Source organism: Lolium rigidum, chromosome 6 (genome assembly GCF_022539505.1).
Source record: "Lolium rigidum isolate FL_2022 chromosome 6, APGP_CSIRO_Lrig_0.1, whole genome shotgun sequence".
Lineage (NCBI taxonomy): Eukaryota > Viridiplantae > Streptophyta > Magnoliopsida > Poales > Poaceae > Lolium > Lolium rigidum.
In genome coordinates this window covers 347,123,504-347,195,592 of record NC_061513.1, presented here as the reverse complement: position 1 = coordinate 347,195,592, position 72,089 = coordinate 347,123,504, and the positions used below count along the sequence as shown (strand labels likewise).

At 44.9% G+C, this 72,089-nt stretch overlaps 1 long non-coding RNA gene across 1 annotated transcript; it reads left to right on the top strand.

Moving 5' to 3' along the window:
* The first annotated feature begins 33,649 nt into the window (after nt 1-33,649).
* Nucleotides 33,650-34,963, top strand: LOC124659346. Its single transcript, XR_006989547.1, has 3 exons — nt 33,650-33,763; nt 33,856-34,164; nt 34,484-34,963. It is a non-coding gene; the product is annotated as an uncharacterized LOC124659346 (long non-coding RNA).
* The last annotated feature ends 37,126 nt before the right edge of the window (nt 34,964-72,089 follow it).

Genomic DNA, 72,089 nt, shown 5'->3' with positions numbered 1-72,089 from the left:
AATCCAACGACGCCGGTTTCACGCCGTCTCCCCTCTCGAGGGATTCACTTAAAGTAGAGTTCGGCCAACAGGTTTGTGGCTCATGTTGGTGCTCGTCATCGTCTTTGTGTAGCAGGTAGTATGAGAATGCACGAAGATGGATTTAGTGCAAGGTTGCGGTAGTCGCTCCGCCGCGTGTCCGTGGGTTCATCGTGGTTTTGTCTATGGCTTGAGATCGGAGTTGCAGCAGCCAGGTTCGCGTGGCGATGAGTTCCCTACAACAACGATATGACAAACGACGGCCTGCTCGGTGATCCTTCAATCAATCAGCTGAGTTGGCTAGCTGGCTTAATTAATTCCGACGTGATGCATGAATGGCTTCTTCGATCATTCATTCTTTGGCTTCTTCGATCTCTCTTGTCGATGTACCTTGCGCGGGCGAAGAAACGAATGAAAGGCGGCAGGTCTTTAATCCATCTGCTCGGTCGCGTGCGTACGTGACGCCGCCGGAATTAAAACGCTCGCCAATAAAAACCCCACCTATAGCCAATCAATCAATTGAGTTTGAGTCGCTCGCCTTAATTAATTTCTCGGAAAACAACAAGACGCATATATATAGGAGGTGGCGTTTTGGCTCATAGGAGCAAATGCTCCTATTATACAAAATAATTAAAAAATAATTTTAAAAATGTCAAAAAATTCTGACATAATTTTTTTTGTTGTACATCGTGATATTCTATGTTAGTGCACAAGTTTTCATGGAGAAATAACATTTTATGTGGCGTGTACAAAAAGGACAAAAAAATGTCCTGTACGTAGTCGTGTTATAGCATCAAAATTTGTCTTTTTTACTGGAGCCACAAATTTTTATAGTTTTTTTTGAAAACTTGTGTACGAACATAAAATGTGTAGATGTAGATGAAAATTTTTAGTTTAGAATTTTTTGACACTTCGAAATGTTGATTCACATAATGGGAGCAAATGCTCCTATGAGCCAAAGTGAATATCCCATATATATATGGCTTCTTCGATCCCTGTGTCCACCATTCGTTCTTTGGACCGACCCTTGGTTCGCTAGTACAGCACACCGGCGCGCCGGTCGCACCCGCCCTCATTTGAGTTACTCCACCTAACCTCATTGCATAATTAATTCAACTGAAAATTTCAATATTCTACCTAACCTCGCCGCTGCCGGAGGAGGTGCCCTCGCAAGCCACAAAGATCGGCGCCAATTTCAACGTGTCAATCTAGTACGCATGTGCTTCACCTACAAAGCAAGATGGTCCCGTTTCGGATTTAGGAGCGAGACAACCGGCGTGAAAGCCAGCTCCTGATCCGTTGGGGCCAACGACGACAGTGGCGCCCGTGGGGCGTTGTCAACTTGCTGGATGCCTCCTTGACGGTCTTCTCGTCTTCACGTCCAAGTTCTTTGGTAGGTAACCCTAGATTCGGGCTCCCTGAATTGGATGGCGTGAGCTTCTCGTTGTCTCCCCTTTTGAGGGCTTCGTTTCAAGTAGAGCTCGGTTTGTGTTTCCTGTTGGTGGTCGTCAACATCTTGTGTAATAGCGCCAATGGGGATGCGCATAGATGGAGTCGGGGCAAGGTTGCGGTAGTCGCTCTGTGGTCTGTCCGAGGGTTTATCGTCATTTGTTTGTGGCTCGAAGTCAAAGATGCGGTGGCGAGGTCCCTGCGGCAACAATGGCAAACAATGTATACTTCTGATCGGCGATCCTTCACGGCACCAACTTTGCATAGTTCACATTCGTAGCTCAGGTTCGTCGGCGTGTGTGGCCAGTTGTTTTGTAATCCCCCCGTTAGGGTTTATAAGGCGAGAGCGCTTTTTAAAATTGTTTGGGATTATATGCTCTCGCTTATTTGTTGTCCTCTCTACCGAATGCTTGTTCTATTTTCTCTCTATTCTCTTAAAATTATTGGTGTATGCGATAACTAATAAGAAGAGTTATAGAGTTGCCCTAGCGAATTAGACCTCTGAGCTGATAATCCCATACAAAGGGAGTAGTTCTGATGGCTTGATGCTCTTGTCACGGTGAGCACATCTCCTATGGAAGTTGACGGCAAATTCGGGTTCACTAGCTCTAGGAGGAGAGACGGTGATGACGCTTGTGTGATATTTTTTTTTCCAAACATAATACCTCGGTCGGTGTTGCGTTTTTCTCAATGATGTGTGCTGGTTACATCTCTGCGCGATGTTCAGCCGTCCAAGTCATACCTGTTTTCCAAATTTTAACCGGACACTCTCATCCTCTTAATTGATGGAAATATAAGTCTTTTGCACTGTTTTAGAAAAAAAAATTCATTTCGATTTGTACCTGACCTAGTTCGTAGGAACCAAACCATTGCCTTGTCACTGTCCTGCCAAATGGGCAATATATATATATATTTGGTTGCAATTTGCCTAATGGCCGCGTATATATCGCACGAGACCGTATATGGGTACGTGCCCGACGAAACGAACGAAGTAGCGAAGTCAAAAAACCAAGAAGGAAACGAAGCGTCCAGGAATCCCAAACGAACAAGTCATCATCAAATTGAAAACAAAGGAAATGAAGCGTCCCCATCCTCGCTGCCGATTCTCTCTCTCCCGACCGCCATCGACCCTGAGACCACCACGCCGCCGCCGCATCCCGGCCGCACCAGTCTCTCCGTTCGCCTGCGCTTCCTTCTCCCGGCCCACTCAATCGCCACCCACATCCCCGCGCCCCCGCCAAGCACCTGCGTCACCTGCTCGACTGCTTCCCCGGCGTCGCCTCCCCACCGGACACCGGTGGTATGTGAGCCGGGGGCGGATGATGTGCCTGAATCGGAGGAGCTAGGCCTACCTCGGCTTCCACCCAGAGAGAATTTCACCACAGCCTCCATCCGCCACGCGAACCCTGGCGTCGGCCATGACGCAGCGCACACCGCCGATGATGTCGACCACCGCCACCGTCGGCATGTACAAATGCATGCGTGCTCAAGGTATTGATTGGCCTAGGTCCAATTTGGAATCCTCTTCCTTCTCCCCCAATTTAATCTGTCCGACTTCAAAATCGATTATTTCCCCGACCAGACCAGCTGGACGAGGAGGAGAGGGGGCGCGGCTCGTCTGCAGTAGAGTAGCTACTGTATCGATACAGTAATTAGGTTGATCTGCCGTTCAATTGCAATTAACGGTAATCTAAAACACTCTTTGATTCTTTCTTCTTCCCCTATCCGTTCAGCAAAACGCCAATACGGTAAACCGCCGAGCATCCGTTGCTCCGACGAGGGGTTGGTTTCCGGCGGCGTCCGGTGACGGAGGGGATCATGAGGGTAGCCACACGGGAGATGAGGCACCGCGTGAACTTGGGAATCCTGGGCAAGCAGGTGCTGCTGCTGCTGTTCCCAGCGCTCAAGGCGCTCGGCGCAGTGGCGCAGGTCAGCCACCGCGTGCACGCCATGGTGGAGCGGGTGCTCTGGCGCGAGCTCTATGTCGCGCGGGCGCCGCGGATGATGTCCCGCCCTCAGGACGACATGGCCTCCGGCCTTCCTCAAAGCTGGGGCCAGGATGCGTCGTTGGCGGGTGGCCGGAGCTGGCGAAGCTGCTCCTCTTCTGCTGCAGCACCGTGGGCGCAACCGTGCCGGCCACTTTGCCCCTCCCGGTTCTGCAAGACATCCGGCCGAAGCTTCCAGTCGCGGCGCTGGCGGTGGAGACCTGCTGTACGTATTGGATCCGTGCGCCCACCGTGATGGCCTTTTGCTGAAGGAATCAGGGAAGAAGAGACAATGTACTTCAGATTACCGTTGGATGCAATTGAACGGCAGATGAGCCTAGTTACTATACCGATACAGTAGTTACTCTACTGCAGACGAGCCGCGCCCGAGGAGAGGATGCTCGGAGCTGAAGATGTGGGCGGGCAAACTCAAGGATGCAGCGAATATCCATGATGAGCTACGACGCAAGCCTGGACGTGCGCGTAGGCGCAGCGTCCTGCAATGTGTGCAAGACACAGCCGTCACGGCCAGACCAACAGTCTGTCGGCGGCAGCGACGCTTGCTGCCAAATGGATGGGTCAGCAGCCGATCAATGTTCATCCTGTCCCACCAAGACATGAATCTACTCTCAGTTCTGCGGCAGCTTCTAATTATAGATGGATATGATCAATCCTATCGACCTGTAGGTTCGCACTTTTCCTGTTTCAATATTTTAGTTGTACTAGTATGAACGCTCCTTTTTTCACAAGGTACATCGATTTTCCAGGGAGAGGATTCTGTATGTAGCAGGACCAACGTGAAATTTGGCCTACTAACCTAGGTCAGAAAATCTGTCTACTTTGAGAATGGTTATTTGTGGATCTTATAGAATGCACATCAGAGAAATGTCTATCACACATCTTTAGATTTAACCGTACCTGATTTTATCTATGTTGTCTACCTAGCGGTCATATTGGCTATAATGTTGATGTAGGTACATGGAGCGGCTCCGGCAGCAACACTCGGCTAGGCATCCCTCACATCCATCTACCACCGTGGTCGGAATGCTACTAGTAGGACCTGTACTTCGAGGAGGAAGTGGGGACATTTGTTGGTTCTGGTGTGGTGCCCTCTCTGCTTGGGTTCACCAACGACGAATCTGTCCCTGGATCCACGTATGTTGTTGGAGAGGACACAGCCGTCCCGCGGCATGGCCGTGGATGACCTCAAGCATGAGGTGTCTAGGATGGACACTTGCTGGCATTACCATCAAGTGCGGCGCCAAGTTAATCTCACTCACTCCAATACTGTTGTTCTGGCATGTATAGATGCTGCACATGCTCATCTCTGTGTGTGCATAATGTATGGTTCTTGCAAAATCTGAGGATGGGTTTTGAAGAGTAAGAATTCCTGAAATTTTGGTTCGGAAATACTATGTTCCCTTGATATTTTATTTGTGATGTAACAGTCTAGTCTGCCGTGCTTTCTGTGTGAGTTCAATGAGAGCTACAAATCAAATCTTTTGTATTTGGTTACAGATTTGGTTATCCTATTTCTAAAGCAGCTAGATTGCTTACTTTCAGTTTTGTTTTTTCTAAAATTTATATAATGGATCCTGTCAAGGTATAGGTTTCTTGTTGTTATGTTTGAATGTTTTAGCTCTGCTATTCACTTGTAAGAACGCCCTTTCACGAGGAGAATTTATTTGGGTTCAATGGGAAAGATTTTGTGTATATATGAACGTAACAACTGAAATTTGGTCTGCTATATAAATAAATTGACATACTAACCTAAGCTAAAAAAACCTGTCTAGTTTGAGGATTGATATGTGTGGATCTTCAGAGTGCAACAACAGAGAGATGTTCATCACATTTCTTTAGATTTAAGCGCAACTAGATTTTTATCTATGATGTCTATCTTGCTATTGTACCAAACACTCATATTTGCTATAATATTTATGCAGGTCAATGGAGCCAATTGGTGGATCCGGCGGCTGTGCTTGTGTCATGGAGGCCGAAGATCCCTCTTAGGATGCTATTAGTAGGGCTTGTACTTTGAGGAGGAAGTAGGGCTCGACCCGTTCGTTGTGCTGCAGAGCACGTGGTTCTGGTGTGGTGCCTTTGCCGCCTGGGTTCACCACTCTCGCCAGCCACGGTGCTTCTACTATCTCGGAGAGGACACTACCGTCTGCTGCTCGGGCATGGATGACCTTGAGCATGACGTGTCCAGGATGCTCATGTGTATGTGTGCATCACATATGTTCTTGCCAAATGCGAGAAATAGACTAGGAAAAATTAAGAAAGTGAGAATGTTTGCATGGTCCTTCCGTTTTTCTTCTGTTGGATGATTTGTTTGATCTGAAGTACTAACCCTTTTCTCTTGGTTGTTGCTTGCCATGTACAGGAGGAGACCATGGTCGTGGTCATGGATCTGGAGTTGCCTGCATTAGGCATGCAATGCTCCACCAAGAGCACACCTTCTGCCGCCAGGTTGTGTATTACTTCCTTCCTGCTAAAATCTCTTTTATATCTACCAACTGCTCATGTAGTTCTGGTTAAAACATAAAAAAATAGCCAACGAATAAAGTTGACTACTTCTCTGTTTTGTTGTGTGAGAGGGGAATAAATAAAGTTGCTTGATTTCACAGTTACCCATTCCCTCTATAGCTGATCTCACTGGTGAGCTATACACAAGCTAATAAAAAAGAATTACATCAAATTTCCCCCAATTTTAAGGCTGCTAAATTTCCCCCTATCTTCTGCTGGGTTCACTGACTATGCAAACCGTTATGGAGGGTTTGTGGATGAATCCCAGTTTCGTTTACAGGATAGTACTACACATGTTAGTTTTGGTATGCTAAAGAGCTTTCCCTGTCCTAGCTGCCTAGTTATACCTTCTTATGTTCATACAAGTATCAATGTTTACTTTGTTTCATTTGGAGCTGCCTTGCTGATAAATTCACAGTCGAAATCCTGCTTAGTAAATTTTCAATAGAATGATCCCTGGGATGGCAACTCATTTTCATATTAGAAAGTGAATCTGTATTAATAAATATTTATTAAACCAAAGGCTGAAGTGGTTTTCTTTTGGGTTCAAACTTGTATTTTGCAAGGTTTGCACTGTCAATATTGCAAAAAGGCCATATTTTGCTTTATACAGCGTCAATATCTTTGTAGGCTACATTTTTCAAGTAGAGATCATTCTGCTCCTTCTCTAAACATCTTGATAGCTGAGAAAATATTTGTACTAAATTTGCGAAATGGTTTGGCAAGATGCACACGTGAAAAACAATGTCCAATCAAATAAAAGCCTGTATCTATCTTCCAAAAAATACTTTTGTTAGGATGACTATGCAAATGTAACGATGGGCTTGTGGATAATTCTTTGTGCCATCTATGGGAGGATACTACCCATTCCTTCTAAATCTTGTTCTTTCTAACATGTTGAATTTGTTATCAGTGTGAATCTTGGATAATTCTCATGATGCATGTGAAGGTTTAGGGTTTGGTCCTGATGCTAGTATCGCATGTCGATTACCTGGATTAGGCCACAAATCTGCTAGAAAAACTCTAGCCTCTGTCTTTTTTAATCACTTTGATAGAGCTGCCTTTTTCTCGTATCCAGATTGTTACTAGTAAACAGCTTCAAGTATGATGTGAAGGTGTTTGATTCCCGGGGGATCGAAGTGTGTCCTGGTTGCACACATACTTGATATTTTGTTGGTTTTTCCCCATTGATGACTAGACGTGGAGGCGCGGATTTTTTTTAATAATACTTTTTTCCCATTAATTCTATAAATAATACTCGATTTTTTTTTCAAAAATAATACACCGTCGGGTTAGGGAAACCTGATTACTAATCGGGAACCCGCCTGCCCCCTAGGCTGCATGTGCATGCATGCATGTGCTTGATGCTAATCGGGTTACCCGATTAGTACTAATCGGGGAACACTAACCCGATGGTGTATTAGTTTTGAAAAAGTTCAAAATCGGGTATTATTTATAAAATTAACGAAAAAAATATATTATTAAAAAAATCGCCGTGGAGGCAGCTGAGAAAGCATGCGTATGTATGGAAGAGGGAAATCTATTTTGTACTTAATTTAGAACTTGTCGGTCGGTGCATGTATAGGACTCGATTCTTATTTTGATTGGTTTCTGCTTGTCATCAATAGGTGTTGTGCACATGTATACTCTAGTTCTATGTACAAAATTAATTTCCAGCTCTGATTATGTTATACAGGTCAACAAATTTCCCTGGACGGCGCCTCTCCGCGCAATCCAGAGCTGCTATGCCGGTGAGGCCGCCGATGATGCTAATGCTGGTGTCCGGTGGAGATGAGCAAGAGGAGTAATCAAGAAAAGTTGATAATGGAATCCTTAACTCCTCAATGTTTAACTACATGCCAGCATGGTGGTTTGATTAATTCCAGCGAGTATTCGTGGATTTATAATCATGTTTGGAACATAGTAACCTACGCATGTAAGTCGATATGACTGCGAAATGATTATAATGTTCAGATAGCTGCAATATTTGTAGCTATCATGATGATTTTGTAATCATGTGCATCGCTACATTTTATCGATCTAAGTGTCGGGTATTTGTGTAATGTATTCTATCGTGGTATGCTAGCTAATATGACAAAAACAACCAAATTAAGTTAGTTCCTATGTTTTGGTACTTTGTCATCTTTGTTTTTGGCAAGCCATAGGATTTGTATGTGGTAATGAAGTTCTTGTGTTGTGCAGGTATATTTTTTTCAGTGCGGAGGAAGAGCTGCTGGTCACCTGCCTAGGCTACTGCTTATGCTGACGTCTTCCCTAGCAACGTCCATGAGCTGCTGCTTCATGATAGACCTAGTTTGAGTGAGTTTCTGCTTGTCTCCTTCTTTCCTCCGTGCCATGCACGCTTTTTGATTTGTTGTATAGTCACCGTATAGTCGCCGAGTCAGCGCGTCCTGCCTAGGTCACGCGACCCGACTCATGGGGCGAGACACACGACATGCTGGTTTGACAGTGACTATACATCGGCGGCTGATAGTCGCCCGTCGATTGCTGGATTTTTTTTGTGTGTGTGTGGGGGGGGGGGGGATAGGGTCTCTCCTGCCTCAGGATTTCAAAGCGAAAGAGATGTAAAGGGAGAGAAAGGGTGGAGAGAAAGGGTGGATCTCGGGGGGAGAGGCTCGAGCTGCCGCCGCTCCTCGCCGGCGGTGCAAAGGAAGGAAAGGCTTTGAGGGGAGAGGGTCGAGCGTGGCTGTGTGTGGGAGTGCGCCTATGGGCTGACGACGGTTGGAGGATTCAAGTGATGGAGTGCTAGGTTTACTGAGCGGGTGAGGGCTGGGGAGCGGTTAGTTGGGCATGTCTGGCTTGGATGCGATATATGACAGGCCAACTTTCTTCATATGGCATCAATTGGCTATGCAAAGGAGAGAATCACGTGCGGTAGTGCTCTTTTTTACTTCCATGGCGACTTGGGGCGACTAATCAAACCAAGTTACTCAGTCAAGCCAACAAGTCACGAGTCGCAACCATGGCGACTTGGGTTGACTTGGCCACTAAATAATCATGCTCCGCGCACTCTGATACATGCTGGTTTAGGTTTCAGTGGTGGTGGTACAATTTGTAGGATTTGATCATGGACTGTGATGTTCTAGTGTATTCTCTCTGTTGTTCAGGATTTTGGACTATGTGATGTTGTACCTCAAGTTTTTCTGTGATGTCCTTTTATTCTTCTGTTTAGATTATACAAATTGTATTGGCTCTTTTTGTCCTGAGCCTAATCTAGTAGAGGTCTGGTAAGCATAGTTGGAGCTTTCACTTGTCTTCAAGGAAAATTACCTAATGTAAGGCTTTGTGTATTCATATGTGTGTGGTGTGGGTCTGTTTTGTTTACTGCATCTTCATATTAAGTCAACATTATTATGTTCAAAACTTGGCCAGGTTCAGTTTCCACCTGCATATGTTTGTCCACTGTTCCAACATTGACCTCTACTTCTATGTTAGCATTACATTGACAAAGTATGTTAGCATTATAAACTTGCACATTTATCTTGCATCAACATCCTTCTTTAGTTGATGTGTTTGTCTTGCATGGTCAAGATAGGCTGGTGCCTTCATCTCCTTGTCCGTTATCTTGTAAGCTGTTGTTTATATTGATGGGTATAAGAACGTTGTGGATGCATAGGGGTCTTTGTTCAAGATAGGCTGGCCCTGTATTTAGTGTTATGAGTATATATGTTTATAAGATCTATTTTTTTCAGGTTTTTGTTAAATTTGTATATGAACTAAAGATCGATGTACATGCTAAAATGCTTACAATACAAGACAAGTACTATGTTAGTCGTGCATGTTCCTAATTATGGTTTTGGTATGTGATAAGATTGTGCTAAAAAATACAAGACACGTACTAGATGGAAACATGTAAACTGTTTTAGCTTGCGAACTTAGGTTGTTGAATGAAAAGGCAGCAACATAAGCAAGGTCACTAGCTGACCATAATGTTTGTCTCTTCTTGTGCAATGATGTGAGGACTAGATGATATCCATGGTTGATGGGACCTGGAGCTTGCTAGATGCATTACTTGGAAGATGGAAGACCCGTCTAGGACTCACATTGCATTGGTTGTCGTGCAACAGCTGTTCAACACCTAAACTCTACGAGAACATTGCATGCTCTGAAAATCTTGTAACACAACATTCATGTGTGTTGTATTAACTGTCCATCCTAGGATTCACTTTGATGCTTTGCATCATTGACTTTGCCTTGTCATTCATCGTCATTTTTTTGTGGAATTTGTCCTTGGTTAAACCCATCTGATGGAATTTAACTATATGTCACACTAGTTTTGTTGTGTGCACATACACTAGTCTTTTTTTTTCAAATATATTATTTGTTGTATCATGTGAATATCCGAAAACAGCATAGGTCATGCTGAAATTATCCAGTAGTTGCTAAGTTTAGTTGATGAGTTAACAACTATTTATCTTTCTTAAAGAAAATGCATAAATGCCCCTGTTTTATCTCGTGCTTGATTTGATAATGTTGGTGTTCAATTTGCAAATACAGGAACAAGGGTCGCATGCTTTGCCATGAAGAAGCCAATAGGAGTTGATCAAAGAGGCTCCTGCCTTGGTTTTCTCGCTTTGTCGGTTACCTCTGTCTTGTACGTCTTATTCCGTCAGTAGTGACCGTAACATGTGTTTAGGCTGGATACTTCTGCTTGATGGCGGTGCCATGGCCATAACTACAGCTGCAAAATGTGGTACTTGTCTCATGCTCCCCCCTCTTCTTTGCCTATTTTATCAAGTGTATGATATATTTTGTTCTGTTCAAGTCATTACAATTGTAGTGCATGCAACAATTTTTTTGTACCTTCAGTAGTAGTATTGGCTAGTTATCTGCAACTAGGGCCAACCTTCATATTTTACAAAGTGGTAACTCATGATAATCACATGAACTTTCCTATACATGAACGGTGAGTCCTACTCTGGACTAGGTTGTCCTTTTTTTCTCAAAGACACATATGTAGTTATGTGAATACACTAGCTGCTCATCTGGCTGTGCGCAGCAAAAGCAGACTCTTGAAACAGAGTAATGATGAACCTAGGTGATGTTGTTATTGTTTATCCCTTTTTCTTCTTATTTGGTCATACTGTTGGTCCTTTGAATACACATCATGAAGTAGGCTTCTTTGTATCCTGAAATATAGCTTTTTGTTTAATTCACTATTGGCATTAGCAACACATGTATAGATTTCAATTCTAAACATTTATCTTGTGTAGTTTTAATCATACAATATGAATTACCTTGCATAGACCTCTTAGGATGCGTGTAACAACTTCTATCTTTTCATTGAAATGAACGCAAAGATTCCTCTGCATTTTCTCGAAAAAATATGAATTACCTTGTACTGGCCTTCGTGCATCTTTGGGTTTTCTCGAAAAAATATGAATTACCTTGTACTGGCCTACCTTGCATGAAGGCCTTGCCCTTGTTTATGAGCTTCAGTAATGTCTAAGGTATTGTTGAAGATTTCAGATATTTTTTTCACTTAAAGTGCAGCAGAACACACTTCAAATTTGTTTTTCAAGAGAGTTTTTCATTTTCATATACAGAACTACCCAAGTGATACTTGGTTTTCATGCATGCTAGATGATGAATCCTGATTATTTGGACCAAGGTGTCCTTTTTGTTTGGGGAGGCACATATGTATTTATGCATGTACAATTGCTGCTCATCTGGTTGTGGAGTAATCACTTATTACCATTCGGTAAGAACAACGGGTGGTATCTGTAAGCCCTCTAGGAGGCTAACATTTGTAACTAACTCTTGTTTGCAATGAAATGAAACGCAATGTCATTGCATTTTCTCGAAAATAACTTTTGTTCTGTTTTCTTCTTCTTTGGTCTATCAGTTCTCATTCCTTTTAACTATCAGTTGTGCTTCCTAATTTTGGTAGTTTGGATGGGATAGCACCACAAACTTAGGTCTCAGGGAATGAACTAAAAGCAACAGAACTAGCTTCATGTTGTGTAAAATAACCAATAAAAACAATATTGTTTCACGGAAGCCTCTGTACAGTAGCACATACCTGCAACAAGGGTTGGTTTCCTTTTTAACACACTACCTTAAATTACATTCTACTTATTTCCGACTTTAGGCTATTTTCTTGATTGCATGGAACTTTGTAAATTATTACTTTGTTTGCCTACTTATTGAGAAGGATGCAAAGAACAACAACAAGAAGAAACTGAACCCTACGATTCGTGTACTTGTTTTAGATTTAAATTCTAGTGCATGTGTAGTGCAATAGTTTAGTCGACGAAAACATGTGTTTTCTTAACATTTAGTTGGTGTATGTGCTAGCTGGCCTATGATTTACATGTTACGAGTGTTGCTTTGCTCATGATTTTCTAGCTGGATGTTGTTGCCTAAATATGTTGCCTTGATCAAAATTTGCTAATTGGGCTTGGACCGGGGTGCTACTTATTGTCACATTGGGTTAATTACTACCCTCACTAAACATTTGAGGCCAATCTAGTTTACTTGTACTCTCACAAGGTTACCACAACTATAAAACATTTGTGTTTTGATTTTCAGGTAAAGAAGAGAAGAAATCAAGACAGGACTACCTCCACTCAGATGACCCTGTGGACAAGAACAACTATTTAGGTGTGCCCCGTGCCTTTTACTGAAAAATTTGTGCCTTTGCAATACTATAGTTGTTGCTTTGAGCTAGTTTGTGCTAGTGTGGGTTCAAGTTGAAACCCTCCTCTGAATATATTCTTCTGTGCATATCAACTTTAGAGCTAACCATCAAGTTATGTTGTTCAAGGGTAACCAGGAGGAAAATATGACATAAAGGTTTCAGTTAATTAATTGTAAACTCAGTTTTCTCTGAATCCATGAAATGTTCACATAATTTTCTCTATAACCATAAACATGTTCTCAATGTGGCATTGCTCTCTACTGTTGTTGTTTTGTTGACCCTCAAGTTGAACTCTATTGCCTATCTAATTGATGCATGTGCTGCTGGTTACCGAGAGATGCCTTTTTGTTGACGAATCGTTTCCTGACATTGAAATTGTTCCTAGATTTACCAATTCCTTGTCTTCGCGCACCCTGTTTTATTTTCTATTGATCATAACATGCTATTTGGAAGTGGTGAGTTGTTTTCTCTATATGATATACTAGAATTCCCCATTCTCCATGTTAGTGATGTGTTATGGGAGTACAATAGCAGTGATGGTCCTTCAGCTTCTGTTGTGCTAGCGAGAAGCAAGACATGTGAATCATTCTTCATGCATTTATTTACGAGTAAGCCCATGATTATTAACTGATCTATGTTCCTGTTAGTGCAACGCATGGTTGTTGTGACCTGAATTATGCCTTGGAACTTTTATTCAGATGATCATTAGCAGCATGGATAAATATCTTTCATCATAACTGATAATTAGCTATGCAGATGTGGCAAACTGTATTACGATTTGGTTTGTTGATTTATGTAGACCGGTATCTAGTTGTAGTTTATCTGTATCAATCTTTTGGATTTGACACCAGGATCCTGCCCCTTTCATTTTGTGCTACAGGGAATTTGAAGGCCTTCTGAAGTGGACAAGGCTATTGTGGTAATTTGCCTCAAGATAGAACTTAATGCTTCTGGTTAGGTCTCCCTTGGATTCGATCTCAAATGGCGAACCCTTCTGAGAAGAGGTTTCATGTTCTTCGTAACCTAGCCAATCTTAAATTGCATTCTGAATCCTTTTGACTGGAAAAAATGTTGCTTGTTGGATTAATGCTTTATAAGTTACCTCTCATGAATAATGGTATCTGATAGAATAACAAATGTTGTGGAGTGTGGGGTTTGTAGGACCACTATGAACCAAGGGAACACAGTGTTGTTGATGTACGCCAGCAAGGCGATGCCCTCCCTCCCAGTGTGGTCCCGTCCTAGCTGTCTCCTCGGACGTGCTTGCAAGGCAGTAGCCGGTAACACACCTCCCGTCCTACTACCTAACATGCATGGATATTAAGGTACTAAGCTGATGAACTATCACCTGGACCACCTAAGGACCTAGGCAGACAAAACATGCTTTTTGTTTACATGAGTCGCATGACTTAGACTGGTGTGGATATGATAGAAGATGTGATTATGATTCTCTGATATGGGCAGCTAGTTTGGATGATTTGTGTTGCGCAGGCATAGATGTTGTTTGTCCTGATGCTAGCTAGCTGATGTGCATACTCAGTTGTTTTTTCTGTGGGTAGCTAGCCAGATTGCACATATGATGGCATGAACTAATTCTCTGTGTTGAGCAAATTTTGCGAATAGTACCATCAATGACCCCTTAAAAGTAATACCAGGTAGTATGGAATGATACGTTAAAAGAAATACTAGGTCTCCCATGTTCGATCTCGAATGGAGATCCTTTCCGAGAAGAGGTTTGATGTTATGTGTAACCTAATATTTAATTGCATTCTCAATCCTTTTTGCTGGAAAAAAATGTTGCTTATTGGATGTATGCTTTATAAGTTATCTTTTGCGAATAATGGAATCTGATGGAACAAATAATGTTGTGGAGTGTGGGGTTTGTAGGAGAACCACCATGAACCAAAGAGCCATTGGGTGCCAGCGAGGGGATGCCCTCCTTCCACATGCTCTCAAGACCACGCAGCCGATGAGACACCTCACATTCTCATACCTATTATGCATGGATATTAAGGTGCTAAGGTGATCAACCCTCGTCTTGACTGACTAAGCGCGTAAGGAAGGCAAAACATGCTTTTTGTTTATCCGAGTCACATGAATGTGCCTGTTGTGTGACCTGACTTGAGAAGTGATGATGCTTCAGAAGTATTTTTCTGGATGATTTGCGCTGCACAAGTGTACTGGAGTATGTTGTTTTTCCTGATGCTAGCTAGCTGATGTGCATGTCAATACTTAGTTATTTTTTCCTGATGCCCATGCTAGCTAGCTTGTCTGTGTTAAACAGATTTTATAAATAGTTACATCAATGGCCTACTAAAAGAAATACTAGGTAGTATGGAATGATGCATTGATTTTGAGATTTTTTCTGCCTTCTTTTTATTTCTAAAGAAAACTCCAGCTGCGTGTTCAAGTCTCATGTCTGAATATTAGAACAAATATAGAAGAGACTGTCTCTGAATGTGAGTATCAAATAGACACTCCCTCCATACGGGTTTATTAGGCCTCTAATGGCAAGCTCTGCGACCAAGGTTAGCAAGGATTGGCCAGAAGGATTTTGCTGTCCCTTTTTTTTAGTCCAATCAGCTCTCGTGAAAAGTGAAAAGTCCCCGAACAATCTTGTTTAAGGTGCTAATTAATTAGGCCATGTGAAGAGACCGAGTATGCTCACGAATTTGCATGCCAGCAATTTTTTATCTCCTATTTATCCTCTGTGTTTGGCGGTATTCACGTAGGGAAATTAATGGATAGGAGGCGGATGAGTGGCCCCAAGCGCGGGAATAAATCGTCGTATTTATTGCTAATTGAGCCCTGTTTATCGGCATTGTTTTGTTTTCAATAGGAGCCCAGTAAACTGGCATAGAGTGGAGTAGGTTATTAGCGGCTTTGTATCTTTGCACATGTTTTTTGTGAAATAAGTTGCTCGGAATAACGATGATAGAAATATTTGCAGTGTGGTTTTGCATTTTTAGCTTGGAGATGTCATCTTCCAGATTTCTTATCGTGTTCCTTGTTCTTAAAGTGTTACAAGTGTTTTTCAGGTTGCTTCTTAAATATTTGCGGGAGATGGTCAGAAGCTCGTGTCAAACTCATTGGTGCAGTATACCACCATTTTGTACCGATGATTTGCCGATGGCCATCCCAACAACAAATTGTGAAGTTCCCGGCTAGGGAATCTCTTCACAACTGCCCGTCAGCACAGTTCTTGTTTGTCATGAAGATTTTATAGCGCACAATCCATTGTGGGGTAAGGGATATGCAGCTCTGTAGTAGCAATTATTGGTGGATGGTCGGTAGTAGCTGATGTACGGATTGTTGTTCAAATGTATGTTCTGTGCTTTGGTAGATTTGTTTGATACAAGTACATGAGAGCAAGCCCACCATTTGCTGTAAAGTCAATACCTAGTGATAATGGCTATTAATATTTTTGATGCATGCATTGTGTCACACAATGGACAAAAATCACAATTGTCTTGCAGCTCGGTCTTTGTTTCGATGCTGATGGAAAACATTCTATAGCCGGTGCATTGTGTGAACTACACTGCTGATTCGGTGGTTAAATTAATATATAGCATCACATATAAAAACTGTGTACCTGAGCTGAAGAAAACAAAGCAAGGCAGGTGTTTGTGATACAAACATGTTGGCGTGCCTAAGCAAAAAATGAAAGCCAGCTGCACATCGTTAAGTCTAAAATGAAATAGCTAGGCCAGCTGCACATCGTTAGTCCGGCTCTTTTGATCGGTTTAGTGGTCATGCACAAGGACCCTCCCTGACAGCACACCGGTCCGAAGCAGTGTCAACAATTTTGTTGAGCAGCAGGCGAAGCGCACGTTTCCATGAAATACGAGGAGAAAACAAACATAGGGGAGAGACCCCCGATCATTGTGCTAGTTTCCACGAGATATGAGTGATTCGCGGAATCATTATTTCGAGAAATCAACCATTAGGCCGGAGTCCACTTGAATTCCATGCACACATTAATTTTTCACCTAGCTCTATCCAGCCGCTTGAACTCGCATAATTAATGCTAAAATTACTGGAACGTTTGCTGTTTGGTTTCCCTAGACTAGCTGCCATGTCAGTGATCCATGGCAATAGGTATCTAGACCATCCATTCTCTCTACTAGTATCAGTCAACGAGAGGAGCGTAGAACCGAAAACTCGGCCTCTTCCCGCTCTTCTAAGTGTGTTGATTCCCTCTCCTCTAAATTCAAACCTGCTCTGTTGGCTCGTCTATAAGTAGAAGCTAATCGTGAGCAACCGCGTGCGGTATCGTGTGTGACTTGTGACTTTGGACTGCGGACGAGGAGAGCGAGCGCGAGGGCCATGACCGACCGGACAAGCGACGAAGAAGCTCTTCTGCACCATGATGGAAATGGCGTCAACGTTGCACAGAGGTACTTGAATGGCGAGGTGAGGTTAAGGAGAGGTGTTCCTCATCGTCAAGCGACCGGTAGGTAACTGCTTCTCAATATCCTTCCATATTTCAGCTGCAGTTTGGAGATTCTCTACTTGCTCTCGTACTATTTTTTTCCATGGAGCTCAACAGCCAACCATCACACGCTGCTGATTTTGCTCCCACTGTTCTCTTTCTAAATCATCACTTGGTTTCTTCTCATCTTCCTTTAAATATTTTTGTAGTCCATGTGCTCCTAAAATCAGAGTGCATTTCTAACGCAGCTAAAATAGTGCGCTAGATCACCTGACAGGATTTCTAGCGCAGCTAAAATTATTGGATTTTGAATAAATTTATACGCCATATATTTCGAGCAGGAGTGTAACAGATACAATGATCTTTATGGCATGGTTTAGTCCGTGACAAATCAAAGCTAGGAAATAGGTTCTTGGTGTTGCCAAGCAAGATGGCGACAGAGCGAATGGCGTTATCGGCACCAAGGAATCCCTTGAGGACTAGGTGCCTGAGAAGATGCAGGGAGCGGGCCAATGGTTACCTTGAGGACTAGGCTTCATGTTTTACTCTGCTGGAGAGGTCCTCGCAGATATCAATGGTTACCGCCGCCAGTGCGGCGTAGTCTGCGATCGAGAAGAAGGACGAATCTCGAGGAAGCCCTCCTCTGTAGTGCAGGGCTCGCAGGCGCCGGGTGTGCAGCAGTGTAAGAGATAAAACTCTTCCATGGGAACGTGAACATTGGTGATCTGCAATTTGCCGCAAACCGGAACTGTTCTCCTACTTTTGTCAGACACCCACTCCTAAGTAAGTGATGACATGATCATGCACTGATTCAAACAATATTCTTGTACTCATCACATGTACATCAAAACCCAAGATTTGATTTTGACCATGCTCACACTCATGCAGATAAGGAGGACCTTGGTGGCGCTCAATTTCATGTCCTTTTTCGCCCTGTCCTCTCAATTTCATGCGGGGAGGCATGGTGGAACAGATCATGGGTTGCCTGCCCCGGCTGCTGCTACGGTGTCCACTAGAAGCTGTTGTTGGTGACTTTCTCGAGCTGATGCTCCTGCCGCCGACCACCACTCCAGCACGCGGCTGCTCCTGCCGCCTCCTGACCTTGATATTGCGGCAGGGGTCTCCTCTTCCATGTTTCAATCCCTAATTCTTTTTCTCTCCTTTGTCCAAGTAATTGAGAAAAGTTGATAATGGAATCCTTGTTGGTAACCTGACAAGAATGAGGATAGGGAAGAGATGGGGATAATATGCGACCCATGGGTCGTGGATTGAGCCCAAGACTAAAAAATGGGTCGGGGACGGGATTTTCCAGGATGGGCGGGCCCAAAATCTATTACCAAATGGGCTATGGGAAAACTGGAAATTCGGAAATGGAGCACGGGCATCGTCCTGGAGCTTCTTCTCCGACTCGAAGGACTCGACGAGGGCGCGTTGCTAATCGGCCGTCTCGTCCGGGTGCGGCCCGTCGTCGTCGGACCAGTCGAACTCGTCGTCGGTGTCGTCCTCCACCTCGGTCTCCTCCGCCTCGGCCTCCTCCTCCTCCATTGGCGCCTCCTCCTCCACATCTGTTGGCGCCTCCATCATCGCCGCCGCTAACGCGTCGGCCTCCGCCGCCAACTGCTCCGCCCGCCTCCCCCATAGCGCCGTCAGCGCCGCCTTCCGCTGCCGACGCTCCTCCGCCGTCACCTGCTGCTGGTGCTCGATCGACTCACGCCGCCGGCGCTCGATCGAGTCACGCCGTTCACGGTACAGCGCCTGCCGCTCATCGCGCTGGCGCTGGCGCTCTTCAGCCCATCGCTGCTCCATCTCCTCCCGGTACCGGCGCCGTCGCGCCTCTTGCTCCGTCGAGGCGTCGAACGCCGCAACGGTGTCGCCCTGCTGCTCCTGCCACGCTGCTGCCGCCGCGGCCTCCTCAGCTGCGGAGGCAGGGGCGGAGAAGGCAGAGTATGTCATTGTTTTAACAATGACAAAGTCATTGTTTTAACAATGACAAAGGATGTTAAGTCAAGAGGTTCTTTGAGAACTTGGTGTAGTTCCGACAGAGTCAGAACTTTGAAGCTATATTGTGTGTGACAATATTAGTGACATATTTCAGACCGCGGAATTAAGGTTTCACTCGAAGACCAAACATATTTAATACCGACTCATTTGGAAATGAGTGATGCGTTGAAACGCAAATGAATTACAAAATACATACGTTTCTGAGCGTGTCAGATCCGTTGACTAAAACCTCTCCCGTGAGCAAAACATGATAAAGCACCAGAAGGCCAAGGTGTTATATCTTTACATATGTAAACTAGATTATTGACTCTAGTGCAAGTGGGAGACTGTTGGAGATATGCCCAAGAGGCAATAATAAATGGTTATTATATATCTTTGTGTTTATGATAATGTTTATATACCATGCTATAATTGTATTAACCGAAACATTGATACATGTGTGATATGTAAACAACAAAGAGTCCCTAGTAAGCCTCTTAACTAGCTTGTTGATTAATAGATGATTAGTTTCATAATCATGAACATTGGATGTTATTAATAACAAGGCTATATCATTAATATGAATGATGTAATGGACACACCCAAATAAGCATAGCATAAGATCACGTCTTTAAGTTATTTGCTATAAGCTTTCGATACATAGTTACCTAGTCCTTATGACCATGAGATCATGTCAATCACTTATACCGGAAAGGTACTTTGATTACATCAAACGCCACTGCGTAAATGGGTGGTTATAAAGGTGGGATTAAGTATCCGGAAAGTATGAGTTGAGGCATATGGATCAACAGTGGGATTTGTCCATCCCGATGACGGATAGATATACTCCGGGCCCACTCGGTGGAATGTCGTCTAATGTCTTGCAAGCATATGAATAAGTTCATAAGAGACCACATACCACGGTACGAGTAAAGAGTACTTGTCAGGAGACGAGGTTGAACAAGGTATAGAGTGATACCGATGATCAAACCTCGGACAAGTAAAATATCGCGTGACAAAGGGAATTGGTATCGTATGTGAATGGTTCATTCGATCACTAAGTCATCGTTGAATATGTGGGAGCCATTATGGATCTCCAGATCCCGCTATTGGTTATTGGTCGGAGAGAGATCTCAACCATGTCCGCATAGTTCGCGAACCGTAGGGTGACACACTTAAAGTTGGATGTTGAAATGGTAGAACTTGAATATGGAATGGAGTTCGAAAATTTTTTGTTGCAATTTTTTAACAGCTAAGAACATAATATTGAGGTAGAGGAAGCATATGTACCCAGGTGCTAAATTGAATTACTTATAAATGTACAAAAGTGTTTTTGGCACATGAGTACGAGTGCTCCAGATTTGTTAAAAAACTTATTTCTATCGATTCTAAAAAATCTGAAAATAAACATGCACATGCATATAAACATTCTGGAGGTACGGTGTAAATTTCGGAGGAAATATGTTGTATTTTGAGATAAAATAAAAAGATAAATTTCTGATAAAAATAAAAAATTTCCATTCCTATACACAGCCACAAATATCTCCCAAAAATTTGCACCGTAATTTCTACCAAAAATTTGCACATGTATTTAGAACTTGTGTATGTATTCATGGAATAAAATTTATGATTTTTTTGAAACAGAGAAGTCTAATTTTAAATATTACGAAAATTAGGAGCACTGGTGCTCGGGTGCACCAAATCTCTTTCAATAAATATACTCATTTTTTTACGAAACACAGTACAGTCGTAGACACTCACACATACGTACGAACACCGACCCCTATGAACGTACACACGCACACCCTACCCACTTCCGAGAGACTAAGTCTAAAATTGATCCTACGAGGTCTTAAGGTTGATGAAGTCACCACAGCCGTCTCACTGTCGATGGAAACATCGCCTTCCACTTAAAAAATTTCCAAATTTATGAGACACAAAAGTGTTAAATCTAGAATTTGAATCTGGCAGGCTAGGGGTGCCACTGCCCTCCTAACCATCCAACCACATGTTTGGCTCTCCATAATTTTTTTCAATAAAGGCTCTCTATAAATATACTCCTTGAATGTGAGAGTACATAGTCAGCTCCTAGAGCGGAAATGGTGAATGGAACCTGGGTACGCGCGTACCCGTTTACGAAAAGTTCAAAATAATGCTATTTAAAAGTTTCAAAAAAATGTGAAGTAAAATTTTGCATGTATATACTATGTTGATACTTACTCGTGTGTGTTTTCACGGAAAAATACCATTGTATGTGACCTACACAAAAATGACAAAATGCAAATTCCTATTCCTGTGAATAGTACAAATTCCTGTTCACTATTCTCATTTGGACATTTTGTCATTTTTATGCAGGCCACACACAATGGTATTTTTTCGTGAAAACTTACACGAGTAAGTATCAACATAATATGTACATGCAAAAATTTACTTCACATTTTTTTGAAAATTTTTAAATAACATTTTTTCAACTTTTCGTAAACGGGTGCGCGCGCACCCAGGTTCCAAACGTCCGGGCTCCTAGAGTATATAGCATGAGTATATCTTTATATACTTGGTAAAACTTAGAAATTATTGGATTTTGACTAAATTTATATATACGCCAATATTTCGAGCAGGAGTGTAACAGATAAAATGATCTTTACGGCATAAATTAGTCCCTCCGTGATAAGTTTTTGCTACGAACAGTGATGGTGTGAGCATCAAATGTTGTTTTTCTTGTGCAACATACAAATAAACGGTATTATTTTACAATTTTCTGCCAGGATTCCCAGCTTTTGTAATCTCAACGTATTCATGTCGTCGCAGTTTTTCTTTTCTTTTTAAATCTGTAAATGCAATTTTGTAAAAATTACAAGACCCTGACTCTTTTTTTTTGAGATACACAGTACAAACGCAGACGCTCACATACACGCGCATACACTCACCCCTATGAACGCACACACGCACACCCTACCCCTATAAGCACCTCCGGAAGACTGGCCGGCAGATTGGTCTTTGAAGTCTTTCTACTTTGGTTAACAGCAAAAACACAGAGTACCAATATTCTGAGTGTTAGAGCAAAACAAAGTAGACTGCAATAATTTAGTCTTCGGGGAGCAAATTCAGTTATTGGCCTCGAAATAGCCTTTCGGTCCGCTATATTAATATAGCAACCACACGATACAAGAAGCATGCTGGGCCGCAGCACAACCAAGACCAAGCGAAACTACAAAGAAAGGAAAGAGAAAAAATGCAGACACCGGCGGATCGACAAGAACAAGAACGACCCGCAACCGTTGCGCCCTCCGGAGAAGTCCTACCACGCTCCTAGCACTTCGAATCGCCGCATACCAAACAACACCTTCAACAAGGAGAACGACGACGCCGCCGCTTTTGCCCGAACTAATCCTAAGATTTCCCCTGGTACGTGGAAGGAATTGGGGAGGGGGTACACCCGACACCCTTCAGGAAGGCAAGGTGGCACCCTCAGACGTCACCGTGTCGGTGTTAGACAAGCCGACATGGATTTCTCCCAACCCCCACCACCACCATCCCGGACGATCCGAACTGATCCACCCAACCTTCTGCCCACCAGCACACGCCACCACGGTCTTGACGCTATCCTCGCCGTCTCCATGTGGTCATCGACACAGGGCCTAGAAGAGGAGCATGGAGGCAGCATGGCCAGGGGTAGCAACACCTTAGTCGGGAGAGGGAACTGCCTCCACAACTTTCTCGGTTGCGACCGGACATGGTAGCAAGGACAAGCCGAACTGCCCCTACTAGCCCGGCTGGGCCCACACTGGCACGCTAAGTCCCTGCCGACGTGCTGCAGCAGGACGGCCGTAGCTCCGCCACCAGCCTGCCACCGCCATCTCACCAACTCTGCACCCAGGGTGCACTGCTGTCGACCATGGAAGCTCTAGCCCGCCCTAGCCTAGAACGGGCCCAAAGGGGCCTAGATATGGGCCGAGTGGGAGCCGCCGCCCCTCCCGACCACGCCAACCCGCCGCTAACAGCGACGCCGCTGCATCTCCAACCACACGCGCGCGTGAACCACACCGCCGCACCGAACCGCCGTTGGCCGAAAGCCATCGTCGCTAGCCCAAGGCCCCCGTGCCCCCAACTGCGCAACGGGTAGATTCAGACCCTCCACCGCCGGCACCGCCCGGGCAACGCCCGGCGGCGCACGCCGATGGAGGCGGCAGGGCAGAGCAAGGGAGGGGAGCTAAGGGGTGCTGACGCGGCACGGCCGGCAGCCGCGGGGGGGGGGGGGTCGCGAGAACGGGTAGGGTTTCGTGTCTTTTCCCAAAACGTCTAGAGATATATTTTGCAGGTCCGGGAGTTCGGCAGTGAAAATTTTCTTGTGTCTTGTTCCTTGCTTGGCCAGAGCACATGCTCCTGAAGCTGCCACAATAATTGGCTAGGAATAACATATCTTGGACCTTATCACCTTTGGTTGCTAGCTAGTTTCTCCAGATTTTACAGTGCTCGTCTCCTGTCCGGTCCCCGTCGATCGCCCTCGGACCATGAGTCCATGATCCTGCCACTAGAACAATGTAAAGCAGGATGTATGTATCTATAGTTTACAGTGAGTACAAGAAAGAAGAAAGAACATCGCGCTAGCTTGCTGATTAGCAAGAATAGAAACTGTCACGGCAGCAACTCCTCGTGTCATCTGGAATCCCTTTTCCAAGAGAGTATTCGTGCGTGGCCACAAGGCCCACAAGAACCGTGCATCATCGAGTACGAGAGTATCTATACCTTATCTCGCCCGTGGAAGGACGGAGCGCGGAATCAGTTCGATCGTGACCTGCAGGCGCGTGCCGCGTGCCGCGTGCGAGATCAACATACAAATGACTCCTCACAACTTCCTTTTGACAAAGATAGTACAATACATCCGTTTCAAAATGGATTAGTTTTTGGATTGTATCTATCAAAAATCTAATGAAATGTTTTTGAGTCAAAGAACCTTTAGATTGTCTTCTCTTCTCTGTCTGTCCATTTGCTTGGCGAGAGCACATCCTCCTTGCGACGTTATAACCTTTGTTCGCTTCTCAAGATTTCACAGTGCTCACTAGAACAATGTAAATCAGCAGGACCGTATCAGCGAGCCAATCGAGTGCCATAACGATTTGGCGAGATTTAGGAATCGAGCGCCATAATGATTTTGTGTACAGTCTTTTATATACACTCTCTATTTTTCTTATCTGAATATGTTTTAATCATAAAATACTCTTATGTAGGTATGCTTCTTGCAGTCAACCCTACAGCCAGTGAGCCTTCTTTGCTTCAGTGTAAGAGATAAAACTCTTCCATGGGAACATGAACATTGGTGATCTGCAATTTGCCGCAAACCGGAACTGTTCTCCTACTTTTGTCAGACACCCACTCCTAAGTAAGTGATGACATGATCATGCACTGATTCAAACAATATTCTTGTACTCATCACATGTACATCAAAACCCAAGATTTGATTTTGACCATGCTCACACTCATGCAGATAAGGAGAGTAAATGACAAAAAACTACCACAATTGAGGCAGTCGTGTCACGGAACTACCGAAAACATTCGTTTTGTCACATAACTACCACTATTGGGGTCGGTTCGTGACGAAGAGCACTGATTTCTCTAATTAGACATGTTAAACCGTTTTCTGACTATTCGGGCCCGCATGTCAGGTCTACGTGGCACATTAAAACCTAACTACTAATATCATTTTACAAAAATAACCTCAGAAATTATTTTTGTACCACACACAGGTCCAATTCCTGAAATAAAAAATTAGAAATAGGTAAAGGAAGAAAAAATCCTCAAATGGTACTAGAAGACCGGTCGGACGCTCGACGGCGAGCTTGGGCGCGGGCGCCGGCGAGCTCGGTGGCGGACGACAGGTAGGCAGGCGGGCGCCGGTGAGCTCAGGCGCGTACCACCAGGCGCAGGCGGGCGGACGGAGGGCGGCGAGCTCGGAGCGGACCAGGCGTGGGGTGGGCGCCGGTGAGCTCCGCACGCGCGGACATGACGGGGGCACGCCGTATGCGCGGGCGGCGAGGCGCGCGCGAGCAAATGCGTGCAGCGCGAGCGAGCGGCGTGGGCAGGGCGCGCGGCGGCGCGGTGGCGAGCGAGCACGGTGGGCATGCGCATGGGCGAGCCAGGCAGGGGCGCAGGCAGAGCTGGTACGGCAGTAGTGCGCGGCAGCAGTAGCAAAGCTGCAGCAGCTGCTGCGCGCGAGCAAGCTGGCATTGAGCTAGGCCAAGCCATGCGGGCGTCCAGCGCATGGGAGCGGCCAAGCAACAGCAGGCATGCGCTCGGCAGCATGAGCGTCCATGAGCAGCAACGCGCAGCAGCAATGGTGATGCGGAAACACTAACCACGGCCGCGTCCCCGTCGCCCTGCGTCCGACCACGACGGCAGGGCGCGCGACGGCAGGGCGGGGGGCGGCAGCGCGGGGGGCGCGGCGGTGAGCGGGCACGGCGGGCAGGCACACAGCGGCGCAGCGACGACGGGACGGGGGGACGGCTGCAGGCACGACGGGCACAGCCGGCGACTCCGGCCGGGGGGTGAGGAAGATGTTGAGCTGGACTTGATGGCTTTTGGGAAAGGTAGAATAGGGGTGTTCTGTAAAATTACCAGAAATAAGTCGTTTATTTTTGCCATGTAGGACCTGACATTGGGCCCCAGCTGCAAAAAACTAGATTAAGACTAGTAAATTTCAAAATCAGTGCTCTTCGTCACGAACCGACCCCAATAGTGGTAGTCATGTGACAAAACGAACGTTTTCGGTAGTTTTGTGACACGACTGCCTCAATTGTGGTAGTTTTTTGTCATTTACTCAGATAAGGAGGACCTTGGTGGCGCTCAATTTCATGTCCTTTTTCGCCCTGTCCTCTCAATTTCATGCGGGGAGGCATGGTGGAACAGATCATGGGTTGCCTGCCCCGGCTGCTCGCTACGGTGTCCACTAGAAGCCGATGTTGGTGACTTTCTCGAGCCGATGCTCCTGCCGCCGACCACCACTCCGACGACGCGGCCGCTCCTCGCCGCCTCCCGACCTTGATATTGCGGCAGGGGTCTCCTCTTCCATGTTTCAATCCCTAATTCTTTTTCCCTCCTTTGTCCAAGTAATTGAGAAAAGTTGATAATGGAATCCTTGTTGGTAACCTGACAAGAATGAGGATAGGGAAGAGATGGGGATAATATGCGACCCATGGGTCGTGGATTGAGCCCAAGACTAAAAAATGGGTCGGGGACGGGATTTTCCAGGATGGGCGGGTCCAAAATCTATTACCAAATGGGCTATGGGAAAACTGGAAATTCGGAAATGGGCTGAGATAATACTCGCCTATCCCCGCAAATACTCTGGTTGCATAAAGGAAAAGCTGTCGTGCCAAGCCCTACCTCTGAAACTTGCCTTATCCCCTCTTTTGAGGCATTGTTCTACAGGTAGCAGCCATTTGTACATCTAGAGTCTAGACACCCAGCTGACCTTTTGTGAGATGATTTTGGTGAGCTGAGCTCTGAGAGAGGCGTGAGTTGTAAGGTGGAAAACTTGAGATAGCATAGCTACCGCGGCCCTGGTGATTGAGCTTGCGACAGCGGCAAGTGCACTCGCCGCCTGGACGCGGTTCTAGGTGTCGATTCTAGTCTGGGTTCATGAGAAGAGAGAGGGGGGGGGGGGGAAGCATCTTGCACGGCGGCCCCCGCTCACCCTCGACACAGGAGCTCGATACAGAAGAAGCATCTTGCACGGCGGCTCCCGCTCACCCTCGACACAGGAGCTCGATACTAGCTCCAACGGCCAAGGTGAGTTGCAGTTCATCACTTGATTTACCATGTAGGGCATACTTCACTTGTAGCATATGGATTTGTTTACTGTAGCACATCAAATTGGGAATAGCAGATTGCTGAAAGTTCCTTAGAGGAAATTTAGTGTCTAAAACCATATACTCTATTTAACTTGACAACTAAACCATAGGAAAATATAATAAGTAGTGACTAACCAATACTCTTATATATCCAGCAGAAATATGAATGGTATAGACCGATTCTGAAAAGCAAAGTTCATACAGAGCCATTTAAAAATATTTATCTTGTTGATGACTTGGTTGACCTGCAAGAAATAAAAATATTTTTATACGATAGGCAATAGAATTTATTCCATTTGATTTGTGAGTAATATTGAAAAATACCTTACTTGGCAGCTGGCCATTTTGATATGTTGGCCATCCCAAGTCTAGCAACACTAGAACCAGAATTAAACGTAGGTAGCAGCAAGAAGAAATCGTACACCAGGAAGCGCATCCACACGATCCGGAGGAGGAATCACCGAACTTAGAATAGAATCATGGAAAAGTTAGAAACCGTACCACGAGCACGAAACACTTACACACAATAAAGTCGGCGTCGCCGGCATCGGAGACATATCTTAAGCAACGCCGGTGACAGACACGAATCTCTTGTGGAAAATCGGCCGCTGCTTCTGTCCAGCCAGTCCTTCACTCTTTTCTATGAGCTGATTCACACCATCTTCTCTTCTGAAGTGGAGACATATATCGTACATGCGGCATTCAATGGACCGAAAGCCACACACCTGAAAGGGAAACCGAGCAAGTGCTAAAAAACAAAGAACGGGTCTGAATAAAACCCAATAAGACTCCAACTAAATGATCGCTCTTGCAAGTATTGTGAAACAGAATCGCACGAGCGAAAGTATGACTGTGCACCAATTAGAAAACAGCTAGTAGCCGTTAATTAGGAAGAAGGGTTTCGATCTGCTCAATGCAACTCATGTAGTATTACCCAATGCCGATGGCCCTATATCTATCAGATGCATATTCGGTTCTATCAGAAGTGAGGGAGAAATAAGAATGCAATATTCCTGCTCGCATCTAAATACAAGTTATTGTGGTGCGTCGATTGAATCGCCAGGATCTAAACTCGTGCGCAATCTCCTCCTTGTGTGGAGAGAGTTCAGCGGACAAGGTCACCGAGAATTCCTGCAACACCATGGCCTTGGAAAGCAGAAACCGTGCAAGTATCCTGTCGAAGGCATGTCCACTGTACTTTGCAATGTTGATCTGTTTCAGGCTACGACCCAAGCAGGCGACGTTCATCCGCCACAAGCTCTTGGTCAGCCTGCTATAGTCCACGCTATCGTCGACGCAATTTCCAGCTGGTTCAGCTTCTGAGTCCGATTCGTCATCATCCGAGTAGCAGTTTTTATGCTTTGGTAGCGTGGGACCCCGAGGAAGAAGGGTCAACATTTCCAGGTTCTTGGTGTTGCCGAGCAAGATGGCGACGGATCGAACGGCGTGATCGGCACCAAGGAACCCCTTGAGGACCAGGTGCATGAGAAGATGCGAGGAGCGGGCGACGGCCGCGAACTCGTCGCTAAAGTACGCCATTGATGGGCGTAGGGCAAGGCTAAGGTATGTCAGATTGGTGAACCGGCCGATGAGCTGAATGAGTGGAGCAGCTTCATGTTTTACTCTGCTGGAGAGGTCCTCGCAGATATCAATGGTTACCGCCGCCGGTGCGGCGTAGTCCGCGATCGAGAAGAAGGACGAATCTCGAGGAAGCCCTCCTCTGTAGTGCAGGGCTCGCAGGCGCCGGGTGTGCAGGACGACGTGCCTGGCGTTGTGGCAGCAGACCATGGCGAAGCTGCGCAGGTGGGCGCTGGTCACCATTAATACCTCCGTGGCGGTGGGGCACTCCTCCAGCGTGAGGTTGACGAGTCGCGGGCAGCTGGAGAGTAGGTGCTGCAGCGCCCCGTCGGGCGCCATGATCCGCCTAAGGCAGAGCGTCTCCAGCAACGTGACGGCGATTCCGCCCCTGGGCAGGTGGAGCGTCCAGCTCGTGAGGCACAGGCGGCGCAGCGTGGTGCAGCGGAACAGCTGGCGCGGCGTCTTGCTGTACATGCCCCTGACATCGTCTCCGAAGTCGGCGCGATTGCATTTTCCGCGCGCGCCCGAATTAATACAGCAGCTGATTACTCACGTCACGTGCTGCCAGGCCAAAATAAGCACCATTGGCGGAGTTGTGGATCCGCGAACCGTTTGACTGCAATGACACACGGCCGCGGTGGAAAGACAGATGTACGCGCGCGCGGTGGGCGCGGTACACGGAAACGCCAGCTGGCCTTAATTAATTCCTCGGAAAACAACGTGATGCATGAATGGCGCGCTTCTTCGAGACCAACCAAACCTTGGTCCGACCCTTGGTTCGCTAGCGGTCGCGACTTTTAAATTTTTTTTTTCTCTCTCTCGCGCGCCTGCCTGGCCTGGCTCCACCACCGGTCGCGCGCGCAATTTTCTTTTCTTTGGATCGACTGTGTTTGACTCGCTGGCTTCTTCTTTCTTGGTTCGCTTCACCTTCACCGGTCGCGTCTCTCTTTTTCCTCTCTCGCTCGCGGGATAAGGCTAGTCATAGTGCATAGTATCATATACTAGTATCATGCATATGATACTTGTCTATGATACTATCTCTATAGTGGGTGGTATTATAGAGTAGTATCATAAATTTGTAAATTTATTATTTTATAGAATCCCAATGTAAATCTATGTACAAGATCAACTTGGCATTTACTTTTCTCGTAACGTGCGCTATGATACAGTATCTACCTATGTTACTCTAATCCTATCTCTCCTCCTTAATTGCATGCCACATCATCATTCTTGTGGGCCTAGTATGCATGATACTACCTATGATACTAGCACTATGGCCAGCCTAAATAATTAAGAGGAGCGCCAGCTTAATTTGAAAAACAATACTGTAACAAAAATAGGGTGTGACTGGTGGATGCACGCATATATACAAGCGTGAACCATTTTTTGCATCAGCTGCGCGCGCGCGGGAAGTCAGACCGAGCACACGTCCTTTATTCCTTCGCGTGCTTAATTAATCCGTATATACTCTACCCGGCTCTTTTTCATGATGCATACTAATCCGTATATACTCTAGTCAACATTGTTTGAAATTTTGGCATGGCAAATGCCAATTCTTCGATCCGACATATATCGGGTCATGTACATATATACTGCATTCCTTAGAATGAATAAAGCTTGTATACAATATTATTTTTATAAACGTCAAACCACGTAATAAACACATTAATTTGGAGCAAGCGCCAATTTCACCAGAGGTTCAAGGTCCGCGCCTCTCCTCCGGCGACGTCGTGGCCCAATCGACACAAAGACATGGTTGCCACTCCTCCCCGCAGGGCGCGCACGGCAACACAACAACGTTCCCAGCGTAACATCCATGTCGTGCTTATGACTTTCGTGGCTCTAGCTTCCGGCCGGCGGAGCCGGATCCTTGCTGCAACCTCTTCGGCAAGGTGCATTACCTTGGGTTGGTCTCCTCGTGGAAAGATGGCCCATGGCGGCATGTACTGGGGGTGACGGTGCTACCTAGATTTGTCGGGCCGACGACGACGACACCTGTGGGCAGGTCACCTTCCTGGTGGCCTCGTTACTGCGCTTCTTATCTCCGCGTCCAAGTTCTTCGGGGAAAACCTTAGATCCAGGCTCCCCGGAATCCAACGACGTCGGTTTCACGCCGTCTCCCCTCTTGAGGGATTCACTTAAAGTAGAGTTCGGCCAACAGGTTTGTGGCTCATGTTGGTGGTCGTCATCGTCTTTGTGTAGCAGATAGTATGAGAATACATGAAGATGGAGTCAGGGCAAGGTTGCGGTAGTCGCTCCGCCGCGTGTCCATGGGTTCATCGTGGTTTTGTCTATGGCTTGAAGTCGGAGTTGCAGCAACGAGGTTCGTGTGGCGATGACTTCCCTACGACAACAATGACAAACGACGGCCTGCTCGGTGATCCTTCACGGCGCCAGCTTTGCATAGTTCTCATTCGCAACACGCCCTCGAATCTGAGACCGCACGGTCGTCGATGTATGTGGTCATTTGTTTGATGGTTTTTATGGCTTAACGCTCCCATCACCGTGAGTGCACCTCATGTTGAAGTCCATGGCGATGTCGGGTTCGTTAGCTCAAGGATGAGCAACGGCGATGACACATGCATGCTACCTCGGTGGTGTGTTTCCCCTCGACGGTGTGTGTAGTGTTGCTGTGTGCAGTTCAGCCGGCCTTGTTGTACCAGTTTTCCCCTTAATCAATGAAAATAGAAGTCTTTTATGCCTTGTTTTTTTCGAAAAAAGACGCACATCATTTCGATTTTTTAGCCGACGTTTGCAGGAACTCATCCATTGCCTTGTATCGTCTGGCGGTCTGGCCAAATGAAATGAGCACCATATTTGATTGCGATTTGCCTAATGGCCGCCTTTATATGCACGAGACCGTATATAATCCACTGGGTACGTGCCCGCAAAACGAACGAACGAACGAAGTCAAATGAATAAAAAACCAAGGAACGAAGCGTCCAGGAATCCAAAACGAACAAGTCAAATAAAAAAACAAAGGAAATGAAGCGTCCCGGCTGCCGCTGCCTTTTCTTTTCCATAATGCATCAAACGATCCATCTTTGCTGCATCCTGCACATACTCTCCATCAGTAAACACTTTTTTTTGCGGGTAATAAACACTTGCTCTTTGCTCGCATCTCCTCGGTAACTTTCTTCACCGCGGAAAAAAAATGGTACTACCTCTGTCCATTTTTAGATGTCAAAAATTTATCTAAATTCGAATGTATTTAGACATTTTTTAAACACAGATACATCCAAATTTATATGAACCATTGTACATCTATTAATGAACAGAGGGAGTATTATAGTCAACAGTGTTTCAAATTTACATGTGCCTAGCCGCATTGCATAAATTAATTCAACAAATTTTTTTTTTCAATACTCCACCTATCGTCGCCGCTGCCGGAGGAGGTGGCCTCGCAAGCCACAAAGTTCTGCGCCAATTTCAACAGATGTTCGACGCGTAGATCTAGCGTCTTCGCCGGCGCCTCGCCCCTCCCACGACGTGGCGGCCAGTTGGTGCCAAGACGTTCTTGCCGCTCCTCCCCATACCTCGGCTCCACATCAGTCCTCTGCTCCTCTCCTAGTGCGGCTCCCCATGTGGCGACAACTTTCGTGTTTCCACCTTCCGTTCGGTAGCGGCTTCGGGCATATGTTTGTATCCTTGTGGATTGGTGGCGGACAAGGACGCCGGATAGAGGGGAGGGGCTATCCGATTCGCATTTGGTAGCGAGATAGCCGGAGAAAGTCGGGCACGGATCCGTCGTTGCCGACGACGGCGGCGCCGGATAGGAGGGGCTACCCGGTTATGGATATGGGAGCGAGACAACCGGCCCCTAATCGTTTGGGGCCAACGACGGCCGGTGCGCCCGTGGGCGTTGTCAACTTGTTGGAGGCCTCCTTGATGCGCTTCTCGTCTCCGCGTCAAAGTTCTTCAGGGGTAACCCTAGATTTGGGCTACGCGAATCGGGCTATGCCGGCTCCGCGCTATCTCCCCTCTTGAGGGCTCCATTTCAAGTAGAGTTTTGCCAGCAAGTTTGTGGTTTGTGTTGCTGCTCGTCGACGTCTTGTGTAGCAGCGGCTATGATGATGCGAAGGGATGGAGCCGGTGCAAGGTTTCGGTAGTCGCTATGCGGTGTGTTTGAGGGTTCATCATCGTTTATTTGTGGCTTGAAGTTGGAGATGCGGTGGCCAGGTCCGTCGGCGTGTGTGGCCAGTTGTTTTGTAATCCCTCCGTTGGGGTTTATAAGATGAGAGAGCTTTTTAAAATTGTTTGGAATCATAAGCTCTCGCTTATTTATTGTCCTCTCTACCCAATGCTTGTTCTATTTTTCTCTCTATCCTCTTAAAACTATTGGTGTATGCGATAACTAATAAGAAGAGTTATAGAGCTGCCCTAGCGAATTAGACCTTCGAGTTGATAATCCTATACGGAGGGAGTAGTTCTGATGGCTTGATGCTCTTGTCACACAATCCTATGGACGGTGATGGCAAATTCGGGTTCACTAGCTCTAGGAGGAGAGACGGCGATGACGCTTGTGTGTTATTTTTTTTCCAAACACAATACCTTGGTGTTGCGTTTTTTCCTCGATGGTGTGTATCGGCCAAATCGGTGTTTTTCAGCCGTCCGTGTCGTACCGGGTTTCCAAAATTTAAGCTGACACTCTCATCGTCTTAATCGATGGAAATATAAGTCTTTTGCCCTGTTTTAGAAAAACATATCATTTCGATTTGTACCCGACCTCGTTTGCAGGAACTAAACCATTGCCTTGTCACTGTCCTGCCAAACGGGCAATATATTTGGTTGCAATTTGCCTAATGGCCGCGTATATATCGCGCGAGACCGTATATCCATTGGGTACGTGCCACACGAAACGAACGAAGGAAACGAAGCGTCCCCGTCCTCGCTGCCTCTTCTCTCTCTCTCTCCCGACCGCCGCCGCATCCTGAGACCACACCGCCGCCGCATCTCGGCCGCACCAGCCTCTCCGTTCTCCTGCACTTCCTTCTCCCGGCCCACTCAATCGCCACCCACATCCCCGCGCCCCCGCCAACCACCTGCGTCACCTGCTCGACAGCTTCCCCGGCGTCGTCGCCTCCCCACCGGACACCGGTGGTACGTCAGCCGGCGGCGGATGATGCGCCCGAATCGGAGGAGTCCTACCTCGCCTACCACCGGGAGATAATTTCACCACAGCCTCCATCCGCCTCGCGAACCCTGGCGTCGGCCACGACGCAGCGCACACCGCCAATGATGTCGACCACCGCCGCCGTCGGCATCTACAGAGGCATGCGTACTCAAGGTATTGATTTGCCTAGGTCCAATTTGGAATCCTCTTCCTTCTCCCCCAATTTAATCTGTCCGACTTCAAAATCGATTATTTCCCCCGACCAGACCAGCCGGACGAGGAGGAGAGGATGCTCGGAGCTAAAGCTGTGCACGGGCAAAGTCAAGGAGGCAGCCAGTATCCATGATGGGCTACGAGGCAAGCCTGGACGTGTGCGTAGGCGCAGCGTCCTGCAATTTGTGCAAGATACAGCCGTCACGGCCAGACCAACAGTCTGTCGGCGGCGACCACGCTTTCTGCCAAATGGATGGCTCAGCAGCCGATCGATGTTCATCTTGTCCTGCCAAGGCATGAATATACTTTCAGTTCTGGGGCAGCTTCTAAATATAGATGGATATAATCAATCCTCTCGACCTGTAGGTTCACACTTTTTCGGCTTCAATGTTTTAGTTGTACTAGTATGAACGCTCCTTTTTTTTCACAAGTTACATCGATTTTCCAGGGAGAGGATTCTGTATGTCGCAGGACCAACCTGAAATTTTGCCTACTATGCATATAAATAAATTGACATACTAACTTAGGTCAGAAAATCTGTCTAGTTTGAGAATGGTTATTTGTGGATCTTATAGAATGCAACATCAGAGAAATGTCTACCACAAATCTTTAGATTTAACCGTACCCGATTTTATCTATGTTGTCTACCCAGCGGTCATATTGGCTATAATGTTGATGTAGGTAAATGGAGCGGCTCCGGCGGCAACACTCGGCTATGCATCCCTCACATCCATCTACCACCGTGGTCAGAATGCTACTAGTAGGACCTGTACTTCGAGGAGGAAGTGGGGACATTTGTTGGTTCTGGTGTGGTGCCCTCTCTGCTTGGGTTCACCAACGACGAATCTGTCCCTGGATCCACGTATGTTGTTGGAGAGGACACAGCCGTCCCGCGGCATGGCCGTGGATGACCTCAAGCATGAGGTGTCTAGGATGGACACTTGCTGGCATTACCATCAAGTGCGGCGCCAAGTTAATCTCACTCACTCCAATACTGTTGTTCTGGCATGTATAGATGCTGCACATGCTCATCTCTGTGTGTGCATAATGTATGGTTCTTGCAAAATCTGAGGATGGGTTTTGAAGAGTAAGAATTCCTGAAATTTTGGTTCGGAAATACTATGTTCCCTTGATATTTTATTTGTGATGTAACAGTCTAGTCTGCCGTGCTTTCTGTGTGAGTTCAATGAGAGCTACAAATCAAATCTTTTGTATTTGGTTACAGATTTGGTTATCCTATTTCTAAAGCAGCTAGATTGCTTACTTTCAGTTTTGTTTTTTCTAAAATTTATATAATGGATCCTGTCAAGGTATAGGTTTCTTGTTGTTATGTTTGAATGTTTTAGCTCTGCTATTCACTTGTAAGAACGCCCTTTCACGAGGAGAATTTATTTGGGTTCAATGGGAAAGATTTTGTGTATATATGAACGTAACAACTGAAATTTGGTCTGCTATATAAATAAATTGACATACTAACCTAAGCTAAAAAAACCTGTCTAGTTTGAGGATTGATATGTGTGGATCTTCAGAGTGCAACAACAGAGAGATGTTCATCACATTTCTTTAGATTTAAGCGCAACTAGATTTTTATCTATGATGTCTATCTTGCTATTGTACCAAACACTCATATTTGCTATAATATTTATGCAGGTCAATGGAGCCAATTGGTGGATCCGGCGGCTGTGCTTGTGTCATGGAGGCCGAAGATCCCTCTTAGGATGCTATTAGTAGGGCTTGTACTTTGAGGAGGAAGTAGGGCTCGACCCGTTCGTTGTGCTGCAGAGCACGTGGTTCTGGTGTGGTGCCTTTGCCGCCTGGGTTCACCACTCTCGCCAGCCACGGTGCTTCTACTATCTCGGAGAGGACACTACCGTCTGCTGCTCGGGCATGGATGACCTTGAGCATGACGTGTCCAGGATGCTCATGTGTATGTGTGCATCACATATGTTCTTGCCAAATGCGAGAAATAGACTAGGAAAAATTAAGAAAGTGAGAATGTTTGCATGGTCCTTCCGTTTTTCTTCTGTTGGATGATTTGTTTGATCTGAAGTACTAACCCTTTTCTCTTGGTTGTTGCTTGCCATGTACAGGAGGAGACCATGGTCGTGGTCATGGATCTGGAGTTGCCTGCATTAGGCATGCAATGCTCCACCAAGAGCACACCTTCTGCCGCCAGGTTGTGTATTACTTCCTTCCTGCTAAAATCTCTTTTATATCTACCAACTGCTCATGTAGTTCTGGTTAAAACATAAAAAAAATAGCCAACGAATAAAGTTGACTACTTCTCTGTTTTGTTGTGTGAGAGGGGAATAAATAAAGTTGCTTGATTTCACAGTTACCCATTCCCTCTATAGCTGATCTCACTGGTGAGCTATACACAAGCTAATAAAAAAGAATTACATCAAATTTCCCCCAATTTTAAGGCTGCTAAATTTCCCCCTATCTTCTGCTGGGTTCACTGACTATGCAAACCGTTATGGAGGGTTTGTGGATGAATCCCAGTTTCGTTTACAGGATAGTACTACACATGTTAGTTTTGGTATGCTAAAGAGCTTTCCCTGTCCTAGCTGCCTAGTTATACCTTCTTATGTTCATACAAGTATCAATGTTTACTTTGTTTCATTTGGAGCTGCCTTGCTGATAAATTCACAGTCGAAATCCTGCTTAGTAAATTTTCAATAGAATGATCCCTGGGATGGCAACTCATTTTCATATTAGAAAGTGAATCTGTATTAATAAATATTTATTAAACCAAAGGCTGAAGTGGTTTTCTTTTGGGTTCAAACTTGTATTTTGCAAGGTTTGCACTGTCAATATTGCAAAAAGGCCATATTTTGCTTTATACAGCGTCAATATCTTTGTAGGCTACATTTTTCAAGTAGAGATCATTCTGCTCCTTCTCTAAACATCTTGATAGCTGAGAAAATATTTGTACTAAATTTGCGAAATGGTTTGGCAAGATGCACACGTGAAAAACAATGTCCAATCAAATAAAAGCCTGTATCTATCTTCCAAAAAATACTTTTGTTAGGATGACTATGCAAATGTAACGATGGGCTTGTGGATAATTCTTTGTGCCATCTATGGGAGGATACTACCCATTCCTTCTAAATCTTGTTCTTTCTAACATGTTGAATTTGTTATCAGTGTGAATCTTGGATAATTCTCATGATGCATGTGAAGGTTTAGGGTTTGGTCCTGATGCTAGTATCGCATGTCGATTACCTGGATTAGGCCACAAATCTGCTAGAAAAACTCTAGCCTCTGTCTTTTTTAATCACTTTGATAGAGCTGCCTTTTTCTCGTATCCAGATTGTTACTAGTAAACAGCTTCAAGTATGATGTGAAGGTGTTTGATTCCCGGGGGATCGAAGTGTGTCCTGGTTGCACACATACTTGATATTTTGTTGGTTTTTCCCCATTGATGACTAGACGTGGAGGCGCGGATTTTTTTAATAATACTTTTTTCCCATTAATTCTATAAATAATACTCGATTTTTTTTTCAAAAATAATACACCGTCGGGTTAGGGAAACCTGATTACTAATCGGGAACCCGCCTGCCCCCTAGGCTGCATGTGCATGCATGCATGTGCTTGATGCTAATCGGGTTACCCGATTAGTACTAATCGGGGAACACTAACCCGATGGTGTATTAGTTTTGAAAAAGTTCAAAATCGGGTATTATTTATAAAATTAACGAAAAAAATATATTATTAAAAAAATCGCCGTGGAGGCAGCTGAGAAAGCATGCGTATGTATGGAAGAGGGAAATCTATTTTGTACTTAATTTAGAACTTGTCGGTCGGTGCATGTATAGGACTCGATTCTTATTTTGATTGGTTTCTGCTTGTCATCAATAGGTGTTGTGCACATGTATACTCTAGTTCTATGTACAAAATTAATTTCCAGCTCTGATTATGTTATACAGGTCAACAAATTTCCCTGGACGGCGCCTCTCCGCGCAATCCAGAGCTGCTATGCCGGTGAGGCCGCCGATGATGCTAATGCTGGTGTCCGGTGGAGATGAGCAAGAGGAGTAATCAAGAAAAGTTGATAATGGAATCCTTAACTCCTCAATGTTTAACTACATGCCAGCATGGTGGTTTGATTAATTCCAGCGAGTATTCGTGGATTTATAATCATGTTTGGAACATAGTAACCTACGCATGTAAGTCGATATGACTGCGAAATGATTATAATGTTCAGATAGCTGCAATATTTGTAGCTATCATGATGATTTTGTAATCATGTGCATCGCTACATTTTATCGATCTAAGTGTCGGGTATTTGTGTAATGTATTCTATCGTGGTATGCTAGCTAATATGACAAAAACAACCAAATTAAGTTAGTTCCTATGTTTTGGTACTTTGTCATCTTTGTTTTTGGCAAGCCATAGGATTTGTATGTGGTAATGAAGTTCTTGTGTTGTGCAGGTATATTTTTTTCAGTGCGGAGGAAGAGCTGCTGGTCACCTGCCTAGGCTACTGCTTATGCTGACGTCTTCCCTAGCAACGTCCATGAGCTGCTGCTTCATGATAGACCTAGTTTGAGTGAGTTTCTGCTTGTCTCCTTCTTTCCTCCGTGCCATGCACGCTTTTTGATTTGTTGTATAGTCACCGTATAGTCGCCGAGTCAGCGCGTCCTGCCTAGGTCACGCGACCCGACTCATGGGGCGAGACACACGACATGCTGGTTTGACAGTGACTATACATCGGCGGCTGATAGTCGCCCGTCGATTGCTGGATTTTTTTTGTGTGTGTGTGGGGGGGGGGGGTATAGGGTCTCTCCTGCCTCAGGATTTCAAAGCGAAAGAGATGTAAAGGGAGAGAAAGGGTGGAGAGAAAGGGTGGATCTCGGGGGGAGAGGCTCGAGCTGCCGCCGCTCCTCGCCGGCGGTGCAAAGGAAGGAAAGGCTTTGAGGGGAGAGGGTCGAGCGTGGCTGTGTGTGGGAGTGCGCCTATGGGCTGACGACGGTTGGAGGATTCAAGTGATGGAGTGCTAGGTTTACCGAGCGGGTGAGGGCTGGGGAGCGGTTAGTTGGGCATGTCTGGCTTGGATGCGATATATGACAGGCCAACTTTCTTCATATGGCATCAATTGGCTATGCAAAGGAGAGAATCACGTGCGGTAGTGCTCTTTTTTACTTCCATGGCGACTTGGGGCGACTAATCAAACCAAGTTACTCAGTCAAGCCAACAAGTCACGAGTCGCAACCATGGCGACTTGGGTTGACTTGGCCACTAAATAATCATGCTCCGCGCACTCTGATACATGCTGGTTTAGGTTTCAGTGGTGGTGGTACAATTTGTAGGATTTGATCATGGACTGTGATGTTCTAGTGTATTCTCTCTGTTGTTCAGGATTTTGGACTATGTGATGTTGTACCTCAAGTTTTTCTGTGATGTCCTTTTATTCTTCTGTTTAGATTATACAAATTGTATTGGCTCTTTTTGTCCTGAGCCTAATCTAGTAGAGGTCTGGTAAGCATAGTTGGAGCTTTCACTTGTCTTCAAGGAAAATTACCTAATGTAAGGCTTTGTGTATTCATATGTGTGTGGTGTGGGTCTGTTTTGTTTACTGCATCTTCATATTAAGTCAACATTATTATGTTCAAAACTTGGCCAGGTTCAGTTTCCACCTGCATATGTTTGTCCACTGTTCCAACATTGACCTCTACTTCTATGTTAGCATTACATTGACAAAGTATGTTAGCATTATAAACTTGCACATTTATCTTGCATCAACATCCTTCTTTAGTTGATGTGTTTGTCTTGCATGGTCAAGATAGGCTGGTGCCTTCATCTCCTTGTCCGTTATCTTGTAAGCTGTTGTTTATATTGATGGGTATAAGAACGTTGTGGATGCATAGGGGTCTTTGTTCAAGATAGGCTGGCCCTGTATTTAGTGTTATGAGTATATATGTTTATAAGATCTATTTTTTTCAGGTTTTTGTTAAATTTGTATATGAACTAAAGATCGATGTACATGCTAAAATGCTTACAATACAAGACAAGTACTATGTTAGTCGTGCATGTTCCTAATTATGGTTTTGGTATGTGATAAGATTGTGCTAAAAAATACAAGACACGTACTAGATGGAAACATGTAAACTGTTTTAGCTTGCGAACTTAGGTTGTTGAATGAAAAGGCAGCAACATAAGCAAGGTCACTAGCTGACCATAATGTTTGTCTCTTCTTGTGCAATGATGTGAGGACTAGATGATATCCATGGTTGATGGGACCTGGAGCTTGCTAGATGCATTACTTGGAAGATGGAAGACCCGTCTAGGACTCACATTGCATTGGTTGTCGTGCAACAGCTGTTCAACACCTAAACTCTACGAGAACATTGCATGCTCGAAAATCTTGTAACACAACATTCATGTGTGTTGTATTAACTCGTCCATCCTAGGATTCACTTTGATGCTTTGCATCATTGACTTTGCCTTGTCATTCATCGTCATTTTTTTGTGGAATTTGTCCTTGGTTAAACCCATCCGATGGAATTTAACTATATGTCACACTAGTTTTGTTGTGTGCACATACACTAGTCTTTTTTTTCAAATATATTATTTGTTGTATCATGTGAATATCCGAAAACAGCATAGGTCATGCTGAAATTATCCAGATAGTTGCTAAGTTTAGTTGATGAGTTAACAACTATTTATCTTTCTTAAAGAAAATGCATAAATGCCCCTGTTTTATCTCGTGCTTGATTTGATAATGTTGGTGTTCAATTTGCAAATACAGGAACAAGGGTCGCATGCTTTGCCATGAAGAAGCCAATAGGAGTTGATCAAAGAGGCTCCTGCCTTGGTTTTCTCGCTTTGTCGGTTACCTCTGTCTTGTACGTCTTATTCCGTCGGTAGTGACCGTAACATGTGTTTAGGCTGGATACTTCTGCTTGATGGCGGTGCCATGGCCATAACTACAGCTGCAAAATGTGGTACTTGTCTCATGCTCCCCCCTCTTCTTTGCCTATTTTATCAAGTGTATGATATATTTTGTTCTGTTCAAGTCATTACAATTGTAGTGCATGCAACAATTTTTTTGTACCTTCAGTAGTAGTATTGGCTAGTTATCTGCAACTAGGGCCAACCTTCATATTTTACAAAGTGGTAACTCATGATAATCACATGAACTTTCCTATACATGAACGGTGAGTCCTACTCTGGACTAGGTTGTCCTTTTTTCTCAAAGACACATATGTAGTTATGTGAATACACTAGCTGCTCATCTGGCTGTGCGCAGCAAAAGCAGACTCTTGAAACAGAGTAATGATGAACCTAGGTGATGTTGTTATTGTTTATCCCTTTTTCTTCTTATTTGGTCATACTGTTGGTCCTTTGAATACACATCATGAAGTAGGCTTCTTTGTATCCTGAAATATAGCTTTTTGTTTAATTCACTATTGGCATTAGCAACACATGTATAGATTTCAATTCTAAACATTTATCTTGTGTAGTTTTAATCATACAATATGAATTACCTTGCATAGACCTCTTAGGATGCGTGTAACAACTTCTATCTTTTCATTGAAATGAACGCAAAGATTCCTCTGCATTTTCTCGAAAAAATATGAATTACCTTGTACTGGCCTTCGTGCATCTTTGGGTTTTCTCGAAAAAATATGAATTACCTTGTACTGGCCTACCTTGCATGAAGGCCTTGCCCTTGTTTATGAGCTTCAGTAATGTCTAAGGTATTGTTGAAGATTTCAGATATTTTTTTCACTTAAAGTGCAGCAGAACACACTTCAAATTTGTTTTTCAAGAGAGTTTTTCATTTTCATATACAGAACTACCCAAGTGATACTTGGTTTTCATGCATGCTAGATGATGAATCCTGATTATTTGGACCAAGGTGTCCTTTTTGTTTGGGGAGGCACATATGTATTTATGCATGTACAATTGCTGCTCATCTGGTTGTGGAGTAATCACTTATTACCATTCGGTAAGAACAACGGGTGGTATCTGTAAGCCCTCTAGGAGGCTAACATTTGTAACTAACTCTTGTTTGCAATGAAATGAAACGCAATGTCATTGCATTTTCTCGAAAATAACTTTTGTTCTGTTTTCTTCTTCTTTGGTCTATCAGTTCTCATTCCTTTTAACTATCAGTTGTGCTTCCTAATTTTGGTAGTTTGGATGGGATAGCACCACAAACTTAGGTCTCAGGGAATGAACTAAAAGCAACAGAACTAGCTTCATGTTGTGTAAAATAACCAATAAAAACAATATTGTTTCACGGAAGCCTCTGTACAGTAGCACATACCTGCAACAAGGGTTGGTTTCCTTTTTAACACACTACCTTAAATTACATTCTACTTATTTCCGACTTTAGGCTATTTTCTTGATTGCATGGAACTTTGTAAATTATTACTTTGTTTGCCTACTTATTGAGAAGGATGCAAAGAACAACAACAAGAAGAAACTGAACCCTACGATTCGTGTACTTGTTTTAGATTTAAATTCTAGTGCATGTGTAGTGCAATAGTTTAGTCGACGAAAACATGTGTTTTCTTAACATTTAGTTGGTGTATGTGCTAGCTGGCCTATGATTTACATGTTACGAGTGTTGCTTTGCTCATGATTTTCTAGCTGGATGTTGTTGCCTAAATATGTTGCCTTGATCAAAATTTGCTAATTGGGCTTGGACCGGGGTGCTACTTATTGTCACATTGGGTTAATTACTACCCTCACTAAACATTTGAGGCCAATCTAGTTTACTTGTACTCTCACAAGGTTACCACAACTATAAAACATTTGTGTTTTGATTTTCAGGTAAAGAAGAGAAGAAATCAAGACAGGACTACCTCCACTCGGATGACCCTGTGGACAAGAACAACTATTTAGGTGTGCCCCGTGCCTTTTACTGAAAAATTTGTGCCTTTGCAATACTATAGTTGTTGCTTTGAGCTAGTTTGTGCTAGTGTGGGTTCAAGTTGAAACCCTCCTCTGAATATATTCTTCTGTGCATATCAACTTTAGAGCTAACCATCAAGTTATGTTGTTCAAGGGTAACCAGGAGGAAAATATGACATAAAGGTTTCAGTTAATTAATTGTAAACTCAGTTTTCTCTGAATCCATGAAATGTTCACATAATTTTCTCTATAACCATAAACATGTTCTCAATGTGGCATTGCTCTCTACTGTTGTTGTTTTGTTGACCCTCAAGTTGAACTCTATTGCCTATCTAATTGATGCATGTGCTGCTGGTTACCGAGAGATGCCTTTTTGTTGACGAATCGTTTCCCGACATTGAAATTGTTCCTAGATTTACCAATTCCTTGTCTTCGCGCACCCTGTTTTATTTTCTATTGATCATAACATGCTATTTGGAAGTGGTGAGTTGTTTTCTCTATATGATATACTAGAATTCCCCATTCTCCATGTTAGTGATGTGTTATGGGAGTACAATAGCAGTGATGGTCCTTCAGCTTCTGTTGTGCTAGCGAGAAGCAAGACATGTGAATCATTCTTCATGCATTTATTTACGAGTAAGCCCATGATTATTAACTGATCTATGTTCCTGTTAGTGCAACGCATGGTTGTTGTGACCTGAATTATGCCTTGGAACTTTTATTCAGATGATCATTAGCAGCATGGATAAATATCTTTCATCATAACTGATAATTAGCTATGCAGATGTGGCAAACTGTATTACGATTTGGTTTGTTGATTTATGTAGACCGGTATCTAGTTGTAGTTTATCTGTATCAATCTTTTGGATTTGACACCAGGATCCTGCCCCCTTTCATTTTGTGCTACAGGGAATTTGAAGGCCTTCTGAAGTGGACAAGGCTATTGTGGTAATTTGCCTCAAGATAGAACTTAATGCTTCTGGTTAGGTCTCCCTTGGATTCGATCTCAAATGGCGAACCCTTCGAGAAGAGGTTTCATGTTCTTCGTAACCTAGCCAATCTTAAATTGCATTCTGAATCCTTTTGACTGGAAAAAATGTTGCTTGTTGGATTAATGCTTTATAAGTTACCTCTCATGAATAATGGTATCTGATAGAATAACAAATGTTGTGGAGTGTGGGGTTTGTAGGACCACTATGAACCAAGGGAACACAGTGTTGTTGATGTACGCCAGCAAGGCGATGCCCTCCCTCCCAGTGTGGTCCCGTCCTAGCTGTCTCCTCGGACGTGCTTGCAAGGCAGTAGCCGGTAACACACCTCCCGTCCTACTACCTAACATGCATGGATATTAAGGTACTAAGCTGATGAACTATCACCTGGACCACCTAAGGACCTAGGCAGACAAAACATGCTTTTTGTTTACATGAGTCGCATGACTTAGACTGGTGTGGATATGATAGAAGATGTGATTATGATTCTCTGATATGGGCAGCTAGTTTGGATGATTTGTGTTGCGCAGGCATAGATGTTGTTTGTCCTGATGCTAGCTAGCTGATGTGCATACTCAGTTGTTTTTTCTGTGGGTAGCTAGCCAGATTGCACATATGATGGCATGAACTAATTCTCTGTGTTGAGCAAATTTTGCGAATAGTACCATCAATGACCCCTTAAAAGTAATACCAGGTAGTATGGAATGATACGTTAAAAGAAATACTAGGTCTCCCATGTTCGATCTCGAATGGAGATCCTTTCCGAGAAGAGGTTTGATGTTATGTGTAACCTAATATTTAATTGCATTCTCAATCCTTTTTGCTGGAAAAAAATGTTGCTTATTGGATGTATGCTTTATAAGTTATCTTTTGCGAATAATGGAATCTGATGGAACAAATAATGTTGTGGAGTGTGGGGTTTGTAGGAGAACCACCATGAACCAAAGAGCCATTGGGTGCCAGCGAGGGGATGCCCTCCTTCCACATGCTCTCAAGACCACGCAGCCGATGAGACACCTCACATTCTCATACCTATTATGCATGGATATTAAGGTGCTAAGGTGATCAACCCTCGTCTTGACTGACTAAGCGCGTAAGGAAGGCAAAACATGCTTTTTGTTTATCCGAGTCACATGAATGTGCCTGTTGTGTGACCTGACTTGAGAAGTGATGATGCTTCAGAAGTATTTTTCTGGATGATTTGCGCTGCACAAGTGTACTGGAGTATGTTGTTTTTCCTGATGCTAGCTAGCTGATGTGCATGTCAATACTTAGTTATTTTTTCCTGATGCCCATGCTAGCTAGCTTGTCTGTGTTAAACAGATTTTATAAATAGTTACATCAATGGCCTACTAAAAGAAATACTAGGTAGTATGGAATGATGCATTGATTTTGAGATTTTTTCTGCCTTCTTTTTATTTCTAAAGAAAACTCCAGCTGCGTGTTCAAGTCTCATGTCTGAATATTAGAACAAATATAGAAGAGACTGTCTCTGAATGTGAGTATCAAATAGACACTCCCTCCATACGGGTTTATTAGGCCTCTAATGGCAAGCTCTGCGACCAAGGTTAGCAAGGATTGGCCAGAAGGATTTTGCTGTCCCTTTTTTTTAGTCCAATCAGCTCTCGTGAAAAGTGAAAAGTCCCCGAACAATCTTGTTTAAGGTGCTAATTAATTAGGCCATGTGAAGAGACCGAGTATGCTCACGAATTTGCATGCCAGCAATTTTTTATCTCCTATTTATCCTCTGTGTTTGGCGGTATTCACGTAGGGAAATTAATGGATAGGAGGCGGATGAGTGGCCCCAAGCGCGGGAATAAATCGTCGTATTTATTGCTAATTGAGCCCTGTTTATCGGCATTGTTTTGTTTTCAATAGGAGCCCAGTAAACTGGCATAGAGTGGAGTAGGTTATTAGCGGCTTTGTATCTTTGCACATGTTTTTTGTGAAATAAGTTGCTCGGAATAACGATGATAGAAATATTTGCAGTGTGGTTTTGCATTTTTAGCTTGGAGATGTCATCTTCCAGATTTCTTATCGTGTTCCTTGTTCTTAAAGTGTTACAAGTGTTTTTCAGGTTGCTTCTTAAATATTTGCGGGAGATGGTCAGAAGCTCGTGTCAAACTCATTGGTGCAGTATACCACCATTTTGTACCGATGATTTGCCGATGGCCATCCCAACAACAAATTGTGAAGTTCCCGGCTAGGGAATCTCTTCACAACTGCCCGTCAGCACAGTTCTTGTTTGTCATGAAGATTTTATAGCGCACAATCCATTGTGGGGTAAGGGATATGCAGCTCTGTAGTAGCAATTATTGGTGGATGGTCGGTAGTAGCTGATGTACGGATTGTTGTTCAAATGTATGTTCTGTGCTTTGGTAGATTTGTTTGATACAAGTACATGAGAGCAAGCCCACCATTTGCTGTAAAGTCAATACCTAGTGATAATGGCTATTAATATTTTTGATGCATGCATTGTGTCACACAATGGACAAAAATCACAATTGTCTTGCAGCTCGGTCTTTGTTTCGATGCTGATGGAAAACATTCTATAGCCGGTGCATTGTGTGAACTACACTGCTGATTCGGTGGTTAAATTAATATATAGCATCACATATAAAAACTGTGTACCTGAGCTGAAGAAAACAAAGCAAGGCAGGTGTTTGTGATACAAACATGTTGGCGTGCCTAAGCAAAAAATGAAAGCCAGCTGCACATCGTTAAGTCTAAAATGAAATAGCTAGGCCAGCTGCACATCGTTAGTCCGGCTCTTTTGATCGGTTTAGTGGTCATGCACAAGGACCCTCCCTGACAGCACACCGGTCCGAAGCAGTGTCAACAATTTTGTTGAGCAGCAGGCGAAGCGCACGTTTCCATGAAATACGAGGAGAAAACAAACATAGGGGAGAGACCCCCGATCATTGTGCTAGTTTCCACGAGATATGAGTGATTCGCGGAATCATTATTTCGAGAAATCAACCATTAGGCCGGAGTCCACTTGAATTCCATGCACACATTAATTTTTCACCTAGCTCTATCCAGCCGCTTGAACTCGCATAATTAATGCTAAAATTACTGGAACGTTTGCTGTTTGGTTTCCCTAGACTAGCTGCCATGTCGGTGATCCATGGCAATAGGTATCTAGACCATCCATTCTCTCTACTAGTATCAGTCAACGAGAGGAGCGTAGAACCGAAAACTCGGCCTCTTCCCGCTCTTCTAAGTGTGTTGATTCCCTCTCCTCTAAATTCAAACCTGCTCTGTTGGCTCGTCTATAAGTAGAAGCTAACTGTGAGCAACCGCGTGCGGTATCGTGTGTGACTTGTGACTTTGGACTGCGGACGAGGAGAGCGAGCGCGAGGGCCATGACCGACCGGACAAGCGACGAAGAAGCTCTTCTGCACCATGATGGAAATGGCGTCAACGTTGCACAGAGGTACTTGAATGGCGAGGTGAGGTTAAGGAGAGGTGTTCCTCATCGTCAAGCGACCGGTAGGTAACTGCTTCTCAATATCCTTCCATATTTCAGCTGCAGTTTGGAGATTCTCTACTTGCTCTCGTACTATTTTTTTCCATGGAGCTCAACAGCCAACCATCACACGCTGCTGATTTTGCTCCCACTGTTCTCTTTCTAAATCATCACTTGGTTTCTTCTCATCTTCCTTTAAATATTTTTGTAGTCCATGTGCTCCTAAAATCAGAGTGCATTTCTAACGCAGCTAAAATAGTGCGCTAGATCACCTGACAGGATTTCTAGCGCAGCTAAAATTATTGGATTTTGAATAAATTTATACGCCATATATTTCGAGCAGGAGTGTAACAGATACAATGATCTTTATGGCATGGTTTAGTCCGTGACAAATCAAAGCTAGGAAATAGGTTCTTGGTGTTGCCAAGCAAGATGGCGACAGAGCGAATGGCGTTATCGGCACCAAGGAATCCCTTGAGGACTAGGTGCCTGAGAAGATGCAGGGAGCGGGCCAATGGTTACCTTGAGGACTAGGCTTCATGTTTTACTCTGCTGGAGAGGTCCTCGCAGATATCAATGGTTACCGCCGCCAGTGCGGCGTAGTCTGCGATCGAGAAGAAGGACGAATCTCGAGGAAGCCCTCCTCTGTAGTGCAGGGCTCGCAGGCGCCGGGTGTGCAGCAGTGTAAGAGATAAAACTCTTCCATGGGAACGTGAACATTGGTGATCTGCAATTTGCCGCAAACCGGAACTGTTCTCCTACTTTTGTCAGACACCCACTCCTAAGTAAGTGATGACATGATCATGCACTGATTCAAACAATATTCTTGTACTCATCACATGTACATCAAAACCCAAGATTTGATTTTGACCATGCTCACACTCATGCAGATAAGGAGGACCTTGGTGGCGCTCAATTTCATGTCCTTTTTCGCCCTGTCCTCTCAATTTCATGCGGGGAGGCATGGTGGAACAGATCATGGGTTGCCTGCCCCGGCTGCTGCTACAGGTGTCCACTAGAAGCTGTTGTTGGTGACTTTCTCGAGCTGATGCTCCTGCCGCCGACCACCACTCCAGCACGCGGCTGCTCCTGCCGCCTCCTGACCTTGATATTGCGGCAGGGGTCTCCTCTTCCATGTTTCAATCCCTAATTCTTTTTCTCTCCTTTGTCCAAGTAATTGAGAAAAGTTGATAATGGAATCCTTGTTGGTAACCTGACAAGAATGAGGATAGGGAAGAGATGGGGATAATATGCGACCCATGGGTCGTGGATTGAGCCCAAGACTAAAAAATGGGTCGGGGACGGGATTTTCCGGGATGGGCGGGCCCAAAATCTATTACCAAATGGGCTATGGGAAAACTGGAAATTCGGAAATGGAGCACGGGCATCGTCCTGGAGCTTCTTCTCCGACTCGAAGGACTCGACGAGGGCGCGTTGCTAATCGGCCGTCTCGTCCGGGTGCGGCCCGTCGTCGTCGGACCAGTCGAACTCGTCGTCGGTGTCGTCCTCCACCTCGGTCTCCTCCGCCTCGGCCTCCTCCTCCTCCATTGGCGCCTCCTCCTCCACATCTGTTGGCGCCTCCATCATCGCCGCCGCTAACGCGTCGGCCTCCGCCGCCAACCTGCTCCGCCCGCCTCCCCCATAGCGCCGTCGGCGCCGCCTTCCGCTGCCGACGCTCCTCCGCCGTCACCTGCTGCCGGTGCTCGATCGACTCACGCCGCCGGCGCTCGATCGAGTCACGCCGTTCACGGCACAGCGCCGCCGCTCATCGCGGCCGGCGCCGGCGCTCTTCAGCCCATCGCTGCTCCATCTCCTCCCGGTACCGGCGCCGTCGCGCCTCTTGCTCCGTCGAGGCGTCGAACGCCGCAACGGTGTCGCCCGTCGCTCTCTGCCACGCTGCTGCCGCCGCGGCCTCCTCAGCTGCGGAGGCAGGGGCGGAGAAGGCAGAGTATGTCATTGTTTTAACAATGACAAAGTCATTGTTTTAACAATGACAAAGGATGTTAAGTCAAGAGGTTCTTTGAGAACTTGGTGTAGTTCCGACAGAGTCAGAACTTTGAAGCTATATTGTGTGTGACAATATTAGTGACATATTTCAGACCGCGGAATTAAGGTTTCACCAGAAGACCAAACATATTTAATACCGACTCATTTGGAAATGAGTGATGCGTTGAAACGCAAATGAATTACAAAATACATACGTTTCTGAGCGTGTCAGATCCGTTGACTAAAACCTCTCCCGTGAGCAAAACATGATAAAGCACAGAAGGCCAAGGTGTTATATCTTTACATATGTAAACTAGATTATTGACTCTAGTGCAAGTGGGAGACTGTTGGAGATATGCCCAAGAGGCAATAATAAATGGTTATTATATATCTTTGTGTTTATGATAATGTTTATATACCATGCTATAATTGTATTAACCGAAACATTGATACATGTGTGATATGTAAACAACAAAGAGTCCCTAGTAAGCCTCTTAACTAGCTTGTTGATTAATAGATGATTAGTTTCATAATCATGAACATTGGATGTTATTAATAACAAGGCTATATCATTAATATGAATGATGTAATGGACACACCCAAATAAGCATAGCATAAGATCACGTCTTTAAGTTATTTGCTATAAGCTTTCGATACATAGTTACCTAGTCCTTATGACCATGAGATCATGTCAATCACTTATACCGGAAAGGTACTTTGATTACATCAAACGCCACTGCGTAAATGGGTGGTTATAAAGGTGGGATTAAGTATCCGGAAAGTATGAGTTGAGGCATATGGATCAACAGTGGGATTTGTCCATCCCGATGACGGATAGATATACTCCGGGCCCACTCGGTGGAATGTCGTCTAATGTCTTGCAAGCATATGAATAAGTTCATAAGAGACCACATACCACGGTACTGAGTAAAGAGTACTTGTCGGGAGACGAGGTTGAACAAGGTATAGAGTGATACCGATGATCAAACCTCGGACAAGTAAAATATCGCGTGACAAAGGGAATTGGTATCGTATGTGAATGGTTCATTCGATCACTAAGTCATCGTTGAATATGTGGGAGCCATTATGGATCTCCGGATCCCGCTATTGGTTATTGGTCGGAGAGAGATCTCAACCATGTCCGCATAGTTCGCGAACCGTAGGGTGACACACTTAAAGTTGGATGTTGAAATGGTAGAACTTGAATATGGAATGGAGTTCGAATATTTGTTCGGAGTCTCGGATAGGATCCCGGACATCACGAGGAGTTCCGGAATGGTCCGGAGAATAAGATTCATATATAGGATGTCATTTTATGTGTTTGAAAATGATCCGGTGCATTTATGGAAGGTTCTAGAAGGTTCTAGAAAAGTCCGGAAGAAAGTCACTTTGGAAGGCGGAGTCCCGAAGGGACTCCACCACCATGGCCGGCCAACCCTAGGGGGTGGAGTCCCGTGTGGACTCCACCTAAGGTGGCCGGCCACCCCCTCCCAAGGGAAAGTGGGAATCCCACCTCTAGTGGGAGTCCTAGCTTGGGTAGGTTTCATGTCATATGGAAGGTTTTGGTTTGGGGTCTTATTCGAAGACTTGTAGACCAACTCTTGGGTGTTCCACCTATATAATGAGGGCCAAGGGGAGGGGGCCGGCCACCACAACAAGCCACAAGCTGGCCGCACCCCTTGAGGCCGGCCACCCCCTCCCAAACCCTAGCCGCCCCCTTCTCCTCCATAGCTCCCGCGTGCTTTAGCGAAGCTCCGCCGGAGTTCTCCACCGCCACCGACACCACGCCGTCGTGTCGTCGGATTCAAGAGGAGCTACTACTTCCGCTGCCCGCTGGAACGGGGAGGTGGACGTCGTCTTCATCAACAACCGAACGTGTGACCGAGTACGGAGGTGCTGCCCGTTCGTGGCGCCGTGATCAAGATCTTCTACGCGCTTTTGCAAGCGGCAAGTGATCGTCTACCGCAGCAACAAGAGCCTCATCTTGTAGGCTTTGGAATCTCTTCAAGGGTGAGACTCGATAATCCCCTCGTTGCTACCGTCTTCTAGATTGCATCTTGGCTTGGATTGCGTGTTCGCGGTAGGAAATTTTTTGTTTTCTATGCTACGTTATCCTACATCTATACCTTATCTCGCCCGTGGAAGGACGGAGCGCAGAATCAGTTCGATCGTGACCTGCAGGCGCGTGCCGCGTGCCACGTGCGAGATCAACATACAAATGACTCCTCACAACTTCGTTTTGACAAAGATAGTACAATACATCCGTTTCAAAATGGATTAGTTTTTGGATTGTATCTATCAAAAATCTAATGAAATGTTTTTGAGTCAAAGAACCTTTAGATTGTCTTCTCTTCTCTCGTCCGTCCATTTGCTTGGCGAGAGCACATCCTCCTTGCGACGTTATAACCTTTGTTCGCTTCTCAAGATTTCACAGTGCTCACTAGAACAATGTAAAGCAGCAGGACCGTATCAGCGAGCCAATCGAGTGCCATAACGATTTGGCGAGATTTAGGAATCGAGCGCCATAATGATTTTGTGTACACTCTTTTATATACACTCTCTATTTTTCTTATCTGAATATGTTTTAATCATAAAATACTCTTATGTAGGTATGCTTCTTGCAGTCAACCCTACAGCCAGTGAGCCTTCTTTGCTTCAGTGTAAGAGATAAAACTCTTCCATGGGAACGTGAACATTGGTGATCTGCAATTTGCCGCTCACACTCATGCAGATAAGGAGGACCTTGGTGACGCTCAATTTCATGTCCTTTTTCGCCCTGTCCTCTCAATTTCATGCGGGGAGGCATGGTGTAACAGATCATGGGTTGCCTGCCCCGGCTGCTGCTACAGGTGTCCACTAGAAGCTGCTGTTGGTGACTTTCTCGAGCTGATGCTCCTGCCGCCGACCACCACTCCAGCACGCGGCTGCTCCTGCCGCCTCCTGACCTTGATATTGCGGCAGGGGTCTCCTCTTCCATGTTTCAATCCCTAATTCTTTTTCCCTCCTTTGTCCAAGTAATTGAGAAAAGTTGATAATGAAATCCTTGTTGGTAACCTGACAAGAATGAGGATAGGGAAGAGATGGGGATAATATGCGACCCATGGGTCGTGGATTGAGCCCAAGACTAAAAAATGGGTCGGGGACGGGATTTTCCAGGATGGGCGGGCCCAAAATCTATTACCAAATGGGCTATGGGAAAACTGGAAATTCGGAAATGGGCTGAGATAATACTCGCCTATCCCCGCAAATACTCTGGTACCAAACGAGGCATAAAGGAAAAGCTGTCGTGCCAAGCCCTACCTCTGAAACTTGCCTTATCCCCTCTTTTGAGGCATTGTTCATTTGTTCTACAGGTAGCAGCCATTTGTACATCTAGACACCCAGCTGACCTTTTGTGAGATGATTTTGGTGAGCTGAGCTCTGAGAGAGGCGTGAGTTGTAAGGTGGAAAGCTTGAGATAGCATAGCTACCGCGGCCCTGGTGATTGAGCTTGCGACAGCGGCAAGTGCACTCTGCGATTTGGCTCGTTGGTGGCGCAAATCGTGGTGTGCTCTCGCCGCCTGGATGCGGTTCTAGGTGTCGATTCTAGTCTGGGTTCATGAGAAGAGGGGGGGGGGCTAGCCCCCAGGCTACAGAAGAAGCATCTTGCACGGCGGCCCCCGCTCACCCTCGACACAGGAGCTCGATACTAGCTCCAACGGCCAAGGTGAGTTGCAGTTCATCACTTGATTTACCATGTAGGGCATACTTCACTTGTAGCATATGGATTTGTTTACTGTAGCACATCAAATTGGGAATAGCAGATTGCTGAAAGTTCCTTAGAGGAAATTTAGTGTCTAAAACCATATACTCTATTTAACTTGACAACTAAACCATAGGAAAATATAATAAGTAGTGACTAACCAATACTCTTATATATCCAGCAGAAATATGAATGGTATAGACCGATTCTGAAAAGCAAAGTTCATACAGAGCCATTTAAAAATATTTATCTTGTTGATGACTTGGTTGACCTGCAAGATATAAAATATTTTTATACGATAGGCAATAGAATTTATTCCATTTGATTTGTGAGTAATATTGAAAAATACCTTACTTGGCAGCTGGCCATTTTGATATGTTGGCCATCCCAAGTCTAGCAACACTAGAACCAGAATTAAACGTAGGTAGCAGCAAGAAGAAATCGTACACCAGGAAGCGCATCCACACGATCCGGAGGAGGAATCACTGAACTTAGAATAGAATCATGGAAAAGTTAGAAACCGTACCACGAGCACGAAACACTTACACACAATAAAGTCGGCGTCGCCGGCATCGGAGACATATCTTAAGCAACGCCGGTGACAGACACGAATCTCTTGTGGAAAATCGGCCGCTGCTTCTCACACCATCTTCTCTTCTGAAGTGGAGACAGATATCGTACATGCGGCATTCAATGGACCGAAAGCCACACACCTGAAAGGGAAACCGAGCAAGTGCTAAAAAACAAAGAATGGGTCTGAATAAAACCCAATAAGACTCCAACTAAATGATCGCTCTTGCAAGTATTGTGAAACAGAATCGCACGAGCGAAAGTATGACTGTGCACCAATTAGAAAACAGCTAGTAGCTGTTAATTAGGAAAAAGGGTTTCTGACTGCTCAATGCAACTCATGTAGTATTACCCAATGCCGATGGCCCTATATCTATCAGATGCATATTCGGTTCTATCAGAAGTGAGGGAGAAATAAGAATGCAATATTCCTGCTCGCATCTAAATACAAGTTATTGTGGTTCGGCGATTGAATCGCCAGGATCTGAAGTCGTGCGCAATCTCCTCCTTGTGTGGAGAGAGTTCAGCGGACAAGGTCACCGAGAATTCCTGCAACACCATGGCCTTGGAAAGCAGAAACCGTGCAAGTATCCTGTCGAAGGCATGTCCACTGTACTTTGCAATGTTGATCTGTTTCAGGCTACGACGCAAGCAGGCGACGTTCATCCGCCACAAGCTCTTGGTCAACCGGCTATAGTCCACGCTATCGTCGACGCAATTTCCAGCTGGTTCAGCTTCTGAGTCCGATTCGTCATCATCCGAGTAGCAGTTTTTATGCTTTGGTAGCGTGGGACCCCGAGGAAGAAGGGTCAACATTTCCAGGTTCTTGGTGTTGCCGAGCAAGATGGCGACGGATCGAACGGCGTGATCGGCACCAAGGAACCCCTTGAGGACCAGGTGCATGAGAAGATGCAGGGAGCGGGCGACGGCCGCGAACTCGCTGCTAAAGTACGCCATTGATGGGCGCAGGGCAAGGCTAAGGTATGTCAGATTGGTGAACCGGCCGATGAGCTGAATGAGTGGAGCAGCTTCATGTTTTACTCTGATGGAGAGGTCCTCGCAGATATCAATGGTTACCGCCGCCAGTGCGGCGTAGTCTGCGATCGAGAAGAAGGACGAATCTCGAGGAAGCCCTCCTCTGTAGTGCAGGGCTCGCAGGCGCCGGGTGTGCAGGACGACGTGCCTGGCGTTGTGGCAGCAGACCATGGCGAAGCTGCGCAGGTGGGCGCTGGTCACCGTTAATACCTCCGTGGCGGTGGGGCACTCCTCCAGCGTCAGGTTGACGAGTCGCGGGCAGCTGGAGAGTAGGTGCTGCAGCGCCCCGTCGGGCGCCATGATCCGCCTAAGGCAGAGCGTCAGGTCGAGCGTCCAGCTCGTGAGGCACAGGCGGCGCAGCGTGCTGCACTGGAACAGCTGGCGCGGCGTCTTGCTGTACATGCCCCTGACATCGTCTCCGAAGTCGGCCGATGCTTTCGTGGACCTGCCGAAGGGGCAGAGCCTGCGGTGGGAGTGGGCCAGGAAACGAGTGTATCCCCAGCAGTAAGTCCAGTATCGCAGGTAGACATCAACCTCCTCGGCGCCGGAGGATGCGGCGATGATGATCCACTGGTTGAGCAGGTCACGCGGCAGGTTGATGCCGTGGATGCGGAGGACGCGGATCGGCGTCGCCGGGCCCTTGGAGAGGATCGCGCTCGTCACCTGCTGGTCGAAGCACACGGGCTTGTCATCCCACCGGCGGGGGCGGAGCTTGGGGTCGATGAGGTCGACGGTAGGGACGGAGGCGAAGACTCGGCGCCAGCGATGGGAGAGCGCGGAGGTGCGCGCGGCCTCGTCGGACTTGAGGTGGAGAAGGATCTGCTGGAGCGCATTGTCCGGTAGGGCGCTCAGGCGGTCTCTGTCATGCACCACCATCTTTGATGAGTTGAGAACTTGAGATGCGTTTGATGGATGCTACTTGCACCGCCGCTCTGTCTAGGAGGAGTTGGAGATATATATATCTCCATAATCTGCGCGATTTAGTTATTCATGCAGTCACGCTAGATACTCTGTTGGGAAATCGCTAGTATTCCTTTGGATCGGAATAGTCTGTTGGGAAAGACCATATTTTCCGCGAAAAGGGATCTTCGATACTAGCTACGTTCAAGCAAAACATGGTAAGGCGCCGAGATCGCTCCAGGCCTCCCCGTCAAGTTCGATTGGATCGAATGGCGACTGAGTCGCCGCCTAAATACCGAGATCGCATCAGCGACCTCCCCGACGGCGTGCTGGGACACGTCCTCTCCTTCCTCCCCACCCGCGAGGCAGGACGCGCGGCCGTGCTCGCCCGGCGGTGGCGCGACGTCTTCGGTCATGTCCACGCCGTCTGCTTCGAGGAGCGGCAGGGCGACAGGGCCAACGACTGGTACACCGTCTACTCCAACGCCCCGGAACGGAAGAGCTGCAGCGACGCGCTCCTCAACGGCGTCAGCGCCGCCCTCCTCTGCCTCCGCCGCTGCGCCGGCCGCAACGTACCGGTTCGCAGCCTTCGGTTCGCCTTCGACAGCTACCACTGGTGGGACGGCGTCCACGTCGACCACTGGCTCCACCACCTGCTAGACCACTGCAGGCAGGAGCTCCACCTCGACCTGTGCTTCGCAATCGACCAGATATGTACCCGCTATCCGGGGTTCTCCGACGAGGTGGACGGTGCCTCGGAGGACGACCAGCTGGTAGACAGCTATGAGGCCAGGTGGACTTATCTTCTCCCGAGAAGACTCTTCTCCTGCGCCGTCCTACGGACGCTCCGCCTCACCAACTGCAGGCTGAAGCCGCCGGAGGCCATCAACCTGCCGTCCCTCGAAACGCTGCACCTCACGGCCATCGGCATCGACTCGGGAAGAAGCGTCCAGAGGCTGATCGCGAGCTGCCCTCGCCTCGAGGACCTGACGCTGGAAAACGTTCGCCGCCTCAAAAGGATCTCCATCCTCGACAAACGCCTCCGCAGGTTCAGCCTACGGTGCTGCCACAACGTGCATCACGTCAGCATCGACGCGTCCGAGCTGAGATCGCTGGAGTACTGTGGTCACCTACCCGCGGAGTCACTCCTGCATCTGCATGGCTCGCAGGGGATCCCTTCATCGTGCAAGGTTTATTTCAGCAAAGCGGATTACAGGATGTCGAAGTGTGTCGGGTTCAGAATGTTCTTTGGAAAGAACATCACCCAGGACACGAGGCTCCTGCACCATGGTGGGAGCATAGAGCGCGGACCCTCGGCGGAGCTCCCGTTGTTTTGCAACATGACCCGACTCGAGCTACATAAGTCCGCTGAAAGCTACGTGTTTATCGTCGCAATTCGTTGGATCTTGGAGCATGCCCCGAACCTGGAGGTTTTGTCGCTCAACATGGAGGATGATGGAAGGGGTGATGCATCCGTAGGTCCCGCCACGAGCTTCTCCATCCCGTGCTTGCGCCTAAGTGTGAGGGAGATCAACATGGTACACTACATGGGCATTGAGTCACAGAGAATACTGGCGCGTCTGTTGCTACGCAACGCCATCATTCTTGAGAAGTTGTGTGTGAGCTTCCCGAGGGGTGATTCGGCCTCTCAAGCTATTCTCAAGAGCGAGATTGAAAATTGGGCAAGTGACAGTTCAGAAAAGATTTTCATGTACTCCATGGAATAATCACAATTTATTTTTTATATAGGTTGTGATATTAATAATAATTGTTGTGTCTTCTCTGAAATTTGAAATGAGGGCGATGAAACATGTGCATGCTTTTTCTTTGGTCATTTTCGATTTGGGTCGGTAAACCAGGTGATTACTGTGAAACACTTGCGTCGTTATTGCTACCTATGTTTAATTTTGTTTATGTGGTCTTATGGTTCTTGGGAGTTGTAGTGTTACCGTTCTTGTGAGGTTGCAACTCATGCGTCCAAAGGCTGCCTAAATTTTACTACGCCCAAGAAGAATGCAGTCATGTATGGTATGGCCAATGATGGTTTACTCTTTTTCGACCTCGTGTCCGTGTTGAAGGAGGGACAATGACTGAAAAACAAGTGATAGGGGAGCTGAAGTTGTTTGTTCCGGCCTTCCTGGAGACCACCAATGAGATATCTCTTCAGTAGATGAGCATAGTTTTTGTGTGGTTTATCCTGCAAAGATTGATTGCGTGACAGCGTGAGGGTAAGATAAATAAGTGAGGTTAAAGTGGAGGCCACACCTAGCAAAATGTTCTTTGAAGATTTGTCTACAGAGAGGTGGGCAAGTGGAAGTTCAGCGATGTTTGGGTTCGGTTGCTTGGCTGCCCAGAGGAGATGCGAAGGGACTACTTGCCCCCCTTCTTTTCTCTCGGTTCGTTGGTGAGTATGACCAAAGAGGTTGATATATGCATTTTACGCGCTAGCATGACGTAGTGAGAGCCTTTATCCAGGTTGTTAATCCAAAGTTTATCCCTAAACATACTACCTTTAGATATATGATGGTGAGGGATATAATATATGTATAGAGGTCGAGTGAGACCTTGATTAAGAGATGGAGGAGGCGGGTGATAGGGGATGATCAAAATAAACATGGGGTCATGCATGATAGTAAGGAGGAGGAAACGGAGAGAGAAACCGAGAAAAAAGGGAAGATGCAGCTAAGGAATCAGGCAAAGATTATGTAGTTGATAAAAACAATGGGAATTCTTCTTCGTCAAAGGTTGCCAATTTATCCATTACGTTTCGATCAGTGGTAGTTCATGCTTGTTCTCTTTCACGCACATCCGAGAAAAAGTCACCAGAGGTTGCCGTGTCAGTGCCTTTTTTTTCCGAAATGGGGTATACCCCGGCCTCTGCATCGTTTGATGCACACAACCTTTTATTAAACAACGAAATATTCGAAGTTTACAACTCAAGGATCAATGAGGGTCGATACAAAAATCAACCATCGAAACAATAAAAGACTGCTAAGCAATCTAAGCATCATGTAATCTCTTAACAGGTCGCCAAGTAGCCTGGTAGAAAATATCTTGTGCAACCATTCGAAGGCGGTTGCATCCAGAAACCATGCACTCCCGCTGGTCCTCCAGGAGCAAGAAACGCCACAACTGGATTCAGTGGACCATAGCGTGGATAACCTGCAAAAAATTAGTAGAGTCCTTTTTATTGAAAACAATATCAGTTCTGCAATTCCAAATTGACCAACATAAAGCTGAAACACCAATGCGAATTCTAGCTTTATCGTTTTTGTCATTTCCATTAAGCCAATTTCCAAACATATTTATCACATTGGATGGAGGTGGAAAATTATAAGCAGCAAAGATAACCCGCCAAATAAGCCTAGCAAAAGGACAGAAAATAAATAGATGTTCAACTGATTCCTCAGCGTCATAGAAAAAACATTTCGTATTTCCGTTCCAATTCCTTTTTATTAGATTATCACGGTTAATAGGATTTTCTTACTAAGGAACCACATAAAGATTTTTATTTTCAGTGGGATTTTTATTTTCCAAAGATACTTACGAAGATATCTTGTATGTCCATTTAACATATCAGCATACATCGATTTAACAATGAAATTTCCTGAAGATGTTAGTCCCCAAACGAACTTATCAAGATCATCATTTAAAATTTTTCATCATTAAACATTGAGATAGGTGTTCCCATTGTTCCCATTTATCATCAATTAGTCTTCTCCGAAAACCAATATTTAAAGGAGTTGACCTCATAACATTTGCCACAGTATCATGCTTAGGTGGACTATATTATATAGTTGGGGATACTGAGTTGCAAGCATCTGATCACCTAGCCATTTATCTTCCCAAAAATGCACTCCTTCTCCAGTGCCTACCACAAATTTACCTCTACTAAAAAATTGCCCCTTAATTTTCATTAGTCCCTTCCAGAATGGTGAGTCTGTCGGCTTATTTTCCGCTTCAGCCAAAGTTTTTTGTGGTAGGTACTTATTTTTTAAATTTTTTTGCCATAATCCTTCTTCAGAAAGAAAATTAAAAAGCCATTTACTAAGAAGGCAGGAATTTTTAATCTCCAAAACTTCAATACCCAAACCACCTTGGTCCTTAGGTCTGCAAATCAAATTTCACTTAGTTAACATATATTTCTTTTTATTTTCCTCACATTGCCAAAAGAAGTGTGATCGGAAAAAATCTAGCCTCTTCCTTACCCCTTTAGGTAAGTCAAAGAAGGATAGCATAAACATTGGTAAACTAGTAAGAACTGAATTAATCAACACAAGGCGATCCTCATAGGATAATAATTTTCCAGCCCAAAGACCCTAATTTGTTTTCAAACCTACTTTCCACTGGATTCCACTCAGAGTTTTCTAATTTTCTATAATGGATTGGAATACCCAAATATCTAAAGGGTAGAGAGCCAGATTCACAATCAAATAGTTGTATATACTGTTCCTCTTCCTCTTTAGCCTTACCAAAACAGAAAATCTCGCTTTTGTGGAAATTAATTTTTAGTCCTGACAATTCTTCAAAGAAACGCAAAATCAAGTTCATATTTATAGCCTTTTCAATGTCATGTTCCATGAAAAGTATCGTGTCATCAGCATATTGCAAAATAGAAATTCCTCTATCAACCAGATGAGGGATAAGACCTCCTATCTGTCCATCCTCTTTTGCTCTTGCTATTAGGATGGCTAGCATATCTATAATAATATTAAATAACATCGGAGATAGTGGATCACCCTGTCGAAGCCCCTTTCTGGTTTGAAAGTAGTGACCAATATCATCATTGACCCTGATCCCTACACTTCCTCCCCTCACAAATTGTTCGACAAGTTGACACCAACTAGGATGGAAACCTTTCATGCGCATAACTTGTTGAAGAAAATGCCATTTTACCTTATCATAAGCCTTCTCAAAATCAATTTTAAAAATCACACCATCCATTTCCTCCGATGAAGTTCATGAATGGTTTCATGTAAGACAACTACACCTTCAAGAATATGTCGTCCTGGCATAAAAGCTGACTGTGTAGGGCTAATAACTGTTTCGGCAACTGTATTTGCTCTAATAGTAGCGACTTTCGTAAAAAAATTAAAACTAAAATTAAGAAGGAAAATTTGTCTATATTGCTGAATTTGAACCGCATTCTCCTTTTTAGGTAACAGGGTAATAACACCAAAGTTCAATTTAAACAACTGTAACTCCCCTGAATGCAGTTGATAGAACATTGACATTAAATCACCCTTAATAACTTCCTAGAAGGTTTGGTAGAACTCAGATGGAAATGACAGGGTGGATTGGAGGTTCCTAGAGCAAATGATGTTGAGCATGGGCTTTTCAAGCCGATGGGTGTCGATTGTTATGAGATGTGTTTGTTCAGCGAGGCTCTCGGTGAAGCTGAATGGGGAGATTTCAGATCGTTTTCTTCCAACAAGGGGGCTGCGGCAAGGAGATCCAATCTCCCCATATCTCTTTCTCTTTTGTGTTGAGGGTTTTTTCGCTCTGTTGAAGCAAGCACAGCAAGAGAAGGCCATTGAGGGGGTTTCGTTTAGGATAGGTGGACCTACTATTACTCACCTCCTGTTTGCTGATGACAGTGTCGTTTTTCTGGAAGCGAGCAACGCAAGCCTCACTGCACTACGGGGGATTCTGCAGGATTATGAGGCGGCGTCAGGGCAGAGAGTAAATTTGCAGAAGTCATCTGTTTACTTTGGTAAAGGTTGTGAAGCTGAGACTAAGCAAGAGCTCAAGGATATTGTAGGGATACAATGTGAGGCGCTCTCGGGGAGGTATTTGGGCTTACCGGCACTGGTTGGGAGAGCCAAGGATGGAGCCTTCAAACATCTTCCGGATCGTTCATGGAATAAGGTGCATGGATGGAAAGGGCAGGGTTTATCAATGGAGGGAAAGGAAACGCTTATAAAATCAGTTTTGCAGGCGGTCCCGACATACCCGATGGGCTGCTTTCGCCTCTCCAACAAAATGTGCAATCAATTACAATCTATTGTTGCACGTTTTTGGTGGGGTGCGGCGGATGGGCAGCGGAAGGTGCACTGGATCAGCTGGGATCGTATGAGTGCACCGAAGAGGGGAGGCGGGATGGGTTTCAGGAATTTCTCTGTATTCAATCAGGCGCTACTGGCTAAGCAAGCGTGGCGGCTTCAGACGAACCCAGAATCCCTGTGCTCTAGAGTGCTTCGGGCCAGATACTTCAAGAATGGGTGTTTTATGTCGGCAAGCTGCCCTAAGGCTGCCTCTTTTACGTGGAGAAGCATATTGCATGGCAGAGAGCTCCTAGCAGATGGTCTGATCATGAGAGTCGGAGATGGGGAAGATATAGATGTCTGGAAGGATAATTGGATCCCTCGCGCTGGTCTAAAACGCCCACTGGGGTTAGACCAAATTCTGAGGTGGCCAAGGTGGCTGATCTTCTCCTCCCTGATGGTAGAGGGTGGAATTTGGCGAAGCTAAATGAGTGCTTCTATGAGGCGGATGTGACTGACATTGTGAAGATACCCGTGGGTCGTGCCGGCACCAGTGATTATTCTCGCATGGAACTACACCAAAACGGGTTATTTTCGGTAAAGTCAGCCTACCATCTCAAGATGCAACTGAAGCGGAGCCAGAGAGATAGGGCGACCTCCTCATCATCGTGTGACGAACATAGGGGCTGGTTGGCTCTATGGGCGGCTGATGTACCGGGGAAAGCTAAAGTTCATGTGTGGAGGCTACTGGAGAACGGGCTTGCTGTAGGTGACGAGCTGCAGCGTAGGAATATCAAGCAAGGGATCCTGTGTGCTGTGTGTAATCGGGAGGAGTCTCTTATGCACAGGTTTTGGAGATGCCCTCATTCTGCTCGATTTTGGGGCCTGCTGAGGGAAGAAACGGGCCTCACGCTGACTGCCCCTCCCTCTCATGCGCACACGTCGAGGGAGCTGCGGGGTTGGTGTCTGGATTGGTTGGGCAAACTGCATGATAAGGAGCTCGCCATGGCAGTGATGGCTTTGTATCAGCTCTGGCTAGCAAGGAACGAGACGAGGGATGGGACGCCGATCACAGATCCTTTGGACGTTGCCCGGCGGGTGATTTTCTTGGTGGATGAGTGGGCAGGACTAAAACCCACACAGGTTCCAAAACTGGTAAAGCCGACCGAAATGTGGCAAGCACCAGCGGAGGGGTGGCACAAAGTCAATGCCGACGGAGCGTTCTTATCGGAGAGGGGTAATGGAGGGTGCGGTGTGGTTCTTAGGGACCACCATGGTCAGTTCTTGGCAGGAGCTAGCCATTTTTTGACCTCCGTTGCGGATCCTGAGGGCGCGGAAGTGGCGGCATGCAAGAAAGCGCTGGTGCTAGCAAGGAATATGGGAGTGGCAAAAGTGTGCTTGGAAACAGACTCACTGAGTGTGGTATCAAAGCTTCGGAGTAGTAAGTTGGATCGGTCTCTATACGGTCCGGTTCTGGAGGAAATAAAAGCTCTGCTTAATGGCTTCAAGGATCACTCGGTCAGACATGTGCGTCGAGCTGGTAACGGAGTGGCGCATTGCTTAGCTAAATTAGGCTGTAGTAATAATATTTGTAATTCATGGATGGGTTCCCTGCCAGGATGTATTGTGACTCTTTTGGCATCGGAGTGTGCCTAATATATGCAGCCTGTTGATCTCAAAAAAAAAAAAAACTCAGCTGGAAAGCCATCAGATCCTGAAGATTTATTTAACTCCATCTGAAAAATAGCATCCTTAACTTCCTTCTCTGTGAATTCATCAATAAGGATATCATTTTCCTCTTGGTTCGAAATTGCCGAGGAAGAAGAGTCATTGGAAAGGCTTACTGCCTTCATTACTCCTGTTACTTCATTACTGCTACTGCTATAAAACTGTTATTACTGATAAACTGTTGCGGACAAGTCTATTTCCAGGTGCAGCTGAACTAACAACTCATTTATTAAGGTTTATAAATATTTTTTGGTTCCCTTTGCGTTGAATCAAGAGTATTGAACATAAATATAGTGCATAACCTTTGTCCATTAATTTGGACTTTCCTCACCAAAACGTTGCCGCAACAGAGTTGTTGCCATTGTGCGATAACGAGTTGGCTGCTCTTGAATTACCAGTGGCAATATATACGTGAGGCCTACCTCTATCGTCAGCAGAGCCCGTCGCTGGTAAAGCTTTATTCCCGTAGTGTCTCCTCCTAGCTAGCAGCCATCAATCTTCAGTGTTGTAACGCTGTGCACCGGGACACGGAAATCGGCAGCAGTCCAGGAGCGCACGAAGCTCCAAAGTTGATGTGAAAATTTGAAGTGGACAGCATTCAGGAGCCGCATTACACAAGGGTAAAACTGCAGCGACATAAGATGTCTGAGCCGTTCTCTGAAACGAACAAGAGAAATTCAGATGACTAATGAGTTTTCATGTACCATAGCCTACCTTCCATGAGACATGAATCGATCACATCAGACTTGGGATGAAACGTGAATCGATCATACCATGGCAAACAACAGGAATCGATTGGTGCATTGGCTACTAAAAAGACGGATGAAAGGTGCTTGAAGTGCAGGGGCCGGAACCACATGGCTACTTCTCTGCGGGGGTGCCGTTGCGGCCGAACCTGCTACAGTAACTATCTGTGGGTTCATTAGTGCTCTGTGTAGCCCACGGCCTGATCGACTCAACCCAGGCCATGCGCGCTAGAAAGATCCGAGGTCGCCAACATGACTAGATGGGCGGCGCACTGCTCGCCATGACACATACGTACGGATTCGTGCTCCAGTCAGGCCCATCAGCATTACCTCGATTCATGCGTCGATCGAGTTCTTTCTTATTTCCAAGGAAGCTGTAGCCGCATTCATTCGCTCCATGACAGGAAGGCCGCAAGTGGCAAGCTGCAGGAAACTCTACAAGGTTCTTTCATAGGACTTGCATAGAAATTGTATAGGATTTTGATTCTATAGAAATTTTTCTATGCTAGTTGTTTGATTCATAGGAACTAATCCCATAAAAATCTTCTAATGCAAATTCTATGGAAAAAATCGTTAGATCATACCTCATGAAATATCTCTTTGATACAATCAAAGAGAACTCCTCTTCCCATAGAATTTAATTAGGCATGACATCCATAATCCTATGCTTTTTTTATTTCTATATTTTTCCTTCCTATGAATCATAGGAACCTAGAAGAGGAAATAAACAAACCCAAGAAACTGTGTAGGGAGGAGCAGGGTGCGTGTGGACTGCTGTGAATGGCGAGTAATGTAAACAAAGCCTCAGCGAACTCACTCAACTCATAAATCTCAACAGCCCCAAAACTGATTTGTAAGAGCGCCTCAGCCGCCTCTTTCAAACGGCGTTCGGGATGCTGTTTTTGGGGGACGTCTCTACCCAACAGTGTACTTTAAATTGGCAGATTAGTAAGGGTTTATTTTTAAGAAAATTTGACCATATTTGCAAAATAAATAGTGTAGCATACAAATAAATAGTTTTAGAAGAAGTAACGAAATACATAAAATAAGTAACTTATATAATTAAAATAAATCATCTAGGTGTCTCTTTTGACCCTCCACATGGGCTCGACAAGATCATTTTAAAAGTTGCCCATGAGTACCTGCATCGCGGATTTCCGCATGCATGGCGAGGAAACAGTAGAATCCACATGTAGCTCATTATTAAGCTTGGCAAAATGACCTTAGCCATCATATGGATGATCATCCTTGGATGGATTTTGCACTCACTCTCGATGATCATGTTGTGCAAGATAGCACAACAGTTCATCATCTCCCACATTTCCTCATGAGATCAAGTATGAGCATGATACGAGACAATAGCAAATCGAGCCTGTAGCACACTAACGAGGGTTTACCTCGGCAATGCCCATAAGTATGGACTTGGGTTTCAGTTAAAAGAGAAACGTTGGTGGTTTCGTCGACTTGTCAGACAAACGAGGTATTTGACGTATATTGACTGGAGGTAAATTCGCCGAGATTGTATGAATCTAGGGTTTACAATGGTGCATCGTATGACAAAGATTCTAGATCCCTCCTCTGGTGGCTCCTCCTAGCCTTTATATTGTAGGCTAGGTCTTAGAGTCCAAACCCGCCTAGGTTAGGCGGTTTACCCGATATGGGCCTATACTTGCCTATTCTATATAGTTCCTAGGCTTCGACTTTCCTCCAGTCTTCATGAGACTTGCATTTTCCTTCCTGGATCCATACTAGTGATCGATAGCAACGTTGAGTTCCCAATATGGTATACCCATGCATGTCACACACCAAAAGCCCGCTCAACATCCTTTGTGCAACTCTCTTGCCCGAAGCAAAGTGAGATTTCTTCTAACCTAGAGGCTAGCACCATCTTTAGAAAAATGTCGCCCATTTTGGATAGATGTCATTGGCTAGATAGTACCCTTTGGTATATTGGTGGCTATTGATCTCATAGTTGCAGGGTGGAGCATGCCCTTCAGCTAGTTTTGTAAACACCGGGGACCGCTGAAGCACGTTGATATTATTGTGAGTAAGAACCTACCAAGCCAAAAAAAAAAGCATACCGAATCCAGAGGTCATGGTCCTCCACAGCTTCAAGTATCACCCTGAAATATCTGTGATGCACTTTGTACAAACCTTGGTAGGCAAATGGAAAATTCTTTCAGGACCAATGAATGCAGTCGATGCTTCCGAACATTCTAGGAAATAAGTTTCTAACATCAGCATCTCCATCACCCCCAACATCAACAACGCCTCCAACTCTAAGATCCACATCATCCTCCTCATAGTTTGTGATAGATCAGAACCATAAATAAGCTTCTAGTGTTGTGTGCATGCTTTTTTTGGTAACTTGTTATTTTTTGGTGGTGAAGTTCTATTTTCAGATTATGTTGTATACCATATGCCAGTAATCATCACTATGTTTCACCGTTGTCAGTAGTTACCTATGTTCTTGAGAGCATAAGATGGATTGGGTACGATTTCTATACAGTATGCCATGAGTATTTGGTCAAGTTTTGTAGTTTTATGTGGCTCGATGATGGTAACATATAAACGTCAACTGTGTGCTACTTTACCTACATGGGCTCATAGGGACACAACTTAGTGTAATGAAAAGGAGTATAGATGGCATGAGATGATACAAACATTGTCCAGATCTTTAGAGTTCCATTGGGGGTAGGGTGTTATATGATTGGGGACCTTAGAACTTAAAGCAATGGTTGGACATTATGTCTTGATGAATCCCTTGTTGCACATGCAAATAGCTTAGGGACCATTCATTAGGGGTATGTTTGCTCATGCTTACGGCTTCACCAATTTTAGGCTCCGTCTGGTGAGAATAAAACTTGACGAAATATTTACCATGCTGGATTAGAAATCTTTATGCAAGGACGTCCATGTCTCCTCAGGGACCACTTCTCTCGTATAAGAACACACCCAAGCTTGTCCTCTTGCTGAAGAGAGAATTGAACTTTCTATAAAAATAGCATTTACCTGCAATTTACTTTACTACCATTTTACATTAATAAACCAGAAAATACAAATCCTTGCTTCTTTTACTGTTTATTTTGTTGAATTTACTAACCAATACCTTTAGCTCCTAGTGGGTCGACAACCTTTCTATTTTAAAGGTACTACAATTGATCCCCTACACTTTTGGGTTATCAACAACCCAAATATAATTTAGATGAGAACAATAGAAATGCTAGTGGCCACAAAAATTGAGGGCATAATGACATTTTTAGATAACTAAAGAAGCCAACTATTCAACTAGTTTGATTATTTCCAAAGAAGTTGCAACCGATATGAAAATAATGCCATCATTTCCTGTAAAATAAAGTGCAACTAGAAATAAATATTTTGATGAAAGTGATGATGATGATGATGATGATGATGATGATGATAATGAAGCGATTCTAGCTACAGAAAAAGCTTTTGAAGTTGATTTCTTTTTTGTTATGGTGGACATGGCAATTTCTTCACAAAAAAAGATTTGAGTAACTTCGAGTTTTGAAAGAAACATTTGGGTTGTTGCTTAGCTCATCAAATTTGAAGTCATCGATGAAGTTGAGCTACGAAAGTGTTGGAGGAAGTTTGCTAAAACTTTCACTCTTAAAGATGCATTCTCTCAAAAAGATGTTTGTGATGTCGACCTGGATGATTCTTTTCCGAATTAACAATGTTGCAAATGACCTTACTTGATGGTCCAGTGTGTGTTGCCGAGATGTTTGAGTTTATTTGAAATGTAAATTGTTTTCCTAACATATCTATTGCTTATAGACTTTTAATCAACATACGACAATAGATTTTCAAAACTAAAATTGTTAGAAATTACTTGAGGTCAACAATGCCACAAGAGAGATTGAATAATCTAGATACTATATGCATTCAAAAGGATCTATTAGACCAGATCATGATAATTGTATCGGTTACTTTGCCTCACAAAATGCTAGAAGAAAACAGGTTGGAGTACATGTTGAAGTGCAAGATGTCAAGTGCGAGCTTGCCATGCTATTTTGGTTGAGATGCTGTTTTATTGGATAAATGTAGCTGCTTTTTGAATTGAACATTGTCACCAATAAAACCATGAATAGTTCCTATAATGCAAGTCTTCTTTAAGTTGCTATTAAAATATAAAAAAAAACACCTCTATTTTTCGTGTATAGGGTGTCTATTTTCTTGTCTTGCACCGGGCCCCTCACATGTCTGGGTTATTTTGGAAGTGACAAGGGTGTCATGCAAGGAGATCCTTTTGCCCCATCTCTTTTCGATATTGTTGTGAAGAGTCTTTCAAAATGATCAGGAGAGCTCAATAGGGTGGGTTGTCTAAAGGTTTAGCAGAGCATATAATTGATGGAGGGATATCAAGGATGACTTAGAGAGTGCTAGAAATTTAAATATTTTGTTATATATCTTTGAGGAGATGTCTGGCTTGAAAATCAATTTTGAAATTTGTGAGAACTTATTGGTCCTAGAGGATGATGAAAAGAAATAGTGTTATGTTGACATGTTGAATTGTTAGACTGGTTTCTGGCCAATCAAATATTTGGGGACTCTAGTTTGTGCAAGAAGAATTACTGTGCAGAAATGGATTTTGTGACAAAGAAAATTAAGAAAAATAGAGGTTGTTGGATGGGTGGTGTCATGTCAATTGGTGGCAGACTTTTTAAGATTGATGCTCGTTTAGCCAATTATATCGATGTCTTTGAGATTTTTTCATAAAACCATATAGAAAACCTCAAGAAACCTATCAGATCCTTCTTGTGGGATGGTTCTAGTGGAGAGAGAAAATACAACCCGGTAAAATGGAAACTGATCAGTGTACTAGGTATCGAAGATCTTGCTAAATTCAATCTTATCTTGATGTGGCGGTGGAAACTTGAGAAAGATGATGGTGCCTGCCAGAATTTCATGAGAAGAAAATATTTGAGAGAAGCTGAAAATTTTGGTGCAAAGCATAGAGTTAGTGACTTAGCCCTTTGGTCTAATATGTGTGTGGAAGAAAAATGCAAGTTATAAATTGTAAATGGACTGATTTTTGGGAGGAGACTTGGTGTTGCTTTACTCCCTTGAAAGATAAATTTCCCGATCTCTTTGAGATCTGTAGTGAACAAGAAGTGTCAGTTGCTGCTGTTTCCAGGAATGGTTCGATATGCTGCCTTTTGATTTGCAAGAACATATGAGGGGGTTGCATAGGATCCTGTGTTGGATAAGGCTGTCAGGTGTGAAGAATAAACCACCTTGGAAGTGGACAAAAAATAGACAATTCAGTGTGAAATCCATGTACAAAAATTTCTGCAGCAATGGTATAGATAGGACATTCAGGCACCTGTGGAAAGAAAAAAGATACTCTTAAAATCAATGGCTCATCTCGCTGTCACCGGTGTTGGAAGGTGCAAGATGAGCTGAAGGAAAAAGACATGTCTTTGGCCGTATGAAGCTACAAGTTAGACGATGTAGGATAACGTAGCATAGAAAACAAAAAATTTCCTACCGCGAACACGCAATCCAAGCCAAGATGCAATCTAGAAGACGGTAGCAACGAGGGGATTATCGAGACTCACCCTTGAAGAGATTCCAAAGCCTACAAGATGAGGCTCTTGTTGCTGCGGTAGACGATCACTTGCCGCTTGCAAAGCGCGTAGAAGATCTTGATCACGAGCGCCACGAACGGGCAGCACCTCCGTACTCGGTCACACGTTCGGTTGTTGATGAAGACGACGTCCACCTCCCCGTTCCAGTGGGCAGCGGAAGTAGTAGCTCCTCTTGAATCCGGCAGCACGACGGCGTGGTGTCGGTGGTGGTGGAGAAATCCGGCGGAGCTTCGCTAAGCGTGCGGGATGTGGAGGAGCGGGGCGGCTAGGGTTTGGGGAGAGGGGGTGGCCGGCCAATAAAGGGGGCGGCCAGCTTGTGGTCTTGGTGTGGCTGGCCCCCTCCCCTTGGCCCCTCATTATATAGGTGGAAGCCCCAAGTGTTGGACTACAAGTCTCCGAATAAGACCCGAACCCAAAACCTTCCATATGGTGGGAAACCTTCCCAAGCTAGGATTCCCACTAGATGTGGGAATTCCACCTACCATATGGGGGTGGCCGGCCCTTATGGGGGAGTCCACTTGGGACTCCACCCCACTAGGGTTGGCCGGCCATGGAGGTGGAGTCCCATGTGGACTCCACCTTCCTAGGTGGTTTCTTCCGGACTTTTCCTTAGAACCTTCCATAGAACCTTCCACATCATTTTAATTCACATAAAATGACATCCTATATATGAATCTTATTCTCCGGACCATTCCGAACTCCTCGTGATGTCCGGATCTCATCCGAGACTCCGAACAAATATTCGAACTCCATTCCATATTCAAGTTCTACCATTTCAACATCCAACTTTAAGTGTGTCACCCTACGGTTCCTGAACTATGCGGACATGGTTGAGTACTCACTCCGACCAATAACCAATAGCGGGATCTGGAGATCCATAATGGCTCCCACATATTCAACGATGACTTTAGTGATCGAATGAACCATTCACATACGATACCAATTCCCTTTGTCACGCGATATTTTACTTGTCCGAGGTTTGATCATCGGCATCACACTATACCTTGTTCAACCTCGTCTCTTGACAAGTACTCTTTACTCGTACCGTGGTATGTGGTCTCTTATGAACTTATTCATATGCTTGCAAGACATTAGACGACATTCCACCGAGAGGGCCCAGAGTATATCTATCCATCATCGGGATGGACAAATCCCACTGTTGATCCATATGCCTCAACTCATACTTTCCGGATACTTAATCCCACCTTTATAACCACCCATTTACGCAGTGGCGTTTGATGTAATCAAAGTACCTTTCCGGTATAAGTGATTTACATGATCTCATGGTCATAAGGACTAGGTAACTATGTAACGAAAGCTTATAGCAAATAACTTAATGACGTGATCTTATGCTACGCTTAATTGGTGTGTCCATTACATCATTCATATAATGATATAATCTTGTTATTAATAACATCCAATGTTCATGATTATGAAACTAATCATCTATTAATCAACAAGCTAGTTAAGAGGCTTACTAGGGACTCTTTGTTGTTTACATATCACACATGTATCAATGTTTCGATTAATACAATTATAGCATGGTATATAAACATTTATCATAAAAACAAAGATATATAATAACCATATTTATTATTGCCTCTTGGGCATATCTCCAACAGTCTCCCACTTGCACTAGAGTCAATAATCTAGATTACATTGTAAGGTACCTAACACCCATGGCATTCTGGTGTTGGTCATGCTTTGCCCTAGGGAGAGCTTTAGTCAACGGATCTCGCTACATTCAGATCGTGTGTACTTTGCAAATCTTTACTTCTCCATCTTCGATGTACTCGCGAATCGAATGATAACGCAGCTTGATATGCTTCAGCCTCTTATGTGACCTTGGTTCTTGTGCATTGGCGATGGCACCCATGTTGTCACAGTAGATGACTAGTGGGTCCAATGCACTAGGAACCACACCGAGCTCTACAATGAACCTCTTCATCCATACCGCTTCTGATGAAGCCTCCAAGCCGCTATGTACTCCGATTCTCGTTGAGGATTTCGCCACCGTGCACCGCTTCGAGCTTGCCCAGCCTATCTGCAGCACCATTCAATATAAACACGTACCTGCATTGTGACTTAGAGTCATCGGGATCAGTTGTTCCAACTTGCATCGGTGTAACTTGTTACAACGAGCTCTTGGTCACCTCCATAACAAAGAAACATATCCTTAGTTCTTTTCAAGTACTTCAGTGATATTCTTGACCGCTGTCCAGTTGTTCCATTCCTCGGATCACTTTGATATCTCGCTAGTCAAACTAACAGCATGTGCTATATCCGGTCTTGTACATAGCATGGCATACATGATAGAGCCTATCGCCGAGGCATAGGGGATCCGACTCATCCTTTCTCTCTTCTGCCGTAGCTCGGACCTTGAGTCTTACTCAAGACCTTGCCTCGGTAACATGGGTAAGAATCCTTTCTTACTTTCGTCCATTCTAAACTTCTTTAGAATCTTGTCCATGTATGTACTCAGTGATAGCCCTATTAGACGCCTTGATCTATCTCTATAAATCTTGATGCCTAATATATATGATGCTTCACCAAGGTCTTTCATTGAAAAACTATTATTCAAATAACCCTTTACATCGCTTAATAGTTCTATATCATTCCCAATCAATAATATGTCATCTACATATAATATCAGGAACGCCA